This window comes from Salmo salar, chromosome 09, assembly GCF_965601325.2.
Source record: "Salmo salar chromosome 09, fSalSal1, whole genome shotgun sequence".
Taxonomy (NCBI): domain Eukaryota; kingdom Metazoa; phylum Chordata; class Actinopteri; order Salmoniformes; family Salmonidae; genus Salmo; species Salmo salar.
The window spans coordinates 3,188,745-3,260,833 of NC_138299.1; the positions used below are offsets into that span (position 1 = coordinate 3,188,745).

Genomic DNA, 72,089 nt, shown 5'->3' on the forward strand with positions numbered 1-72,089 from the left:
TTCATGCGTTCAAGACACTATCCGAAGGGTAAAGAAGGGTGACACGCCCGACACGTTTCGTGACAAAAAAAATCCAAATATTCCATTACCGTACTTCGAAGCATGTCAACCGCTGTTTAAAATCAATTTTTATGCCATTTTTCTCATAAAAAAGCGATAATATTCCAACCGGGAAACCCTGTTTATGTTCAAAGAGAGAGAAAATAAAAACATGGGGTCGCCTCGTGCACGCGCCTCAGTCTCATTGTCCTCTGATAGACCACTTACCAAAGGCGCTAATGTTTTTCAGCCAGGGGCTGCAAAGACATCATTCAGCTTTTTCCCGCCTTCTGAGAGCCTATGGGAGCCGAAGGAAGTGTCACGTTACAGCAGAGATCCTAAGTTTTGAGTCAAGAAGCCCAAGAAATTGTCAGACAGGCCACTTCCTGTAAGGAATTGTAGGCGGAGACGTGTGAGTTCCATCGCTCCACCATCCTCTTTCTGGGTTACATCATCTCTGCCGGGAGTGTCCAGATGGATCCTGGGAAGGTGAGAGCGGTGGTGGATTGGCCTTAGCCTACGTCCAGGGTGCAGCTGCAACATTTCCTGGTGTTTGTCAACTTTTATCGCCTCTTCATCTGGGGTTCCAGCACCCTGACTACCCCCATCTGCACTCAGCTCTACCAAGGTTCCGTTCACGTGGTCCTCTGCCGCTGACCGGGCGTTCCGGGACCTCAAACACCGCTTCACCACTGTTCCTGTCTTGGTTCATCCTGACCCTTCCCGTCAGTTCGTGGTGGAGACCGATGCTTCGGATGTCGGAGTGGAGGCTGTCCTGTACCAAAGTTCTGCCATGGACCTTAAGCTGCATTCCTGCGCCTTCTTCTCCCACCGCCTCAATGCCACGGAGATGAACTATGATGTTGGGAATCAGGAGCTTCTCGTGGTGAAGACGACGTTAGAGGAATGGAGTCACTGGCTGGAAGGGGCGGAACAGCCATTCGTTGCATGGACCGACCACAAAAACCTAGAGTATCTCCGCACCACCAAGCGCCTCAACTCCAGGAAAGCAAGACGGGCCCTGCTGTTTACTTTTCCCTCTCTTACCGGGTGGGGTCCAGGAAAGTTAATCCGGATGCCCACGGTTACCACCCCGGAGCCTGAGACCATCTTTCCCACCTTGTGCCTGGCGACGCCACTCAGCTGGGGTCTGGGGAAACAGGTCCGGGAGGTACAGCGGTTCCAGCCGAACACTGGGGGGGCCCAGATAACCAGATGTTTGTGCCTGATGCTGTCCGCTCCACGGTCCTGGAGTGGGCCCATTCCTCCAGGTTTGCCTGCCACACGGGCTCCTGTCGGACTCTGGCCTTTGTGCGACAACCTTTTGGTGGCCTACTATGGTTCCAGATGTCACCGTGTTTGTCGCCACTTGCACGGTCTGTGCTCAGAACAAGACTCCTCGGCAAGCTCCGGCTGGTCTTCTTCAACCACTGCCTGTCCCTCACCGTCCCTGGTACCACATATCCCTAGATTTCATCACGGGTCTCCCCCTATCTAAGGGCAACACTGCCATCCTGACTGTAGTCGACCGGTTTTCCAAAGCCGTCCACTTCATTCCTCTCCCCAAACTACCCACGGCCATGGAGATGGCCCAGCTCATGATGCAGCATGTCTTCCGTATCCATGGACTGCCCATGAGCATGGTCTCCGTCCGGGATCTCAGGTCTCGTCCCACTTCTGGAAGGCGTTCTGCACCCTCATTGGGTCATCGGCCAATTCTGGGTTCCACCCCCAGTCCAACAGCCAGTCGGAGCGAGCCAACCAGTACCTCGAGACTACTCTGCGCTGCCTGGTTTCCGCCAACCCCACCATCTGGAGCCAACAGCTTGTATGGGTGGAATACGCCCACAACACCCTTCCCTGCTCTGACCCCGGCCTATCACCATTTGAGTGTTCCCTGGGGTATCAGGCCCCGCACTTCCCCGAGCAGGAAGAAGAGGTCGGCATACCTTCTGCCCAGATGTTTGTCCGCCACTTTATTCCAGGTACTCCTCGCTCTTTTGTTTGGTTTTCAACCATGTTTTTTGTTACCTGTTTGTTTGGTCTTCATCCCCGTGCCCTTACATGGCACGTCGTAATTTGGGCTTAATAAAATAAAAAAAATTACGCATTCCTGCGTCTGTCTCCCGATCCTTCATACCAGCGTGACAGAATAATTGATCATTAAGGGAGACCGTGGGAATGGTCCATCCTACGCCGTTGTGATTGGTCCGTCCGGTGCCGCCGCAACTTCGGCATCTGCAAATGGGCCGTCCAACGTTGCCACAACTGGCCCATCCGACGCCGCCACAACCAGTGCCACTTCGGCAGCTGCATCGGGTCCTGATCGACCCGCACTGCGTTCCTGTGATCGTCCTCGAGGCCGGTGTCATTGCACTGCTGGTGCAGCATGTCAGGGCGGGGGTACTGTCACAGATCCCTCCGGAACTTTAATTACGCACACCTGTCCCCTATTCCCAGTGATTAGTACTTGTATAAGTGTTCCCTGTGGTTTCCATTGGGCGGTCAATTATTGTTCCAATGTCCGTTAGTTCGTGTGAGTACCTGTGCTGTGTGTTTTGGCTTTCGTGCCATTGTGGATTGCAAAGATGATTACGGGTTTCGTCGCATGTGTTAATCATCGTGTGCTTGTGTTATTTATTTGAGGTACTCCTCGCTCTTTTGTTTGGTCTTCGTCCCCGTGCCTTTATACGGCACACCGAAATATGGGTAAAATAAAAAACCCTATTGTCTCCTGAATTATTCTTACCAACATGACAATCAATGGCTGGGTGCTCCTCTTACCCTCCTCATCCGCTATCTGACAAGTTAAAACCTGTTGAGGATAGGGGGCAGTATTTTCACGGCCGGATGAAAAACGTACCCAAATTAAACTGGTTACTACTCTTGCCCAGAAACTAGAATATGCATATTATTAGTACATTTGGATAGAAAACACTCTGACATTTCTAAAACTGTTTGAATGGTGTCTGTGAGTATAACAGAACTCATATGGCAGGCAAAAACCTGAGAAAAATTCAACCAGGAAGTGGAGGATCTGAGAATTGTAGTTCTTCTTTCTAATCCCTTTCGAAACTACAGTATCTGTGGGGACACGTTGCACTTCCTAAGGCTTCCATTGGCTGTCAAAAGCCTTCAAAAAGTTATTTCAGCTTCTCCTGTCACTGGGCAGAGTATAGTAGCTCAGTCACTGAGTGGACTGCCTGGGGACAAAGAGATGTTCCGCGCTGTTCCTTCTTTTTCTCCTTGAATGAATACGCTTTTGTCCGGTTGGAATATTATCGCAATTTTACTTTAAAAATACCATAAAGATTGATTTTAAACAACGTTTGACATACTTCTAAGTACGGTAATGGAACATTTTGACTATTTGTGTCTCGAATTGCGCTCGCGCGGTATGCCTTTGGATAGTGACCTGAACGCACGAACAAAACTGAGGTATTTGGACATAAATATGGATTATTTCAAACAAAAACAACATTTCTTGTGGAAGTAGCAGTCCTGGGAGTGCATTCTCACGAAGATCAGCAAAGGTAAGAGAATATTTATAATACTAATTCTGAGTTTAGGTGACCCCAAACTTGGCGGGTGTCTGTATAGCTTGCTGTGATGGCGAGCTATGTACTCAGAATATTGAAAAATGTGCTTTCTCCGTAAAGCTATTTTAAAATCTGACACAGCGGTTGCATCAAGTAGTACTGTATCTATAATTCTTAAAATAATTGTTGTGTATTTTGTCAACGTTTATGATGAGTATTTTTGTAAATTCACCAGGGTTTTTGGTGGGAATACATTTTCGGAACATCACGCGCCAATGTAAAATGCTGTTTTTGGATATAAATATGAACTCTATCGAACAAAACATATATGTATTGTGTAACATGATGTCCTAGGAGTGTCATCTGATGAAGACCGTCAAAGGTTAGTGCTTCATTTAGCTGTGTTTTGGGTTTTTGTGACATATATCCTTGCTTGGAAAATGGCTGTGTGGTTATTTTTGTCTATATACTCTCCTAACACAATCTAATGTTTTGCTTTCGCTGTAAAGCCTTTTTGAAATCGGACAATGTGGTTGGATTAAGGAGAAGTGTATCTTTAAAATGGTGTAAAATAGTCGTATTTTTGAGAAATTTAAATTATTAGATTTTTGATGTTTTGTATTTTGCGCCATGCTGTTCCATTGGATGTTGGCTAGGCGTTCCGCTAGCGGAATGTCTGTCCTCAACAGGTTTTAATACAGGAGATGAGAGATAGATCTCTGACACCAGATGGCATGACTGTATGTGTGCTGGAGAATAATAGGAGCAAAGGCAGGGGCCTTCACCAAATCCAGTCCTCTGTGAATGATATTAGCTAAGGACTGAACTGAATGATAAGTATTACATTTTACTATAGTGGTGCAGTGGAGTATTTATCATTGGAATTGTTGCAGACTACACTGCAGCTTCCTTATTGGTTGATCATGTCACCTTATGAGTGCTCTACCAACTAAATTATAATTAAGTTCCTGCTCGAGCCAGAAGCCACTTCAAGACAAGAATATGACTTTGCATGGTGTTAAAGCATAATCATTCGCAGTACCTTAAACATGAGTTCAACGGCATCTAGGAAATGCTGAGTTTTAGGGTACAACTCCACGGCCTCCAAAGTATTGTTCTTTGAAAAGCATTATGCCTGGAGAAAATGAAACACTGCATTCCACAGTAAGAACCTCATACCAACGGTCAAGCATGTTGGTGGTAGTGTGATGGTTTGGGGATTCTTTGCTGCCTCAGGACCTGGACTACTTGCCTTAATAGAAGGAACCATAAATTCTGCTCTGTATCAGAGAATTCTACAGGAGAATGTCAGGCCATCCGTCTGTGAGCTGAAGATGAAGTGTAGCTAGGTCATGCAGCAAGACAATGATCCAAAACACAATGAAGTTTACATCAAAATGGCTAAAAAGCCATAATCCCAATTGAGATGTATTGGCAGGACTTGAAATGAGCAGTTCATGCTTGAAAACACACAAGTGTCGCTGAGTTAGAACATTTCATGGAAGAGTGGGCCAAAATTCCACCACAGCGATGTGAGAGACTGATTAACAACTTCAAAAAGTGTTTGGTTGGAGTCTTTGCAGCTAAAGGTGGCACAGCTAGTTATTGAGTGTAAGGGGGCAATTACTTTTTCACATAGGGGCATTGGATGTTGCATAACGTGGATTATGAAATAAATGAAATAAGAATGCAATTGTTGTGTTATTTGTTCACTCCGGTTCCCTTTATCTAATATTAGGTTTTGGATGAAGATCTGATAACATTCAGTATAAAAAATATGCAAAAGTTGAGAAAATTAGAAAGCGGCAAATACTTTTTCACGTCACTGTAGCTATAAAGCATATCTGCCCATGTTATCCCTTTTCTACAGAGCGCCCCGTCACCGGTAGCAGTTTGTGGTTCTCCGGTAGAAAACTAACCAGCTTCTCCAGTTCGTCATAATCCTCCAGCACGTAGTAGCACTCTCCTAGCCTCTCTTGGTTGTGCCCCAGAAGGTAGTATTGGACCGCGTTCACCCTGGATAGAAGAACGTTGGCATCTGTAGACTCTACTCTAATGTCAAGGGATATCTTTACAAGGAGTATAATGGGGCAACTGTAAGAGTATCTGTCTGATAGTCAATGTTATTTACATCAGTTCAATCACAATTTTCACTTCATTACCATAATTTTAAAGTTTAGATTCAATTGACCATCACTGACCACATTACTTGACTATACTTAATGTAGGCTATAAATTACTTGATTATGCTCGTGTTATACTTCATTCACATCACTATGTACAACTGACAGGCCCATACCACTTCTATCTGTCCACAAAGTTGTCCCCAATGGCATTGTACGCCTGCTCCAGCAGTTCATAATCATATTCACCCAATCCAGTCTTCAGTAGCTGCAGGACCCTAACCAATCACCCAGCTTAATCCTAAAGCTGATGGCCAGATCCCTACAGAGAGGATGTTATGTTCCATTAGCTGTAGGGTACGGTATCCATATTAGGACAACATCACACATCCATGGAAGTTAAGTCAACAATGAAAAACAAATCTTTCAACCAGGATTTCTGCACCTTTGGGAAAGTACAGTAACTGGAATTGTGCAACCTGTAACGGCCGTCGTCAGATTGAGACCAAGGTGCAGCGGAGGATGTGTTCATATTAAGGATTTTAATAAACGAATGAACACTATACAAAAAGAAAACACGACAAGGAATGACAGCCAAACAGTCCTGTCAGGCTTAACAAACCTAGACAGAAAACATTCACCCACAAACCCCAAAGGAAAAACAGGCTGCCTATGTATGACTCTCAATCAGCAACAACGATCTACACCTGTTCCTGATTGAGAGCCATACACGGCTGAAACAAAGAAAACCACCAACATAGAAAAAGAAACCTAGAACGCCCACCCATGTCACACCCTGGCCTAACCAAAAATAGAGAACAAAAAACCCTCTCTATGGCCAGGGCGTTACACAACCCTACATGCAAATGCAATATAATCATTCTCTGCGGTATACTAACCAAAAACCATATTTTGAGAATATGCCACACTTTAGGGTTGTAATACAGCATGTCAGCATAAGACTCACTCTCTTCTATGACATGCTGTGGAGAATGTATTTGAACCAGACTGGGGGTGTTGGGACGGAATGTTTTGTTTCTATTCCCTCTTCATTCCAACACTGTGGGTAAAATTTGAAGTCATGCGTGAGAAAAGGAGAAAATCTAGGCCACGACTTCTGTTCTGCTGGTTTTGACCCATGTGTGTGTTTGCATGTGTGTGTGTGTGAGAGAGAAGGTATGAAATGTTACCAGTACCTGACCTTCAAAACACATTCCAGTGATGTATGAACCTAAGGGGGACGAAAGGCGACTGCACTACCTCTACTTACCTTTACTTCATCCCAAATTGTATAGGCCTAGTCCTTGTCCCTTATCTAGATACTTCACAACAGACAGAATTGTCTCATTGTGAATTTGAATTAGAGCAAAAGTAGGCTGTTCTTAGAACCATTTACTACACCTGAACTCCTGAACCTGAAAATGCCTTTGGTATGCGACTTGTACACAGGGCAATACAGGCATGCAAAAATATCTGTAGCACATCATGTCCACCACTAGATCTTGTTCAGTCATTTAAAGGGACTTCTGAGTCCTGATGGGTCGGTTTCTGTATCAAAGGGCGGAAAAGGACGTTTTTTCCCAAAAGTTCCCAAATTCCTTGAGTTGCTGTGAGAAATGACACAGGAAGCTGATGTCTTCTTTCAACCGGCATCCTTCAGCCGAGTGCTACCAAAACAGCACAAAAAATCAAACAAACTCTGTCACGCCAGCGTGGGGGTTCTCCCACACAACCGGATGAATAATACCCTTTGATAAGAAGGATACAGTGATGTGGTTGTCCCACCTAGCTACTGTATCTTAAGATGAATGCACTAACTGTAAGTCGCTCTGGATAAGAGAGTCTGCTAAATGACTAAAATGTCAAATCTAAAGCTTTCAACCTGTATCGCGGATGGAATGCCAAAGCTCACCTTAGATGACATTCTTGAATACGAATAAACTGAAAATGCGACTAAATTTAATTTTATGAATGGGACAAATCTCTTACTTTGAATCTCTGTGTTGTAAGACATTCCGCATGTCACACATACCACAGTTTCTCATCTGCTTGTACAAACAGCTATGCCTTTTGGTTGAATAGCATGAATGCTTCAGTGAGATCAATTACCTTGGGGCCTGGGGTTCCTTTAAGGAGAACCTTATTAAACAGACCATAAGCATGTAACAACCATTGACTTTCCACTTTCTCACATCACTATGGGTCCTACAAATTTACTCTGACCCCCAATCCAAACTTCTATGTGGAACGTTTTCAGGATGAGTTGATGCTTGTTGGGTATAAAAGTGAGCCTACTGAAAATGCTGCAATACAGGAAATCATTCAAATTGCGTAGGAATGGAGGAATGATTGAGAGTATAGATTCATGAAAGGCCTTAAAGGGACAGTTCACTCCAATATCAAAATGATATCAGAATTTTTCAGAACTCAAAAGTAGTCTAATGTCAGCAGTAGTCTAATGTCGGTAGGTAGCCTAGTGGTTAGAGCGTTGGGCCAGTAACCGAAAGGTTGCTAGATTGAATTCCCGAGCTGACAAGGTAAAAATCGATTGTTCTGCCCCTGAACAAGGCCATCATTGTAAATAATAATTTGTTCTTAACTGACTTGCCTATTTAAATTAAAAGGTGAAATAATGTCAAGACAAATTTATGTCGCAAGCCATCAGTTGTGTAGATCCAGCTGCATGCCTCAAAACCAAATTAACGGAAAACAAATATGGTGCTTATCTTTTCCAACCATTCTGGATTGAAGGACGTATAGCTGTATCTACACATCAGATGGCCGGGGACCGGGACCACTTTTGTAGTCTTCTGAAGGAATCTACTAAACTTTTGAAGATTTTGGCGTGAACTGTCCTTTTAAGTGTGTCTATTAAATGCGATTACTGTCCATGTAATCTCATCCCCAGGCTTTTGGCCAAAGGGGCGGAAGTGTTTTGGAACATGATTACTGTCCATTGTATTTACCAGTCTCGCATGAGGGTTGTCGTCGATGAACTGGGAGGCGTCCTTGATGCTCGCTTTCTCTATCAGCGCACAGCTGTCCCGGATGGAGCGGATCTCAAAGTTGATGAGATAATCCTTGTTTGGCCTCTCCGGATCCTGAGAGGAAATCTGGGATCACTTCACATTCCCATAAAATCATGGATATTCCGGACCTTTTGGCATCAGACTCCATTTATCAAACTATACTAAATAACAAAAGTAGACACATGCCTAAGGTTGCAATGGATTGGGCAATGTCTTTGCTGTTGTTGTGTACACCCATTTCTGTTCTGCTGGAAACCATTATGCATTCCAATAGCAATAGAAAACATCTGTTCCCATACAGTTAACTGCCTTTGTTTATTGTTATCAAATTACAGGTACTATTATGAAGAAAAGAAGGTTACCTTCATGATTTCATCCAGCAGGAAAGATTTGTTTCCCAGGTCTTCAAAGTTGCAGATGTATCCAGACGTTTGAATAGGTTCCTGATTAATATGGGGCATTTAAATCAAACGAAATGGTATGTTTATGGCCAATATACCAAGGCTAAGGGCTGGTCTTCAGCACGATGCAGCGCGGAGTGCCTAGATACAGCCCTTAGCTGTGGTATACTGGACATATACCACAAACCCAAAGGTGCATTATTGCTTTTATAAACCGACTATAACTACAGCAGTAAAAATAAATGTTTTGTCATACATGTGGTATACGGTCTGACATACCATGGCTTTCAGCCAATCAGCATTCAGGGCTCGAACCTTCCAGTTTATAATTAATAATAAAACACCAACTCGTTTTTTATTCTTGTGGGTGATCCCTTGATGATGGTCATTAAGTTGTACAAACATCTTGCATTAAGTAAAAGATGAGAAAAACATCCATTATGCCAGTGTTCCCCAACTGGCGGCCCGTGGACCGAATTTGGACGCGGGTGGTTTTATTTGGCCCACTAAGTTTTCAGAGCATTTTTATGTAAAAAAAAATGTTAACTTAAAAAAAAACATTGTTGGACATAAGACTAAAAACACCAGGAAATTAGCTCCAAGTGATTTTAATTTAAGAAATCTGTTCAAGAATTCTCACGCATAATAGAGAGACACATGATCGTATAAAAATGCAAGCAAGGTTTGAAATTAATCTTTTTTTGACAAAACATATCTGTTTGGGCTTCTTGTGGTCAATTTGCAGTTACAAATGATTTGTAATTATGATCTGGCCCCCCGACCATCCGCTCAAGATAAACATTTATTGACCAGCGGCTGAATCTAGTTGATGATCCCTGCATTATACTCAGAATAAAATGTTTAACCTCCCATCTCATTTCCACTTGGAAGGGAGGGGAACAACAAACTAGAAGTAGTGTGTAGTTTCCAATTTAATTATTAAGTATGCTGAATGGGTTGTCTGTTGGCAATATCCAATATGGTCTTAACATGAACAATGATTACAGCAACTTTAGAATACAATTAGTCTCGTGCACCAGCTGTGTGCAATATCCTGGGGAAGAGGTTGAGTCAATAGTCGTCTGAAAACGTATTTTTTATATGCAGTGAAGAGTGCTTCCTTAGCTTATATAAACTATGCCTTGTATATGTAGGGTTGAGAAAACAAGTAACAAAGGAATAAGATGAACTGTTTATTTCTCTCACTCCCTCTGGGGAGATCCAACCGCTCCATTGTGATTATTTTTAGTTGTATGGTGGCTATATTCTCATCACAACCAGACTGTTAAATGACAGAACTCACAAATTACACATTTTGGCCTAACCACCTAGAAATGTTTCATGAAGAAACACTGGAGTGTCCAGCGATGAGTCCAGATCTAAATATCATCAAAACCGCAGCCAACGTGAGTAAAGAATTTAAACATGTTAACCCTCGCAAGGCCCAGACGGCATCCCTAGCCGCGTCCTCAGAGCATGCGCAGACCAGTTGGCTGGTGTGTTTACGGACATATTCAATCAAGCCTTATCCCAGTCTACTGTTCCCACATGCTTCAAGAGGGCCACCATTGTTCCAGTTCCCAAGAAAGCTAAGGTAACTATCGCCCTGTAGCACTCACCTCCGTCATCATGAAGTGCTTTGAGAGACTAGTCAAGGATCATATCACCTCCACCCTACCTGGCACCCTAGACCCACTCCAATTTGCTTACCGCCCCAATAGGTCCACAGACGACGCAATCGCAATCACACTGCACACTGCCCTAACCCATCTGGACAAGAGGAATACCTATGTAAGAATGCTGTTCATTGACAACAGCTCAGCATTTAACACCCTCCAAACTCGTCATTAAGCTCGAGACCCTGGGTCTCGACCCTGCCCTGTGCAACTGGGTCCTGGACTTCTTGACTGCCCCCAGGTGGTGAGGGTAGGAAACAACATCTCCACCCCGCTGATCCTCAACACTGGGGCCCCACAAGGGTGCATTCTCAGACCTCTCCTGTACTCCCTGTTCATCCATGACTGCGTGGCCATGCACGCCTCCAACTCAATCATCAAGTTTGCAGACGACACTACAGTGGTAGGCTTGATTACCAACAACGACGAGACGGCCTACAGGGAGGAGGTGAGGGCCCTCGGAGTGTGGTGTCAGGAAAATAACCTCACACTCAACGTCAACAAAACAAAGGAGATGACCGTGGGCTTCAGGAAACAGCAGAGGGAGCACCCCCCTTATCTACATCGACGGGACAGTAGTGGAGAAGGTGGAAAGTTTTAAGTTCCTCGGCGTACACATCACGGACAAACTGAAATGGTCCACTCACACAGACAGCGTGGTGAAGAAGGCGCAACAGTGCCTCTTCAACCTCAGGAGGCTGAAGAAATTCGGCTTGTCACCGAAAACACTCACAAACTTTTACAGATGCACAATCGAGAGCATTCTGTTGGGCTGTATCACCGCCTGGTACGGCAACTGCTCCGCCCTCAACCGTAAGGCTACCTTATACACTTTTGTGTATATGGTAGTTGATGTGAAATTGTTAGATTATTTGTTAAATATTACTGCATGGTCGGAACTAGAAGCACAAGCATTTCGCTACACTCGTATTAATATCTGCTAACCATGTGTATGTGACAAATAAAATTTGATTTGATTTGAGCAGTTTGCAGCTGAAGAGTGGGCCAAACTGTCAGTAGAAAAGTGCAGCAAGCTCATTGATGGCTCCAAGGACCGCTTGTCAAAGATTATCTTGGCTAAAGGCTGTGTAACCAAGTATTAGCTCTTGGATGCTAATGATTTTGTCCATGACATTTGTTTTTCTGTCTCTAAATTAAAATTGTAAACTTAAGTTTCAAAAATAAAAATTGGTTCTGCAATCTAGAAAATTCAGTAAAAATGTCTGGCGGTCTAAGCTGATCCCTCTGGATCAAAATTGTCTGTTGACTTTTTCAACATTTTGTTATGTTACCGCATTATTCTAAAATGTATTAAATCGTTTTTTTCCCTCATCAATCTACACACAATACCCAATAACGACAAAGCAAAAACAGGTATAGACATTTTTGCAAATGAAAATAAATAAATAAACTAAAATATCACATTTACATACAGTTGAAATCGGAAGTTTACATACACTTAGATTGGAGTCATTAAAAGTAGTTTTTCAACCACTCCACAATATTCTTGTGAACAAACTATAGTTTTGACAAGTCGGTTATGATAACACAAGTCATTTTTCCAACAATTGTTTACAGACAGATTATTTCACTTAAGTTAACATACACTAAGTTGACTGACCCTTTAAACAGCTTGGAAAATTCCAGAAAATGATGTCATGGCTTTAGAAACTTCTGATAGGCTAATTGACATCATTTGAGTCAATTGGAGCTGTACCTGTGGATGTATTTCAAGGCCTACCTTCAAAGTCAGTACCTCTTTGCTTGACATCATGGGAAAATCAAAAGAAATCAGCCAAGACCTCAGAATTTTATTTTAGACCTCCACAAGTCTGGTTCATCCTTGGGAGCAATTTCCAAATGCCTGAGGGTACCACGTTCATCTGTACAAACAATAGTACGCAAGTATAAACACCATAGGTGTCCGACTTCCGCCGGAGTCGGTCCCTCTCGTTGTTCAAGCGGCGTTCGGCGGTCGACGTCACCGGCCTTCTAGCCATCACCAATCCACTTTTCATTTTCCATTTGTTTTGTCTTTGGTTTTTACACACCTGGTTTCAATTCCCCCATTTATCTGTTCATTATTTAACCCTCTGGTTTCCCCCATGTTTCTGTGTGTGTTTGTTTTATTGTAAGGCTGTATCTGAGGGCTGGTATATTGTTACCGGGTTTTGTATTTACGCCCGTTTATTTCATGGTACCGGTATTTTTCCAGCACCCTAGTATTGTGTTTATACTGGTGTTTTCTTGAATTAAATACCTTTGTCCATGCATCTCAGCTCTCCTGCGCCTGACTCCTTTCACCAGTTACCCACAGCCTTGACAGAAACACGCACCTCAAGGAATGGAGTCAGCAGGAGCAGGTGCCCCTGCAGTAGGGGTTGAGGAGCGAGTCTAGCAGCACGCTACCATGCTGCAGCATCTCGGCAGCGCCATGGATCGCGTTCTACAAACCATGGAGCACTGGGAGAGAAGAGGAGTTCCTCCAGCGTCTCCACCAGCTCCACCAGCACCACCAGTCTCACCATCACTCACCCCTCTTTCACCCAGGCCCAGTGGGATAAGACTCGCCCTCCTGAGGGAGTATGATGGAACGGCGGCGGGTTGTCAGAGGTTCTTGCTCCAGCTAGAGCTCTACCTGGCAACCGTCCACCCGGCTCCTTCGGGCCGAGTGAGCGTGGCCGCACTCGTCTCCTGCCTCTCAGGGAAAGCCCTGGAGTGGGCCAACGCCGTATGGGGGGAAGAAGAAGCGGTGTTGGACCACTTTGAGGATTTCACCATCTCGTCCACATGAGGCAGGAGCGCACAGGAGTTTGCGTTGGAATTCCAGACCCTGGCCTCCGGCGCAGGATGGAACGACAGGGCCCTTATCGATCACTACCGGTGCAGTCTGCGCGAGGACGTCTGTCGGGAGTTGGCCTGTAGGGACACCACTCTCACATTCGACCAGCTGGTGGACCTGTCCATCCGGCTGGATAACCTGCTGGCTACCCGTGGACGTTCAGATTGGGGTCTGACGGTTCCATCCCCCAGCACCACTGGTCCGACGCCCATGGAGCTGGGAGGTGCTGCACTTAGGACGACCGGAAGAGGGGCCGTTCCATGCACCATCTGTGGCCGCAGAGGGCACACTGCCGGTCGGTGCTGGGGAGGTTCCTCTGGGAGTCGAGGCAGCAGGCAGGGCACTCTCGTGTCGGCACCAGGCTCATCCAGAGCCCCCTGTTGCTCACATGTTTTTGTTTATTAGTTTTCCCCGCATTCCCAGCATAAGGCGCCCGTAGATTCAGGCGCAGCTGGGAATTTTATTGACAGAGCATTTGCCCATAGTTTAGGGATCCCCATTGTTCCTGTGGTTATGCCCTTCCCTGTGCACGCCCTAGGATCAGGGCTAATTAGGGAGGCCACCGCTCCACTGGGCTTGGTTAAGCAGGAGGGTCACAAGGAGAGAATTTTTATTTTCCTTATTGAATCTCCTGCGTTTCCCGTGGCACTGGGCCTATCCTGGTTGACCTGTCATAACCCCACTATTTCGTGGCAACAGAGGGCTCTCAAGGGGTGGTCACGAAAGTCCTCGGAGGTGTTTAGGGGTTTCCGTCGGTGCTACTACGGTGGAAAGTCCAGACCAGGTCTCCACCGTGCGCATCATGAGGAAGGGAAAGTATGGGGATATATTGAAGCAACATCTCAAGACATCAGTCAGGAAGTGATATTTTGTGAAGTGCACCAGTCCCTCCTGCAGCAAAGCACCCCCACAACATGATGCTGCCATCCCCGTGCTTCACAGTTGGGATGGTGTTCTTCGGCTTGCAAGCCTCCCCCCTCTTCCTCCAAACATAACCATGGTCATTATGGCCAAACAGTTCTATTTTTGTTTCATCAGACCAGAGGACATTTCTCCAAAAAGTACCATCTTTGTTCCCATGTGCAGTTGCAAACCGTAGTTTTCTTTTTTTATGGCAGTTTTGGAGCACTGGCTTCTTCCTTGCTGAGCGGCCTTTCAGGTTATGTCGATATAGGACTCGTTTAACTGTGGATACAGATACTTTTGTACCTGTTTCCTCCAGCATCTTCACAATGTCCTTTGCTGTTGTTCTGGGATTGATTTGCATTTTTCGCACCTAAGTACCTTCATCTCTAGGAGACAGAATGTGTCTCCTTCCTGAGCGGTATGACGGCTGCGTGGTCCTATTGTCAAGGCTGTGGGTAACTGGTGAAAGGACTCAGGCGCAGGAGAGCTAAGATGCGTGGACAAAGGTATTTAATTCAAGAAAATACCAGTATAAACACAATACTATGGTCCTGGAAAAATACCGGCACCACGAAATAAACGGGCATAAATACAAAACCCGGTAACAATATACCAGGTGAAGTGGAGGGCCGAATGTACCACTGCCCCGGAGATTCGGAGACATATGTTTCCATAGCCGCCGTCTCCTCTTGCGACAGGGGATACCCGTGACTCCTGGGAAGTGCTGTGTCTACCAGGAGATTTATTGCACAATCCCCCCCGTTGATGGGGTGGTAATTGAGTCGCCTTCTTTTTACAGAAGGCGAGAGCCAAATCAGCATATTCAGAGGTCAGGAAGTTAAAGCTTGGTCACAAATGGGTCTTCCAAATCGACAATGACCCCAAGCATACTTCCAAAGTTGTGGCAAAATGGCTTAAGGACAACAAAGTCAAGGTATTGGCGTGGCCATCACAAAGCCCTGACCTCAAGCCTATATAACATTTGTTGGCAGAACTGAAAAAGCATGTGCGAGCAAGGAAGCCTACAAACCTGACTCAGTTACATCAGCTCTGTCAGGAGGAATGGGTCAAAATTCACCCAACTTATTGTGGGAAGCTTGTGGAAGGCTACCTGAAACGTTTGACCCAAGTTAAACAATTTAAAGGCAATACTATCAAATACTAATTGAGTTTATGTAAACTTCTGACCCACTGGGAATGTGATGAAATAAATAAAATATGAAATAAATCATTCCCTCTACAATTATTCTGACATTTCACATTCTTAAAATAAAGTGGTGATCCTAACTGACCTAAAACAGGGAATTGTGGTTAAATTGTGGATTAAATGTCAAGAATTGTGAAAATCTGAGTTTAAATGTATTTGGCTAAAGTGTATGTAAACTTCCGACTTCAACTGTAAGTATTCAGACCTTTTACTCAGTAATTTGTTGAAGCACCTTTGGCAGAGATTACAACCTCAATTCTTCTTGGGAATAACGCAACAAGCTTGGCACGCCTGTACTTGGGGAGTTTCTCTCATTCTTCTCTGCAGATCCTCTCAAATGCTGTCAGGTTGGATGAGGAGCGTCGCTGCACAGCTATTTTCAGGTCTCTCCAGAGATGTTCGATCGGGTTCAAGTCCAGGCTCTGGCTGGGCCACTCAAGGACATTCAGAGACTTTTCCCGAAGCCACTCGTGCGTGGTCGATGCTGTGTGCTAAGGGCTGTTGTCCTGTTGGAAGGTGAACCTTCACCATAGTCTGAGGTCCTGAGTGCTCTGGAGCAGGTTTTCATCAAGGATCTCTGTACTTTGCTCCGTTCATCTTTCCCTAGTCTCCCAGTCCCTGCCGCTAAAAAACATCCCCACAGCATGATGATACCACCACCACGCTTCACCATAGAGATGGTACAAGGTTTCCTACAGATGTGATGCTTGGCATTCACGCCAAAGAGTTCAATCTTGGTTTCATCAGACCAGAGAATGGTGTTTCTCATGGCCTGAGAGTCTTTAGGTGCCTTTTGGCAAACTCCAAGTGGGCTGTCATGAGCCTTTTTACTGATGAGTGGCTTCCGCCTAGCCACTCGTGTGTAGATTAATGAGGAAAAAATATCTTTTTTATCCATTTTAGAATAAGACTAATGTAACAAAATGTGGAAAAAGTTATGGAGTCTAAATACTTTCCAAATCCACTGTATCCGTCTAATAGGGCTTTCGTTAATGGTGGTGTACCACAGGGCAGCACACTAGGCCCTCTACTCTTTTCTATATTTACCAATGACCTGCCACTGGCATGAAACAAAGCCTGTATGTCCATATATGCTGATGATTTAACCATATTCGTGTCAACAACCACAGCTAATGAAGTCACTGAAATCTTTCACAAGGAATTGCAGTCAATTTTGGAATGGGTGGCCAGCAATAAACTGGTACTCAACATCTCTAAAACTAAGAGCATTGTATGTGGTACAAATCATTGACCTACGCTCTGTACCTCAGCTGAATCTGGTAATGAATGGTGTGGCTGTTGAACAAGTTGAGGAGACCAAATTACTTGGTGTTACCTTAGATTGTACAGTGTCATGGTCAAAACAAATAGATTCAATGGTTGAAAAGATGGGGAGAGGTCTGTCCATAATTAAGAGATGCTCTGCTTTTTTGACACCACACTCCAAAAAGCAAGTCCTGCAGGCTGAAGTTTTGTCTTACCTTGATTATTGTCCTGAAATGTGGTCAAGTGCTGCAAAGAAAGACCTAGTTAAGCTGCAGCTGGCCCAGAACAGAGCGGCACATCTTGCTCTTCATTTTATAAATACTATGCATGCCAGTCTCTCTTGGCTAAGAGATGAGGAAAGACTGACTGCTTCATTCTTTTTATAAGAAATATTAATGTGTGGAAAATGTCCAATTGTTTGCATAGTCAACTTACACACATCTCTGACACACACACACTTATCCCACCAGACATTCCACTAGTGGTCTTTTCACAGTTGCCAAATCCAAAACAAATTCAAGAAAGCGTACAGTACTATACAGAGCCATTATTGCATCAAATTTTCATCTCATATTGCTCAAATGAACATCAAACCTGGTTTAATAAAAACTATGAAGTAACACCTCAAGGCACAACGCCTCTCCCTATTTGACCTAGAAATGTGTACGTACAGTATGTATTGAAATGAAGGCTATGTGTGACATTTTTAAATGTATGTAGTTCTGTCCTTAAGCTGTTATTGTCTATTAATGTTCTGTATTATGCCATGTTTCATGTTTTGTGTGTACCCCAGGAATGGGGATTCTAATAAAGTAAAATAAAAATATTGCTATCAGGTTGTAAGTCCCAGCTGGCCTGCCTGGTATATTGTTTGCTAGCTCCACCCATTCTGGATGCACTGTTTCAGTTTCAATATTTTGAACAAAAACGGACGACTGTAACTAAGGCTGGGAATGTCAATACAATCAAACTAGCAAAGGCACTGATCACAAGCCAGTCATAACGTGGCTAATAGGCTAGCGCACGTGTCAAACACAAGGCCCGCGGGCCAAATAGGACAAAAAGTGAGTATAAATGAGTCATCTACTTTATGAATTGACAGTGTGTGCATCGGTGAATTCAACTTCAATTGCACTGCTTCGTCTGTCACATTTACAGCGTGCAGCAGAGGGAAAGTGTACAGACACATGCCATAGTCCTAGCTAGGCTATTAAAATTTAGCAGTCTGGCTTCGATTTTTAAATCTTGACAATGAATAACCAAAAAACTAAACGTACAACCAAACACCATGCAAATGAGAAACATGTAGGCCTATTACAGCAACATTTTAGAAGTAGCCTAGGCTGGCTACACTACATTTTGAGTGCACCATTCAGCAATTCTGCATTCAACCGCACTGGTGATCCATGCATTGTAACAAAATTAAAAACAACCAATCAGCTATGTTTGTGTTATTTGGAGTTATTAAATACTTTTTGATTATGGTCGCAGCATATTATGCACATGTGCAAACTTAGCAGCAAAGGCTGGACAAATACTATTTCTCTTCTTTTATTTTAATATGTTAAAATGCTATATACAGCTTCCTATGTACATAAGTGGACATTATAATATGGCCTGTGCTCTGATTGAATTTAACACCCCTGGGCTACCGGATCTATTAATGTAGCTAGCTAATTATTTAAGCAAGCTAAAAACACGGTGTCACGTCCTGACCAGTAGAGGGTGTAGTTGGGTCAGGACGTGGCAGAAGGGAGTGAGTGTTTTATTGTTTCATTTAATTTTGGCCGTGTGACATCCAATCAAGCACAGCTGTAGAGGGTTGTGGTTGATTGGGAGTCACACATAAGTTGCCTATGTTTCCGTTGTGTGGGGTGGGTAATTGTTCTTGTCACTGTTGTTGCACCTGACAGGACTGTGTTGGCTGTCAGTTTTGTTGTTTTGTGAATTGCATAGTGTTCGTGACATTAAAAATGACGAACCCTAACTCCGCCGCATTTTGGTCCACTTCTTCCGTAGACAGCCGTTACACACGGAGCCTAACGTTGGATGTCACGTCATTGGAGGAGTGTGTGACTGACTGACTTTTCCCCCCATATAGTTTTTCATTGGCTACAGCTAGAGATGCAGGTCTCATTTGTTTAGCTAGCAAGAAATGTGAATTGCTTTGCTAGCTAATTGTCAATCAAATCAATCAAATGAGTGGGCAGGCAAGTTCCCATTCAGTTGTCAAAATGTAGGATGGGACAAGGACGCATTGGAAGGCAAGCTGCAGAAGGACAAGCAGGCTAATATTATCCATCGTTTATCAGTTTAATTTTGATGCCTGACTAGCTGAAAAAGTTTGAGGGTTTATCTAATATTCCCTCGTTAGATTTTAACTAATCTCTCTCTGGCTAGCATTAGTTGTTGCTCTTGTTGTTGTTGATGTGCATAGGCAACTGAGGGAGCGTGCCTACCTTTTCATGGTTGTTTGATCAATAGGAATGTGAAGTTCCCAAATGTAAGAGGGCTCCTGTGGTATTTGCATAAATCCATTCAGGTGTATTTTGTGGCTTTTGGCGAATGCGTTCTAATGATCTAAAGTTGCGCTGTTGCTACTGTATGTAGACCTATAGTCCAGTACCAAGTGAACGATGGCAGGCAAATGGCTCATTTGCATATAGGCCTACGTAACTCTGATTGGCTATGGTGCAGTACTATACAGTACTGCACCATAGAATCTGCGTAGATTCCGGTCCTGTACAAGACAGATGTTTTTATTAGGTTTTATTTACTGTAGTGTCTATTAACTGTCCAAACGGATGGCCGCTTTCCCACTCTAAATTGCTATAGAATGTTCACTTATGCGTTGCTATACATCATTCCCAATTATTCTATGAATTTATGAAAACGTGAAAATGACCATATCAAAAAAAATGTATAAAAAAGGTGTCATATTCTTCTTGGGGGTGTATAAGAACAGAATTTAATAAGATTTCATGTTGCTAAAATGCTGTTAATTCCACTTAAAAAATACATTTAATAAAAAAATGAAAATAAAATTAAGTCTCAATTTTAAATGTTTTTTTTTCAATTTCAATTCACCTCTGGGTCCAGGTTCCTGAACATGTACATCCTAGTCTTTTCCATCATTCCAAACAGATCAGGGTTGTCATTGGCCCACTGCATGTCCCAGACGTCCTTGCGCTCAAACTTGGAGGGTCACCTGTCGTCGTCTGGCTCCCTGAGCCGTCCCCTGAAGACACACACACCTCCATGTCCCCCCCAAAATATTTTATTGGTTTCTTGCATGAAGTTCGCCAAACAGCTTTTATACCAGACAATAATTGTCCAGATAGTTTATAACAATGCTATGTCAGATGTAATAATGTAATGCAACTAATTAGCTTCATAAAGACCTGCAACTGTAGCACCTTTTTAAGATGTAATAATACAATGAAGCGCACACAGTGAGCAATATGATACAACAATGAACAGCCAACAGTGAGACTTTCCCTGGAGTTACAGTTAAGTGAGAGCTGGTAGGCTCTGTAGTTTAAGGAGTATTTCTGCATCAGAGCAACGTTGGGAGGCTGTATTTTTATGAATAGTACCAGATTCGCTGCCATGTGATCACAGACAGAGACATAAGCACACAGTGAAAAACATTCCCAAATGGAACTTTTCCGTCTCTTGATGGACTGATTACCTTAAACTCTCCGGAGAGAAATACATACTACAATCAGTGTCTTGTCTGTTGCTGTGATGCAACAAATGGGGTCTCGTGTTGCCTAAAATATAAAGGGCAATATATGCGCCAATGGGTTAGGAGTTTGCTATTTCCATGCAATTTTATTGAATGTATTTTTGACTCTGGACCACAAGGGAGGGTTTTGACACATGGAGTTCAAATGCTGGGTGTTGTGTTGTGGGCCCATATTCGCAGAGTAGGAGTGCTGATATAGGATCAGTGTTGCCTTTTAGATCATAATGAATAATATTATATGAATATGGGGGGACCTGATCCTAAATCAGCACTCCTTTCTGGGACACTTTTTAAATACAGAGCCTGATCCCATGGAGGTAGGGGCCACCCACCTCCCTGCGACTGAGCGACACCGTCGGAGACAGCTGGGGCTTTGTTCCCATTGCGGACAGGAGGGATACCAGCTTCAGCAGTGTCCGATATGTCCCAATCCAGGGTCCACAAGAGCAGAGGGACGGTACCCTGATCATCCGTCTCCTGGGTGTGGCATGAGTATTCCACCATTCTCATTTTCCGCCAAACGTTTCTAGTATCTATATCACTAGCTGGCTGTCCCTCATATATTGTATCTAGTGGACTCCGGTGCTGCAGGGAATTTCATTGACCAGGCCCGCTCCATTTCCGGTTCTAGCGTGGGATGATTGACCACTGGGCTCCGGGTATGTCACACACATCACAGCACCACTCACCCTCACTGTGGGACCTATGCAACAGGAAAGCCTTCCCTTCCTCATCACTGCACCCACTCAGTCATCATCGGCCTCCCGTGGCTTCAACGTCATAACCCCACCATCTTCTGGTCGAGGATGAGAATCACCACCTGGGCACCAGGATACCGGGGGACCTGCTTTCCCACACCTAATGGTTCCACGTCTGTAGCAAGTCCGGGTAGCGCCCACCAGCCTATCCCTCCCTTATCGTTGGCCCGTGTTTTTGGACGTAGATGTGGACATCCGCCAGGTTCTGGAGAGGGAACCCGTGCCCTCTACCTGCCCTCCTGAACGCATCTACATTCCCTCGGAGGTGAGGGATAGGCTGTTGACCAGGGCGCACACATCTCTCTCCACTGGACATCTAGGTATCACTCGCACCATTCACTCCATCTCTGTGAAATACTATTGGCCCACCTTGGCGCAGGACGTGGCTCACTATATCAACTCATGTTCAGTATGTGCCCAAACAAAATCCCCCCTGCACGCTCCAGCAGGGAAGCTCCTTCCCCTTCCTGTGCCTCAACATCCCTGTTCTCATCAGTCCAAAGACTTTATTACCGATCTCCTCTCTGACGGTTTCACTACCATTCTGGTGGTTTCACTACCATTCTGAGGCACTGTTCCAGCAGGTCTTCCGGCACTATGGCCTTCCAGGGGACATCGTCTCCGACCGTGGCCCCCAATTCACATCACACGTATGGAGGGCTTTCATGGAGAAACTGGGAGTCACGGTCAGCTTCACTTCCAGGTATCGGCGTCAGTCCAATGGGCAGGTGGAGAGGATGCACCAGGAGCTGGGGAGGTTCCTGAGGAGACTGGAAGTGGGAGTGGGCCCAATTCCTTCCTTGTCGCTGTTAATGTTCTCATGTCCAGATGCTTCTCTTGTTTTTGAATTATTTACGTGTTAATTTATATTAAACGCTGCAGCTGCGGCTGCTTCCTAATGCCCTGCGTCCCCATTACACAAACTGAGTTACAGAGAACCAGGACATACTTGTAATGGCCGTCATTAGAATTAGACCAAGGTGCAGCAGAGGATGTGTTCATCATTAGAATTTTAATTCAAAAAAGAGAACACTTTACAAAAACGAAACAAAAACGACCAGAAACAGTCCTGTCAGGAAACACACTGAACAGAAACAATTACCCACAAAACCCAAAGGAAAAACATGCTCCTTATGTGTGACTCCCAATCAGCAACAACAAACTTCAGCTGTGCCTGATTGGGAGCCACACAATCAGCCCAAAACAAAGAAATACAAAAAACCTAGAAAACGAACATAGAACGCCCACCCAATGTAACACCCTGGCCTAACCAAAATAAAGAACAAAAAACCCCTCTCTATGGCCAGGGCGTTACAATACTGGAAAAGAAGACACATTTATTCAACAGACATACAAACCTATCACCATCATACAGGGTCCTATTCAAATCAAGAAATATATATTAATCCCATGCGCCGAATAAAAAAAAAAATACAGATAAGAGATAAAAGTAACAAGAAATTTAAGAGCAACAGAAAATAACAATAGCGAGACTATATACAGGGGGTTACCGATACAGAGTCAATGTGTGGGAGGACCAGTTAGTTGAGGTAATATGTACATGTAGAGTTATTAAAGTGACTATGCGTACATGACAGAGAGTAGCGGGAGGGTGGCAATGCAAATAGTCTGGGTAGCCATTTGATTAGATGTTCAGGAGTCTTATGGCTTGGGGGTAGAAGCTGTTTAGAATACTCTTGGACCTAGACTTGGCGCTTCAGTACCTCTTGCTGTGCGGTAGCAGAGAAAACAGTCTATGACTACGGTGGCTGGAGTCTTTGTAAATTTTTAGGGCCTTCCTCTGACACCGCCTGGTATAGAGGTCTCTGATACCGCCTGGTATAGAGGTCCTGGATGGCAGGAAGCTTGGCCCCAGTGATGTACTGGGCCGTTCGCACTACCCTCTGTAGTGCCTTGCAGTCGGAGGCCGAGCAGTTGCCATTCCAGACAGTGATGCAACCAGTCAGGATGCTTTCGATGGTGCAGCTGTAGAACCTTTTGAGGATCTGAGGACCCTTTTCAGTCTCCTGAGGGTGAATAGGTTTTGTTGTGCCCTCTTCACGACTGTCTTCGTGTGCTTGGACAATGTTAGTCAAGGAACTTGAAGCTTGCTCCACTGCAGAACCGTCGATGAGATTGGGGGCATGCTCAGTCCTCTTTTTCCTGTAGTCCACAATCATCTCCTTTGTTTTGATCACGTTGCGGGAGAGTTTGTTGTCCTGGCACCACACGGCCAGGTCTTTGACCTCCTCCCAATAGGCTGTCTTGTTGTTATCTGTGATCAGGCCTACCATTGTGGTGTCATCGACAAATTAAATGATGATGTTGGAGTCGTGCCTGGCCGTGCAGTCATGAGTGAACAGGGAGTATAGGAGGGGACTGAGCACGCACCCCTGAGGGGCCACTGTGTTGAGGGTCAGCGTGGCAGAAGTGTTGTTACCTAACCTTACCACCTGGGGGCGGCCCGTCGGGAAGTCCAGGATCCAGTTGCAGAGGGAGGTGTTTAGTCCCAGGGTCCTTAGCTGATTTATGAGTTTTGAGGGCACTATGGTGTTGAACGCTGAGCTGTAGTCAATGAATAGCATTCTCACATAGGTGTTCCTTTTGTCCAGGTGGGAAAGAACAGTGTGGAGTGCAATAGAAATTGTATCATCTGTGGATCTGTTGGGGCGGTATGCAAATTGTTGTGGGTCTAGGGTTTCTGGGATCATGGTGTTTATGTGAGCCAAGACCAGCCTTTCAAAGCACTTCATGGCTACAGATGTGAGTGCTACAGGTCGGTAGTCATTTAGGTAGGTTACCTTAGTATTCTTGGGCACAGGCACTATGGTGGTCTGCTTAAGACATATTGGTATTACAGACTCGGACAGGGAGAGTTTGAAAATGTCAGTGAAGACACTTGCCAGTTTGTCAGTGCATGCTCGGAGTACACATCCTCGTAATCCGTCTGGCCCTGCGGCCTTGTGAATGTTGACCTCTTTAAAGGTCTTACTCACATCGGCTGAGGAGAGCGTGACGACACATTACCATTGCATTATTTCCAAACTCTACGTCAACATCCTCCTTTGTGGAAATGAATTTGAAAACAAGAGAAGAGATTTTTATTTATTTAACTAGGAAAGTTAATTAAAACCTGTTAAGGTGTAGGGGGCAGTATTTTCACGGCCGGATGAAAAACATACCCAGATTAAACTGTTTACTACTCTGGCCCAGAAACTATAATATGCATATTGTTAGATTTGGATAGATTTGGATAGAAAACACTCTGAAGTTTCTAAAGCTGTTTGAATGATGTCTGTGAGTATAACAGAACTCATATGGCAGGCAAAAACCTGAGAAAAATCCAACCAGGAAGTGGGAGATCTGAGAATTGTAGTTCTTCTTTTGAATCCCTATCGAAACTACAGTGTCTGTGGGGTCACGTTGCACTTCCTAAGGCTTCCATTGGCTGTCAAAAGCCTTCAGAACGTTGTTTCATCATTCTCCTGTAACCGGGCAGAGAATAGGAGCTCAGTCACTGAGTGGACTGCCTGAGGACCAAGGACTTGGTGATGCGCCCCTCCTTCTTTTTCTTCTGGAATGAATACGCTATTGTCCGGTTGGAATATTATCGCATTTTTACGTTAAAAATACCATAAAGATTGATTGTAAACAACGTTTGACATGCTTCTTGGAACGGTAATGGAACATTTTGACTTTTCGTGTTTCAAATTGCGCTCGCGCATTATGCCTTTGGATAGTGACCTGAACGCACGAACAAAACAGAGGTATTTGGACATAAATATGGATTATTTCGAACAAAAACTAAATTTCTTGTGGAAGTAGCAGTCCTGGGTGTACATGCTGACGAAGATCAGCAAAGGTAAGAGAATATTTATAATACTAATTCTGAGTTTAGGTGACCCCAGAACTTGGCGGGTGTCTGTATAGCTTGCTTTGATGGCGAGCTATGTACTCAGAATATTGAAAAATGTGCTTTCGCCGAAAAGCTATTTTAAAATCTGACACAGCGGTTGCATCAAGGAGTACTGTATCTATAATTCTTAAAATAATTGTTATGTATTTTGTCAACGTTTATGATGAGTATTTTTGTAAATTAATGTGCTCATTCACCGGCAGCTTTGGTGGGAATACATTTTCTGAACATCACGCGCCAATGTAAAATGCTGTTATTGGATATAAATATCAACTTTATCGAACAAAACATACATATATTGTGTAACAAGATGTCCTAGGAGTGTCAGTCTGATGAAGATCGTCAAAGGTTAGTGCTTCATTTAGCTGTGTTTTGGGTTTTTGTGACATATATCCTTGCTTGGAAAATGGCTGTGTGGTTATTTTTGTCTATGTACTCTCCTAACATAATCTAATGTTTTGCTTTCGCTGTAAAGCCTTTTTGAAATCGGACAATGTGGTTACATTAAGGAGAAGTGTATCTTTAAAATGGTGTAAAATAGTCTAATGTTTGAGAAATTGAAATTATTCGATTTTTGATGTTTTGTATTTCGCGCCCTGCTGTTCCATTGGATGTTGGCCAGGCGTTCCGTTAGCGGAACACAGCTGGATGTGATGCAGTCTGGATTCAAACCAGGTACTGCAGTGACGCTTCCTGCATTGAGATGCAGTGTCTTAGACCGCTGCGCCGCTCGGGAGTGGCTCAGAGAGCTACTCATCAAGCTACATTGTTTCTTACAGTACTTAAAGTTTTACTTTCTTACTCCTTGTCAGATTTGAGTAACATTTAACTTTAACAGTTAAACAGTTTAATGCTTTGAACGTACTATGGCTGTTTCGTCAAGCCAGGGTCATTATCGCATTATGATTGGCCAATCAAGCAAAGTCTTAGGCCTCTCCTACATCAACTACCCCCTTTGAAAATGTAATTTTGATTCCAGTCAACATAGTTGTAGTTAGTGTAGAGCAACCATATTTCTGCCTGTCTGTGTGTGTACCAGGTCTGTGTGCTTAGTAGGATCTTCATTTTAGCCAGTTTGCTGCAGCAACAGGAATTGTAAATTATGTGGGTCATAAAGAAAGGATTTTTTTGTTGGGGTTGATAAATTTGTCATTAGCGCTAATCAAGTCATTTTAATATGATAATTACAAACTTTAGAACCCTTTTTCAACCTTGAATACAGTTTGCGTGGGTGCTTTGGTCTAGCACCTAAGACCACCAAAGAGACTCCTGGCTAATGCATTATAGCCCCCTCAGAACTCACTAGTCGTGATGATGTAAATTGGTATAAGTAACTGTAATAAAAAAAAGTAGCTGTGTAATGTTGCATTGTTACATGATTAGAAGTATTCTTTATGACGGCATTTCCATTAGGACTACAATGTGCGTACAGTGAAAATGATAGTCGGTACAGTAAGTACTAGGGCCGGGATGATACCAGTATCGCGATACTCATTAGTAACGTGGGCAAGAAAAAAAAAACACGAAGTGGATTCAACTTATTTTGGAAAACAGCCCTAATGTTGGAAACAAACAAATCATTATGTTGAAATCCAGAGTAACATTTATTTATTTTCCAAAGTACAGCACACAATATTTTACATACAGCAGGTTTTTAAAAGACCAAAGAGTTAGATCTGCTTTGTGTTTTCATTTTTGCCATGGAAAAAATAACGTGATGCTGGTATCGTCCCGACTTCAGTAAGTACAGCTACACCAGTGCTTTGATGTGTAATTTCTCCTAGTGTACATTATGTTGGTGAATTTAACTCCTTTAATCTATCCTTAAATGATATGTTATCCTTAGTCATTATACACTTTGATCAGTAATGTCATTACCAGATTAAATATGAACCGACCTAACATTGTACTGTATTACAGCACATATATGATGAATTTCTCATATTTCTATATCATTAACATATACCCAATGCAATTCTTACCCTTGCAATTTAATCCAAAGAAACTCAACATTGCAAAATCAAATATATAAAACGCAGTCTTCATAACAACTAAAAATGTCCCAAGAAATTGCCTACCTAAAAATAGCAAACATGACAAACCAAATAGCACTAAAATATTTTTCATTTAATATTAATCTCCTTTCACAAAAGGTTTATGTTAATAGTCTTAAAACTAAGCCAATCTAACCAAAGTACAAGCATGTGAAACCCATTCATGCGGAGCTGATTATTTACCCCAGATTATTGTTTTACCTCGTAAATAGGGTTTTTGTTGACAAAGTAAATGTAGGAGTCCCCAGCCAGTCCGATCCTCAGTACTCCCTCTTCGCAAGCTACCGCTGTCATTTGATTGCGAGGCACCTTCAGAGTTTGCAGATGCTATGCAAAAGGGAGTAAAAATTGCTTTGGTCAAATGCCATGTACCCTAATGACAATACTGTGTACTTTGTACAGGCTGAATCCTAATTGGATAACTATACTCAGTGGCCAGTTTAGTAGGTACGGCCCCTTTGCCTCCAGAACAGCCTGAATTATTCAGGGTATGGAAACATTGCTCAATTGGTATCAAGGGACCTATCGTGTGTCAGGAAAACACCATTACACCACCGCCACCAGCCTTTACCGTTGACACCAGGCAGGATGGGGCCATGGACACATGCTACTTACGCCAAATCCTGACTCTGCCGTCAGCATGACGCAACAGGAACTGGGATTCATCAGACCAGGCAATGTTTTTCCACTCCTCAATTGTCCAGTGTTGGTGATCGCGTACCCACTGGAGCCGCTTCATTTTGTTTTTAGCTGTGGTCGTCTGCTGCAATAGCCCATCCATGACAAGGACCGACGAGTTGTGCATTCCGAGATGCCGTTCTGTACACCACTGTTGTACTCCTTTGTTAATTGCCTGTTTGTGGCCCGCCTGTTAGCTTGCACGATTCTTGCCATTCTCCTTCAACCTCTCGTCAACTAACTGTTTTCGCCTACAGGACTGCCGCTGACTGGATGTTTTTTGTTTGTCGCACCATTCTGGGTAAACCCTAGAAACTATCATGCGTGAAAAGCCCAGGAGGCCGGCCGTTTCTGAGATACTGGAACTGGCGCGACTGGCACCAATGATCATACCTCGCTCAAAGTCGCTTAGGTCACTAGTTTTGCCCATTCTAACATTCAATCAAACGGTAATGCCTCAATACCTGTCTGCCTACTTTAAATAGCAAGCCACGGCCACGTGGGGGTTGGTGTACCTAATAAACTGACCAATGATTCTGGCTACTGAAGTTCACATAAAATCCTTTTGACATCAATGCCAAATCTACCACACCTTTTAATGAATACAATTTATTATACAACTTTTATTTATACTTCCTTCATTCAGCTCAGAAACGTGGTTGTCTGGAACCTTCCACATCAACAAGGAACATCTGAAAGCCATGCTGTGAGATTCTTAAGTCTTGACCTTAGAATCGCCGGGATCTCTCTCCTCTCCGAATGGGGTGTAGAACTGCACCACGTTGACTTCCTTACCCATGACCCTCAGGTACTCCCACTGCAAGCACGCTGCCATACTGGTTCTATTGCATACTGGCCATGTTCATCAGCATGTCTATGAACACTGGGCCTGGAGAGGGACAGGAGAAAGGGTTGCAAGGAAGGGATATTGGCCGTGGAGCAACGACCTTCATAAAGATTATCGTCATCATTGTCATTATGACTATATTACTCCAAACTTGAAAACATGAAAATATTGCTCATACAGTTTAGACCTCTGGCATAACTTGGCAAAAAGTGATTACAGCAGACATTTGAAAGGATTATGATTGATCAAGGATTATGCCATCTCAACAAGCCTTCCCACCCCATTCCCCCCCTTGCCCATTCACTCACTTTCATCCTTGTCATGGTGCATGACCTAACACCGTCCGTTATTGAAGGAGATGGCCAAGCAAGGGCAGTCTGGCTCCACGTAGCCCTCTGACCTTGCATACCAGTGGATCCCTGCTATACTGATGGCTCCAATCACGTTACACAGACAGTTGACCATCATCTTTATCTGCAAGATAACTGACTTTCTCTAAGTCTCCTATAGCTAAGAGGTATCCACTATTCAGAAGTGGGAATGTATTAAACACTCTAAAACAATTGGATCTTGCACATTTACTAACTGTACAAAAAAAGGCTATTGATCATTATTTTGGGGGTGTTGCTATCTTTTACATTTTTTAAAGGCTACCAGACTTACAATGAAGTTTCCCTGATTGGCGTAGATATATATTTCCCCATTGGCCATCCAAAAAAGGAGGATCTTGCTCTCTTTTTTTTTTTTTCTACTGGCCCCTCGTTGGAATCGAACCCACAACCCTGGCGTTGCAAACACCATGCTCTACCAACTGAGCCACAGGGAAGGACGGAAAGACAGTTGTGAAGAAGGCATGACATAACCTATTCCCCCTCAGGAGACTGAAAAGATTTGGCATGGGTCCTCAGATCCTCAAAAGGTTCTACAGCTGCAACATCGAGAGCATGGCACTACAGAGGGTAGTGCACACGGCCCAGTACATCACTGGGGCCAAGCTTCCTGCCATCCAGGACCTCTGTACCAGGTGGTGTCAGAGGAAGGCCTTAAAAATGGTCAAAGTTTCCAGCCACCCTAGTCATAGACTTTTCTCTCTGCTACCGCAAGGCAAGGGGTACCGGAACGCCAAGTCTAGGTCCAAGAGGCTTCTAAACAGCTTCTACCCCCAAGCCATAAGACTCCTGAACATCTAATCAAATGGCTACCCAGACTATTTGTATTGCCCCCCCTCCCCTCCTTTACGCTGCTGATATTCTCTCTTATTATCTATACATAGTCACTTTAAAAACTTTACCTACATGTACAGTGAGGGAAAAAAGTATTTGATCCCCTGCTGATTTTGTACAGTTGCCCACTGACAAAGAAATGATCAGTCTATAATTTTAATGGTAGGTTTATTTGAACAGTGAGAGACAGAATAACAACCAAAAAAATCCAGAAAAACGCATGTCAAAAATGTTATAAATTGATTTGCATTTTAATGAGGGAAAAAAGTATTTGACCCCCTCTCAATCAGAAAGATTTCTGGCTCCCAGGTATCTTTTATACAGGTAACGAGCTGAGATTAGGAGCACACTCTTAAATGGAGTGGTCCTAATCTCAGCTTGTTACCTGTATAAAAGACACCTGTCCACAATCAGATTCCAAACTCTCCACCATGGCCAAGACCAAAGAGTTCTCCAAGGATGTCAGGGACAAGATTGTAGACCTACACAAGGCTGGAATGGGCTACAAAACCATCGCCAAGCAGCTTGGTGAGAAGGTGACAAGAGTTGGTGCGATTATTCGCAAATGGAAGAAACACAAAAGAACTGTCTCGGCCTGGGGCGCCATGCAAGATCTCACCTCGTGGAGTTGCAATGATCATGAGAACGGTGAGGAATCAGCCCAGAACTACACGGGAGGATCTTGTCAATGATCTCAAGGCAGCTGGGACCATAGTCACCAAGAAAACAATGGTAACACACTACGCCATGAAGGACTGAAATCCTGCAGCGCCCGCAAGGTCCCCCTGCTCAAGAAAGCACATATACATGCCCGTCTGAAGTTTGCCAGTGAACATCTGAAAGATTCAGAGGACAACTGGGTGAAAGTGTTGTGGTCAGATGAGACCAAAATGGAGCTCTTTGGCATCAGCTCAACTCGCCGTATTTGGAGGAGGAGGAATGCTGCCTATGACCCCAAGAACACCATCCCCACCGCCAAACATGGAGATGGAAACATTATGCTTTGGGGGTGTTTTTCTGCTAAGGGAACAGGACAACTTCACCGCATCAAAGGGACGATGGACGAGGCCATGTACCGTCAAATCTTGGGTGAGAACCTCCTTCCCTCAGCCAGGGCATTGAAAATGGGTCGTGGATGGGTATTCCAGCATGACAATGACCCAAACACACGGCCAAGGCAACAAAGGAGTGGCTCAAGAAGAAGCACATTAAGGTCCTGGAGTGGCCTAGCCAGTCTCCAGACCTTAATCCCATAGAAAATCTGTGGCGGGAGCTGAACGTTCGAGTTGCCAAGCGTCAGCCTCGATACCTTAATGACTTGGAGAAGATCTGCAAAGAGGAGTGGGACAAAATCCCTCTTGAGATGTGTGCAAACCTGGTGGCCAACTACAAGAAACGTCTGACCTCTGTGATTGCCAACAAGGGTTTTGCCACCAAGTACTAAGTCATGTTTTGCAGAGGGGTCAAATACTTATTTCCCTCAAAATGCAAATCATTTTATAACATTTTTGACATGCGTTTTTCTGGATTTTTTTGTTGTTATTCTGTCTCTCACTGTTCAAATAAACCTACCATTAAAATTATAGACTGATCATTTCTTTGTCAGTGGGCAAACGTACAAAATCAGCAGGGGATCAAATACTTTTTTCCCCTCACTGTACATATTACCTCAATTACCTTGACTAACCGGTGCCTCCGCACATTGACTCTGTACTGGTACCCCCTGTATGTAGCCTCGCTATTGTTATTTTACTGCTGCTCTTTAATTATTTGTTACTTTTATTTCTTATTTTTTTTGTATTTTTCTTAAAACTGCATTGTTGGTTTAGGGCCTGTAAGCACTTGACTGTTGTATTCGGCGCTTGTGACAAATAAAATTTGATTTGTGTTTAACTCCATCTGCTCTAAAATTCGATTAATTTCGGCCAGTGAACCACCCTTACTTACATCATTCAAGAAGATCGAAATGCATATTCCCATGAAACTGAATTAGATCAAATGGTTGTCATGCATGCAGCATGGACGTTTCACCTGTAAAACGTTGCTGCTCAGCTATTTTCAGGTCTCTCCAGAGATGTTCGATCGGGTTCAAGTCCAGGCTCTGGCTGGGCCACTCAAGGACATTCAGAGACTTGTCCCTAAGCGACTTTTGCGTTCTCTTGGCTGGTTGCTTAGGGTTGTTGTCCTGTTGGAAGTTGAACCTCCACCCCAGTCTGAGGTCCTGAGCACTCTGGAGCAGGTTTTCATCAAGGATCTCTCTGTACTTTGCACCATTCATCTTTGCCTCGATCCTGACTAGTCTCCCAGTCCCTGCCGCTGAAAACATCCCCACAGCATGATGCTGACACCACCATGCTTCACAATAGCGATGGTTCCAGGTTTCCTCCAGACGTGATGCTTGGCATTCAGGCCAAAGTGTTCAATCTTGGTTTTATCAGACCAGAGAATCTTGTTTCTCATGGTGTGAGAGTCTTTACGTGCCTTTTGGCAAACTCCAAGCGGGCTGTCATATGCCTTTTACTGATGAGTGGCTTCCATCTGGCCACTCTACCATAAAGGCCTGATTGGTGGTGTGCTGCAGAGATGGTTGTCCTTCTGGAATGTTCTCCCATCTTCACAGAGGAACTCTGGAGCTCTGTCAGAGTGACCATCGGGTTCTTGGTCACCTACCTGATCCCCGATTGCTCAGTTTGGCCAGGCGGCCAGGTCTAGAAAGAGTCTTGATGGTTCCAAACTTCTTCCATTTAAAAATGATGGAGGCCACTGTGTTCTTGGGGACCTTCAATGCTGCAGACATTTTTTGGTACCCTTCCACAGATCTGTGCCTCAACACAATCCTGTCTCGGAGCTCTAAGGACAATTCCTTCGACTTCATGACTTGGTTTTTGCTCTGACATGCATTGTCAAATGTGGGACCTTATATACACAGGTGTGTGCCTTTCCAAATCATGTCCAATCAATTGAATTTACCACAAGTGGACTCCAATCAAGTTGTAGAAACAGGATGCACCTGAGCTCAATTTCGAGTATCATAGCAAAGGGTCTGAATACTTATGTAAATAAGCTATTTCTCTTTTTTATTTTTAATACATTTGCAAAAATTTCTAAAAATCTGTTTTTACTTCGTCATTGTGGGGTATTGGGGTATGCGGTAGATTGCTGAGGATTTGTTTTAATTTAATCCATTTCAGAATAAGGCTGTAATGTAACAAAATGTGGAAAAGTCAAGGGGTCTGAATACTTTGCGAAGGCACTGTTTTTTGATATACACACACAAACTACACAAAAATGCACACTTCCTTTTACCTCATCAACACAAACCTTAAGCCACATGAATATGACAAGCTCATTTTCTTATTTAAATACAAGTTAAGGAATACTCAATAATTATTCATTAACATAAATTACATTTAATGTGTCATGTCTTTCATTTATCTTGCACATGCCACAATAAGGAAACAAATCAATTGTCAGTGATATAGACTATTGCTTCCTCTACACTTTCATTATAAGTGGAAGATAAAATACATATGTAATATTCTTAACTGGAAAGGTGCTACCATGGGGAGCAAATTATTGTGCAAAAAAATCTACTTTGAAATGGGGGTTATCTGTCGTGAGCAAATGGAACATTAGTGGCCAAGTCATTCAATGGTAAACAAAATGTCTTATATGTAAAACACATAGATTGAAGGAGGTTATACAGTACATAACTCCAAAATGGACTGTTGTTAATAATGAAGGTTGCTAAAACAGGAAAACTATACAGCCATTTTAGATTGAGGTTAACTGGGTGAGCTCTGAATGGTCTCTTTGCAGCATCCTCTTTAGAATCAACGCATTCGTCCAAACTGGGTCACTTTCCTCGATAGATCATCTAGTGGACAACAGTCAAGGAAACATTTGTCTTCTTCAATACATATACACTATATACATATGAGCAATCTTAAACTGTCATAGTTCTTTATTGTCTCGGGAATCGGAAAGAGGAAAGGGAAAGCATTACTGGTGTAGCACACACCCTGTAGCCCCCGTAAGGGCCCTATGAATTTTAGAGGCCTCCTTATGGGGAGGTTGGGGTCCCCCCAGAGGTTGTGCCCCCCAGATAGCATTATCGCTCAGCCTCATGGCAAAATATGTGGAATAGCAGGAAAATAGCTCAGGGATTCTTGAAAGTCGGGAAAATCCTTGTCCGGCAGGGAAACTTTATTTTTTATAGTATTTATTTTGCATTATTTGAGCTGAAATTTTATGAATATTAACTGAAAATGATCGTATGTTGTTCCTTGCATTAAAGAATATTTCTCTCAAAACATTGCGTCTGGAGATTTGGTTTACTGTGTCAGATTTGTCTAAAATGAATCAGGAATGAGCAGGGTCAGTTATACCATAAGGACCCTTTATTCGTGTCCTCATTACATGTAGTGGAACAAGACAACTCATAATATCATAATAAACACATAATAAATTCTCCACTTTTGATAGATTTAAACAAACAATATTGGAATCACCACAGTCACAACCATAAATGGTCAACTACATCTGCCTGATAGATTAAAATAGAATATTAATTTTGTTTCAAATATGTCATTTTTAATTATGTTTTAGAGTCATAAAGTAACTGAGGAAAAACGAAATTGCTACTCGGTCAGATTTTTGTCTAACGTCAAGTCTGTCAGAGTCCTGAAAGATCTGATAGAGTGGTTGTTTTTATAGGGGATTTTCCAGTTAATCATTTTTCATTTTTTACAAATGTCTGTTTTGAGTCTCAACGTCAACAGTGAAGAGGCGACTCCGAGATGCTGGCCTTCTAGGCAGAGTTCCTCTGTCCAGTGTCTGTGTTCTTTTGCCCATCTAAATATTACATTTTTATTGGCCAGACTGAGGCCAGGCTTTTTCTTTGCAACTCTACCTAGAAGGCCAGCATCCCGGAGTCGCCTCTTCACTGTTGATGTTGAGACTGGTGTTTTGCAGGTACTATTTAATGAAGCTGCCAGTTGAGGACCTGTGAGGCGTCTGTTTCTCAAACTAGACACTCTAATGTACTTGTCCTCTTGCTCAGTTGTGCACTGGGGTCTCCCACTCCTCCTTCTATTCTGGTTAGAGCGAGTTTGCTCTGTTCTGTGAAGGGAGTAGTACACAGCGTTGTATGAGATCTTCGGTTTCTTGGCATCCCGGAGGCGACTCCGGGATGCTGGCCTTCTAGGCAGAGTTGCAAAGAAAAAGCTATATCTCAGACTGGCCAATAAAAAATAAAAGATTAAGATGGGCAAAAGAACACAGACACTGGACAGAGGAAGATTGGAAACAAGTGTTATGGACAGGCAAATCTAAGTTTGAGGTGTTCGGATCACAAAGAAGAACATTCGGGAGACGCAGAAAAATGAAAAGATGCTGGAGGAGTGCTTGACGCCATCTTTCAAGCATGGTGGAGGCAATGTGATGGTCTGGGGGTGCTTTGGTGGTGGTAAATTTAAAGATTTGTACAGGGTAAAAGAGATCTTGAAGAAGGAAGGACGGCGCTTAATTGGAGCCAATTTCCTCCTACAACAGGACAATGACCCAAAGCACAGCTCCAAACTATGCAAGAACTATTTAGGGAAGAAGCAGTCAGCTGGTATTCTGTCTATAATGGTGTGGCCAGCAGTCACCGGATCTCAACTCTATTGAGCTGTTGTGGGAGCAGCTTGACCGTATGGTACATACAGAAGTGAAGCATGGGGTGAAATCTCTTCAGATTACCTCAACAAATTGACAACTAGAATGCCAAAGGTCTGCAATGCTACAAATGGAGGATTCTTTGATGAAAGCAACGTTTGAAGGACACAATTATTATTTCAATACAAAATTATTGTTTAAAACCTTGTCAACGTCTTGACTATTCATTTTGCAACTCATTTTATATATGTTTTTATGGAAAACAAGGACATTTCTAAGTGACTGCAAACTTTTGAACGGATGTTTATATATTTCAATTGTTGTTAATATTGAGACAAATATTGAGATTGTCCTGTCTTTCAAGAATCCCTGAGCTTGAAAACAGCAACATTTTCTCTCAGCCTCATGGAAAATGTGTAAAATAGCATGAGATTAGCTATAAAACTGATTTTTTTTCTCTCTTTCCCATGGAAGAAAAATAAATCCACTCAGAACTGTGATACACCACTGGCAGGCATACTGTATGTACAACATTGCAGCTGGCTGTAGTGGCTTTGAGGTCTTGTGAAATTGCTAAATAAATAAATACCACCCATTATAAAACAATGGTGAGGTAAAAGGATATGTTTGCTGGTCAGCTCCTGTATGGTGAACTGCATCTTCATCTGGAAGGCAATCTGAGCATCACACATGCACGCGTTTTCACTCAGCTTATTCCCACTCATCTCGTTCGCATCCTCTGAAAGAGACATCAGTGGCAGAATTGAATCATGAATAAATTGTACATTTCTATATAGAAATGTACATTAAGTAACTCTAATTCCCATTAAACAAGTTATAGCTAACAAGTTGATAGGCTACTCAGTATTACACAGTAAAGTGTAATAACGTGACACTTCATCCACACCTAGGAATCTATTAAAACCCTTTTCCATATTGGTTACAAGGAAACAAATTGTGGAGTTACAAATTGCTACCAAATATTATAATTTCCTGTTACTACGTGGTTTTGGAGCAACTTAATGAAAAGTGTGAAAACTAGTTGACTTAATGTAAAGTCAATACTACAAATACAGACATTGCATACAGTCAAGTGGTGTCAAGTACTTGGTCAATGATCAGGTGAAGCTTTTTCAATCATTGAGGGGAAGTCAGTGGTAAATCAATTGGGTTTTGCAAAAGGTTAACAATCACTTTAAGGCTTATACAAGGCGGTGGGCCAGCCATTCATTCAAGCACTTGTTCATCATAACACAAACCCATTGTCACGTATACTCCCTCTACGGCCTCTAGGTCATCAGGCTGCTGATTTATCCTGCACACCTGTCACCATCGTCTCGCGCACCTGTGCCTCATGACACACCTGGACTCCATCACCTCCTTGATTATCTTCCCTATATCTGTCACTCCCCTTGGTTCTTTCCTCAGGTTTTATTTACTCGGTTTTCTTGTCGGTGCTTGTTTGTGTTTTGTGTTCATTGTTTCTTTTATTTATTAAAACACTCACTCCCTGAACTTGCTTACCGACTCTCAGCGCACTTGTTACACCCATCATCTAATAGTTCATATACTTAGATTTTCAAAGTCTCCCGAAGATTTGAAGCAAACCATAGGTGACGGCATGCAATTTGAGATACCCAGGCATCGGTCCAACAAACGCATGAGGCCAAAAACAAGTCAGATGGCCGAGCTCCTTCGTGTCCTTTTCCTGTGTCTAAATCCTGTTCCGCTAGCAGCTAGCTCATGCTTTACCTCCCTATGCTCATCCATTTCCTTCTTCCTTACTTTGGCACAACTTGCTCTTTAAGGTGTGAGCTATGGAGTCGATGGTGCTAAAGGTGGCCAAGTTAAAGTAATGCTGGCTATGGGGCACAGAGGCTATCTCCTGGAGCTCTCTCTCCTCTGTTTTAACCACACCGACTGTATATATCTCCACATCTGGGGAAAGATAGGAAGACAGGACAGGACAAGGGTCACTTAGACAAACCCAAAACTGAGGTAGGGTAGATGCAGGGTTGGGGAGTAATGGATTAAAAACTGTAATCCATTACGTTACCAGCAAAAAATATTGTAATCAGACTACAGATACTAGATTACTTCAAGGGTTACTTTTAAATTCTGAAAGGATGTTTGCTAAAAAACATCAGACACTTCTGTTTTCTCAATTTACATTCAAATCAGCATTGAAAACAGGCGCAAGTTTAAGTTTGTTACACCTGAGCGACTCTGACCACAAGTCAGAGACCATTATGATGACTCACCAAATGTGTTTGATGGATCGCAGGAAAAGAGCAGGAATAGGCTTTTGTAGGCTACAATCCAAGCTATGTCTTCCAATGGTGCGACTGCTGTCGACATCCACAGATTACCCAACTTGAATAAACGCTTGGAGGTAAGGATGACAGTAGTGATGTAGTCTACGGTGATACAGATATCACTTATTATTGATATCTACATAGTGCATCAATGTGATTCACACTGCTGCTCTCTCATTTAGCTATTTGCGCCTTACGGATTGTGATTGTTGTGGATGGCTGTTCACAAATCTAAATTTGTATTTGAACCCAATAATGGTTGAATTCAAGAAGTTTAAGCTGCCTATCAATCATTGATTTTGAAACCAGTGGACAGCCAGTGAAAAATGCGTAGTGTGTATCCAAGCCTGTGGAAAAAAAGTGGTGCTTTTATTGCTCAATCTAATTCATGCTGATAAAAAAAAAAATCCATAGGCCTACGGACACATGCTCAAACTTGCACACTTTTGATAGACTTAAATTGGCCATCTGTAGTTGCTACTGTCACGACTTCCACCGAAGGTGTTTCCTCTCCCTGTTCGGGAGGCGCTCGGCGGTCGGCGTCGCCGGCCTACCAGTCATCACCGATCCCTTTTCCGTTTGTTTTGTCTGTGGTTCTTTCACACCTGTTTTCATTTGCCTTCATTTCTGTTTGTATAATTACCCATGTTGGCCTGCCTAGGTTTGTGTGGGATTGTTCATGTGATGTTGTTCGCTAAGGTTGTGCCTTATTGGTTCTCACGTATTATACATCGTGTGTATAAGTTTAGGAGCGTTGTTTTTTGTTTCCCTCCTTCCGTGAGTAACTGGTTTTCTCTGTTATCAAGAGCGTTTGTTTTGGTATTGTACCCGACCTGTATGTTTGTGGGACTTGCCTATTAAATACGCATCTCGGACATCTCTGCTCTCCTGCGCTTGACTCACCTCTACACAATCCCGTCACAGCTACATCCATTTTTGGATGTGTGTATATATATATATATATATATATATATTTACATTTACGTAATTAAGCAGACGCTCTTATCCAGAGCGACTTACAAATTATATATATGGTTCTCATGGAGTGTGACAGTTGAACAAAGCTCATAAGGCATTTATAAGTTATATTCTTCAAGAATCAATGGATATACATACGTGTATCCATCTTGAAGAATCAATGGATATATATATATAGAAAAATCAATGGATATATATATATATATATATATATATGGAAGAATAAAATGTATAAATGCCTCATGAGCTTTGTTCAACTTCAGCCCAAAATATAAGTTAGTTTTTCTCCAATATTTGTAAACATTGTAAATGTAAACAAACACTGTATAGCTTCATAACATGGTTAAAACAATAATTGTCATATCATGGATGGTCAGTCCTTGCATCCATAGCTCTGTCTATTAATCTGAGAGTGGTTACATTTCTCCAGGCCCATCCCTCAGCTTTTTACCAAAACATAGGCGGAGCGACAGTTTTGTTATTGTTTCCATCTGTGGATTTGCCCTTTTTAAACAGCTGTATATTATCAAGATATCAAAGAACACCAACAAAAAAGTAAACAATAGGCCTACAGCAAATACAGCACATGGCATTAATTTTTCACATGTAAAAGCACTTTTCAGTAGTGCTCAAAGCATGCCATTCCATGAGCGCAGCATTTATTTTTCAACTCAAATCAATGAGCCCAATCAGTCGTCCATGACAACAAAATGATAAACAACAGAGTAGGGCTGTCTAATAAGTCCTTAGTTTTGAGGTCATGCTCAGGTAAAACTATTTGGTTAATCTATATTTCCATATTTCCAAGTCCTATTCTTGAAGATCAAGGGATATAACATTTATTGGAATGACTGCAATTCTGATAGACTTTGGTTTTTAATGTGAACATATTTAATTGTATTATTACATGCAGTAGAAAGCGATGGGTTAGAAGAAGCATACATAACCAACCCATGAAGTAAAACATTTTTACATCCACATACACTCAAAAGTTTTAGAACACCTAAGGGTTTTTCTTTATTTTTACAATTTTCTACATTGTAGAATAATAGTGAAGACATCAAAACTATGAAACAACACATATGGAATCATGTAGTAACCAAAAAAGTGTTAAACAAATCGAAATATATTTTATATTTGAGATTCTTCAAAGTAGCCACCCTTTGTCTTGATGACAGCTTTGCACATTCTTGGAATTTTCTCAACCAGATTCACCTGGAATGCTTTTTCAACAGTCTTAAAGGAGCTCCTACATATACTGAGCACTTGTTGGCTGCTTTTCCTTCACTCTGTGGTCCGACTCATCCCAACCATCACAAATTGGTTGAGGTCGGGGGATTGTGGAGGCCAGGTCATCTGATGCAGCACTCCATCACTCTCCTTCTTGGTAAAATAGCCCTTACACAGTCTGAAGGTGTGTTGGGTCATTGTCCTGTTGAAAAACAAATGATAGTCCCACTAAGCGCAAACCAGATGGGATGGAGTATCACTGCAGAAAGCTGTGGTAGCATGCTTGTTAAGTGTGCCTTTAATTCTAAATAAATCACAGACAGGGTCATCGGCAAAGCACCCCCACACCATAACACCTCCTCCTCCATGCTTTACGGTGGGAAATACACATGCGGAGATCAGCCATTCATGAACACCGCATCTCACAAAGACACGGCGGTTGGAACTAAAAATCTCAAATTTGGATTCCAGACCAAAGGACAAATTTCCACCAGTCAAATATCCATTGCTCATGTTTCTTGGCCAAAGCATGTCTATTCTTATTATTGTTGTCCTTTAGTAGTGTTTTCTTTACAGCAATTCGACCATGAAGTCCTGATTCACACAGTCTCTGTGTTAACTCTGTGAAGCATTTATTTGGGCTGCAATTTCTGAGGATGGTAACTCGAATGATCTCATCCTCTGCAGCAGAGATTACTCTGGGTCTTCCATTCCTGTGGCGGTCCTCGTGAGAGGCAGTTTCATCATAGCACTTGATGGTTTTTGCAACTGCACTTGAAGAAACGTTCAAAGTTCTTGACATTTTCCATATTGGCTGACCTTCATGTAATGATGGACTGTCGTTTCTCTTTGCTTATTTGAGCTGTTCTTATTTGAGCTGCCATAATATGGACTTGGTCTGTTACCAAATAGGGCTGTCTTCTGTATACCCCCATACCTTGTCACAACACAACTGATTGGCTCAAACGCACGAAGGAAATAAATTCCACAAACCTTTTAAGAAGGCACACCTGTTAATTGAATTGCATTCCAGGTGACTACCTCATGAAGCTGATTGAGAGAATGCCAGGAGTGTGCAAAGCTGTCATCAAGGCAAAGGGTGGCTTTTTGAAGAATCTCAAGTATAAAATATATTTTGATTTGGTTAACACTTTTTTGTTTACTGCAGGACTCCATATGTGCTATTTCATAGTTTTGATGTCTTCACTATTATTCTACAATGTAGAAAATAGTAAAAAATAAAGAAAAACCCTTGAATGAGTAAGTGATCTAAAACTTTTGACCGATAGTGTATGGCCAGCTATGTAAACTTTAACATTGATTTATCCTGCAATATATGTTGTTCAATTGGTAACATGCATTTTTTTATTCTTCAAATGCCTCTTTAAGGGGAAAGTAATCTAAAAGTAACTGAATGTAATCAGATTACGTTACTGAGTTTGGGTAATCCAAAAGTTACATTACTGATTACAATTTTGGCCAGGTAACTACTAACTGTAACGGATTCTGGACTACAGGAAAAAGAGAACCGAGCACTTTCACATTCTCATCAACGGGGCTGCAGTAGAGCAGGTTGAGAGCTTCAAGTTCCTTGGCATCCACATCACCAACAAACTAACATGGTCCAAGCACAACAAGACAGTCGTGAAGAGGGCACGACAAAACCTATTCCCCCTCAGGAGACTGAAAAGATTTGGAATGGGTCCTCAGATCCTCAAAAGGTTCTACAGCTGCACCATCGAGAGCATTCTGACTGGTTGCAAGACTGCCTGGTATGGCAACTGCTCGGCCTCCGACCGCAAGGCACTACAGAGGGTAGTGCCAATGGCCCAGTACATCACTGGGGCCAAGCTTCCTGCCATCTAAGACCTCTATACCAGGCGGTGTCAGAGGAAGGCCCTAAAAATTGTCAAAGACTCCAGCCACCCTAGTCATAGACTGTTCTCTCTACTACCACAAGGCAACCGGTACCGGAGCGCCAAGTCTAGGTCCAAGAGGAATCTAAACAGCTTCTACCTCCAAGCCATAAGACTCCTGAACATCTAATCAAATGGCTACCCAGACTATTTGCACTGCCCCCCCCCCCCCCCTCTTTTACACCGCTGCTACTCTCTGTTGTTATCTATGCATAGTCACTTTAATAACTCCACCTACATATTACCTCAACTATCCAGTGCCCCCGCACATTGACTCTGTATCGCTACCCCACTGTATATAATATCGCTATTGTTATTTTACTGCTGCTCTTTAAGTACTTGTTACTTTTATTTATTTTTCTTATCCATATTTTTTAAACTGTATTGTTGGTTAGGGCTCGTACAGTGGCTTGCGAAAGTATTCACCCCCTTGGCTTTTTTCCTATTTTCTTGCTTTACAACCTGGAATTAAAATTGATTTTTTTGGCGGGGGGGGGGGGGGGTTGTATCATTTGATTTACACAACATGCCTACCACTTTGAAGATGCAAAATATTTTTTATTGTGAAACAAACAAGACAAATAAGACAAATAGACAAATACGTGAGCGTGCATAACTATTCAAAACAACAAAGTCAATACTTTGTAGAGCCACCTTGTGCAGCAATTACAGCTGCAAGTCTCTTGGGGTATGTCTCTATAAGCTTGGCACATCTAGTCATTTGGATTTTTTTCCATTCTTCAAGGCAAAACTGCTCCAGCTCCTTCAAGTTGTATGGGTTCCGATGGTGCACATCAATCTTTAAGTCATACCACAGATTCTCAATTGAATTGAGGTCTGGGCTTTGACTAGGCCATTCCAAGACATTTAAATGTTTCCTCTCAAACAACTCAAGAGTTGCTTTAGCAGTATGTTTAGGGTCATTGTCCTGCTGGAAGGTGAACCTCCGTCCCAGTCTCAAATCTCTGGAAAACTGAAACAGGTTTCTCTCAAGAATTTCCCTGTATTTAGCGTCATCCATCATTCCTTCTGACCAGTTTCCCAGTCCCTGCCAAAGAAAAAACATCCTCAAGCATAATGCTGCCACCACCATGCTTCACTGTGGGGATGGTGTTGAGAGGTGTTGGGTTTGCGCCAGACAGCGTTTTTCTTGATGGCCAAAAAGCTACATTTTTGTCTCATCTGACCAGAGTACCTTCTTCCATATGTTTGGTTTTAACCAAAAAGCATGTGGGAGACTCCCCAAATGTGTTTGCTTATTTGTTTCTTCAAGCAATGGCTTTTTCTGGCACTCTTCCGTAAAGCACAGCTCTGTGGAGTGTACGGCTTAAAGTAGTCCTATGGACAGATACTCCAATCTCAGCTGTGGAGCTTTTGAGCTCCTTCAGGGTTATCTTTGGTCTCTTCGTTGCCTCTCTGATTAATGCCCTCCTTGCCTGGTCCGTGAGTTTTGGTGGGTGGTGTTGCAGACTCTGGGGCCTTTCAAAACAGGTGTATATATACTGAGATCATGTGACAGATCATGTGACACTTAGATTGCACACAGGTGGACTTTATTATGTGACTTCTGAAGGTAATTGGTTACACCAGATCTTATTTAAGGGCTTCATATGCATGCACCACTTTACTGTTTTAAATTTTTTAGAATTTAGAAGTAATTTTCTTCATTTCACTTTGCCAATTTGGACTATTTTGTGTATGTCCATTACATGAAATCCAAATAAAAATCCATTTAAATTACAGGTTATAATGCAACAAAATAGGAAACACGCCAAGGGGAATTAATCCATTTGCAAGGCACTGTAAGTAAGCATTTTACTGTTGTATTCGGTGCATGTGACTAATACAATTTGATTTGATTTGATTGCATTTAGAAAGTAACCTACCCAAACCTGGGTAGACGATACATGGGATGGGACATCTAAGGATTACAGAGCTATGGAATGAGGAAACATGCATTCATATAAAACACTCGAGTTGGGGGGGACAACTGGCTTTACATTTGGAGGGGAAGATATCTGGAGTCATTTTAGAGTTTTACAACTTCTGAAATGTTACATTCAAAATGGTCTTAGGACCTCCTGAGTGGCGCAGCGGTCTAAGGCACCGCAATGCTGAGGCATAACTACAGATCCGGGTTCGATCCCGGGCTGTGTCACAACCGGGAGACGCATGAGGCGACGCACAATTGGCCCAGCATCGTCCTAGTTAGGGGAGGGTTTGGCCATCGTGCTCTAGCGACTCCTGTGGTGGGCCAGGTGCATGCACGCTGACACGGTCACCAGTTGTACGGTGTTTCCTCTGACACATTGGTGCGGCTGGCTTCCGGGTTAAGCGGGCACTGTGTCAAGAAGTGGTGCGGCTTGGCAGGGTCATGTTTCGGAGGACACATGGCTCTCGACCTTCACCCGAGTCCGTACGGGAGTTGCAGCGATGGGACAAGACTAACTACTAATATCATGAAATTGGGGAGAAAAAGGGGTAAAAATAAAACATTTAATGGTGTTACATACTGTGTAAGAAAAAGGGGCCTCATCCTGCTCTTTGAGGTTCCTGGCGTGCTCAGAGATGTCATCTTTCGACTGTCCCGGGGCACGTTGGCTGACTTTGGCCTGGCGCCCTCTCCCTCGGTGAAGCTCCTGTCCAACAGGTGGTGCAGGGCCAGACCGGTCATGGAGCCCTTGGCTGAACACCTCTCACCGCCTCCTTCAAAGCTTTGTCAGTCCGGTGCTGGTTTAAGGTGAACTCGGTCCGGACTCGCCTGGAGTACTGGATCAGGCCGACCTGTACAGTGCCAGGGCCGACTTGGAGCAAGTCCACCAGATGCACCACGAAACGCTTCACCAGCTTAAAGTTGTCAGGGTGGATGCTCTTGGAGCTGTTGATGACCAAGATCAGGTCGAGCTCCGGCCCTGCAGCCCGGGCTACTCTACAGCTCCATGGGTGTGAATGCTAAAGAAGCCACGCCGACACATCACAACAAACTCAGCATGTATTAGCCGTAAAGTGAAGCGGGGACCTTAGCTTACAAAGCTGGCATAACCACATTGGATAGTGGCATGTACAGTGCTTGACTTCGGCAGGAACAGACAGAAACTGAGTTCCATGCACATCAAATGTTCTACTGCATGAGTTCCTGTACCTCATTTAGAATATTGGCTTAAAAATATTGCGATGTTCCGGCACCTAAATATAAAACAGTACCAACACCCAAAATGAGCACCGGCACATATTTCAATCTACTTCAAACACTGGGCATGCATACCATAACAGCAGCGTTTAGGTTTTCTAGCCCATGAATTCTGGAATGAAGGTGCGCCAACCGTTCAAACCTGATCCATTATGGTATTGCAAAGAACCTGCTGCCAAGTGTAAACATAAGACAAAATCTTTCACATTAATATTTACCTTTACCCCTGAATACAAGGCTTGTTTGTATTCTTTGCCCTCTCCTTTCTCTATTACACAATTAATACAGTAGAAACGTTCACTACACAAAAAAAACATTTGGGTAACACTTTATTTGAATAGTACCTACACAAGGAATTCATAATGCATTGATAGCTCATACAGTACATAAGCATTTCATAATATACTTATGGCAACAATCGCAAGTTGAAATCTGCAATATAAGCAATATTCCTGTGACATAACAGAACAATCTACCTGTGGCTGTTGGCATGAGCATTTATTAAATTATTGCTTGTGAAAGGGTTATTCATGGGTATGAATGTGTTACAAAGTCCTTATGTAGGTACCTATCAAATAAAGTGATACCCACATTCCCGATAAAGTGTACATGTTGTCTTGTCCGCATTCAGTGTATAGCCATCTCGACACTTGCAGGTGTACGAGTTGTTGTTCTTGACACATATGTGGTTGCAGTCGTGTCCCAAGGCACAGGCATCCACACCTGTAAACAAACATCCTCACAGCTGATTGGCTTAGTCTGACAAAATCATCATCGTGAACAGGAATATTCCGTTTTAGATTAATGTAAATTACCAATGACTTTCTAATTGGTCAGTTGAGGGTTATCATACGGAATCTAATCAAAGATTGCTGTTACACAATAAATGTTGACATAATTATTATTCTATGATTTGCGTACCTAACACATTAATCAATGTTTTTTGGGTACAGGTGCACAACACCAGTTCTCATCTGCTGGTTTCCATTCTTGATTTTTAACCAATAACTAGTTTCGACCTGAGAAACCAGATATGTGTACTTCCTGGGTGATCAATAACATTAGTTGATCAAGGAAGACACACAAATCAGCTGGACTTTGGCCCTTAAGGGATTGTACACCCATGTTATAGGAGGACATAACGTGACTTAGCCTGTTGATCTCCAAAAGTCCTTAAAGTTGGAGGAGTTGAAAGCATGAAGGTCAGTCAATACGGAACATTTCAAGAACTTGAAACTTTGAAAGTTTCTTCTAGTACAGTCGCAAAAACCATCAAGCGCTATGATGAAACTGCGTCTCATGAAGACTGCCACAGGAAAGGAAGACCCAGAGTTACCTCTGCTGCAGAGGATAAGTTCATTAGAGTTACCAGCCTCAGAAATTGCAGGACAAATAAATGTTGCACAGAGTTCAAGTAACAGACACATCTCAACATCGACTGTTCAGAGGAGACTGCGTGAATCAGGCTTTCATGGTCAAATTGCTGATAAGAAATCACTACTAAAGGACACCAATAAAAAGAAGAGACTTGCTTGGGCCAATATATCTGTCCTTTGGTCTGATGAGTCCAAATTTGAGATTTTTGGTTCCAAACGCAGGGTCTTTGTGAGACACAGAGTAGGTGAACCGATGATCTATTCATGTGTGGTTCCCACCGTGAAGCATGGAGGAGGATGGTTTTTGCGAATGCACTTGAAGAAACTGTCAAAGTTCTTGAAATGTTCTGGATTGACTGACCTTCATGTCTTAAAATAATGATGGACTGTCATTTCTCTTTGCTTATTTGAGCTGTTCTTACCATAATATGGACTTGGTCTTTTACCAAATAGGGCTATCTTCTGTATACCACCCCTACCATGTCATAACACAACTGATTGGCTTAAACACATTAAGAAATAAAGAAATTCCACAAATTAACTTTTAACAAGGCACACCTGTTAATTTAAATGCATTCTGTGTGACTACCTCATGAAGCTGGTTGAGAGAATGCCAAGAATGTGCAAAGCTGTCATAAAAAAAATACATATATTTAGATTTGTTTAACACTTTTTTGGTTACTACATGATTCTATATGTGTTACTTCATAGTTTTGATGTCTTCACTATTATTCTACAATGTAGAAAATATAAAAAATAAAGAAAAACTCTGGAATGAGTAGGTGTGGCCAAACTTTGGACTGGTACTGTATGTATAGTGTAAGTGTTGTTTATTGATGTTTTCATGCAAAAGAAACCATGGTCTCAGCATGACTCCCTGCTTAAATACAGATGAACTAAATAAAAAAAATGCCTCACTCTCTTACCACACAGGGTTTCCCTGAACTTAGACGTGAGCTTCTCAATGACGCCGTAGGTCTCCACGTAGAACACGTGTTCATCCAGGGGCAGACTGGCCATGAGACGCAGGGACTTCATGTCCGCCCTGTCCACCCCCACTGCGTAGATCTCGATGCCCGACCGCCCTCGCTGTCGCGGCCACCTCCTCCACCGTGTCCTGGGGACGTCCATCGGTTACGATGATGGCCACCATGGCAATGTTCTTGTTAGCTAGCCGGGAGCCTGACTCCTCAGAGAAGGTCTCCTCCATGGCCGTCTTGATAGCCAGGCCAGTCATTGTACCAGCAGCTAGAGATTTGATGCGGGCCAGCGCTGCGTTCAGGCCTGCCTTGTCGAAGTGCGTCTTAAGAAGGAACTCGATCTTCACCGTGCTAGCGTAGTTCACGACGGCCACCCGCGTGGCATCCGAGCCAATGTCGAGGGTGTCGATCATGTCAGCCAGGAAGATTTTGACCATCTCAAATTCTGTGGGTCGCACACTACGTGAACTGTCGATAATGAACAACAGGTCTAGGGGCCGGCTTTTGCAGTGGGTTCCTGCGAGGGAAAATTGGGACATTGGTTTTTACCACCGAGGGTGGAATGGTTTGCTCTACACACTTTGACAGAGAACTGCTAGTCAGAGTTCCTCTGTCACATCTACTGTATCAAACACATTCAGGCTTCACATTCAGGTCTGGAGTTGCTGAGGGTTTTAGTAAGTCAGCTTGATATGTTTTACTGGTGAGTTTACTAGGTACTACTATTTCAAATAGATTGCATGGGAGCGTTAGTTTTAAGCGTGCAACCGTTTTTGCTTCAGTACACACAGCAATGATACTACAAACAGCAGTAAAAAGAACAGTTTTAAAAAGTCTGAAGAAAAAGTGGATGAAAGCTTAGTGAGAGAAGTTTCTGAACATTTCCGAGGAAAGTAAACATGGACACCAAACCAATTTCAATGTAATATAGTAAACAAAATAGAAGGTTCATGTTTACTTCTCTCAAGATTCACCTGCAGAGGAGGAAAAAAACTACCGAATAGTGACTTATATGACAGCACCTGCTCAATCCTAGGACAAAGAGATTGTAAAAGGAAGAAAAAACCCCACATAAAAACACCAAAAGAAGAGGGTGGGTTCCGATTCAAATTTATACCCAGAAACCAATCAGTCCTTGAGGGATTCAATCAAAAGGAGGTTTTTCTTTTTTGCCTAAAGTCTTTTACCTGTGTCAGCACTGATGATGGGAGTGGTGGTGCCGCTTGGGGTGCTGACCGGCTGTTCAAGTGGAGGGGGTGGTGCTGTGGGCCGGAGGTACATGACTGGCCATTTCCCGGGTGGCTGGTGATAGTAGTGATAGCCATTAAACCTGTAATTATTGCCATGTACTTTGGGCCACCATGATGGAGGAAGAGGGAGAAGTAGTAGAGCAATGGTTATTTTGTTTGCCTCAAGTGCAATGAGATGCCTATGGTATTGATGTGAAGTACATTAGCCTGCTGTTATTAGCCTTAAGCTAACAGCAATAACAGCAATTGCTAGCAGGGTTGGTCTGGAAAAGTGCTTCATAAATCCATTATTGTATGGAAATAATAGCCATAACGTTTAATGTAGCCTAGCCCAAAGTTTTGAGTACACATTGACACCAGTCCTTCCTTTGGTGTGCTATTTGGTTAACATTTTACAGCTAATGAATTTCAAAATGTATGCAATTGTATGGCAAGATAAGAAAGTATATTTACTGTAAAAAAATGTGTATCTGCCTTTATTCTGTAATACCCGAGGACTGGCCAATACCCGCTTAAATTTCAGAACTTTTATAATACATTGACGCCAATGCCAAATTATCTCAAATGTAAAGTCATGAAGAGCAATAAAACTTAAAGGAGAATAACTGTGCGTACTATTACAAAATAGCCTACATTGTACAAAAATGAACCAACCTCCCAAATCAATATTTTTTTTTATTCTGATTCTGAGACAACTGAGCTGGTTCCTGAACATTCCCAATTTGTTGCTGTCCTTGTGGAGCACTCTGAAATGGTTGTTGCTGTTGAATGCTCTGCTGAAATGTTTGCGGTGGCACGATAGGGCTGTCTGCGTGATGCTGCCGAGGATGGTATCCTCCATGAAGTCGGTATGTTCCTTGGACCTCCATAGCAAGCAACGACATGCAACAGACGAGTCCTCCAATTAACAATGTCATCCTGTGGCAGTTGGTTATTTTTGGTAAGCTACGTCTCAAGAAGCAATTCAGAATACTAAACCATGAATACAAACATTTGCTCTCTGGAGGCATATTTAACCATCACCAGGCTAAACGCGTGGGAGAAGGTCGTCCAATCCAGAAGTGGGAAGAAAGCATTACACAAGTTTTGGGTTGGTTTGTGCGACCCGAACAGTGGCTATGGAGGCAAACTATGTGATGTTGTTCTGAAGGGAAAAGGGACGTTATTTTGTTTTAATTGTTCATGCAAAGTGCGACCTCTAGCGTCACATACAAGCACATGCAAGCTTATTGGTGTGATCGGTTTTATTCTCAATTTGATATGCGTATATTTTTATATGAAAAAAAAAAATCTAAAACAAACACATCTAACACAACTACGTTTGAGGCATTTATCATTAATATTTGTTAAGTTTAGATTATTAGTTTGTTGGAGTTTCAGTATACAGGTTCATAAAAGAGTTGTTATTAGAAACTCAATTACTTTGATGTTACAAAAAAGCATCCAATGTTAATGTTAATAGTAATAGATACCGACATTTATAGCATTTAGAAATTGTCTTATTTATAAAGCTTCCATGTATAAAATTTGTGAAAATCAGCTATAAACAAACTCTTGTGCACAAAAATAAGCGATAGAAGCCACTGGAATTTGGTTAAATAAATTGGAAATAAATTGTAATATCTGTATATACTGTATTGCAAAGCTAGGGGGACATAATATATGTATTCTGGCCAAAATAGTACCTATGTAATGCTTGGGTTCATGTTAAGACAACCCTGTTGTTTTCCATAATGCATATTGTTTTATGCAAAGTTCCATGCTTCCAATCGCTATCACTGGTGACCGATTATTTACGTACTCACATTAGCAATGCTCTTCTGTTCGTAGTGTTTTCAGATGATGTTTGTGATGGCATTCTTGTCATTGATAATTGATCCCTCAGGTCAAAGGTGAAGCCCACGAAGATCTGGAGAAGGCTGGCCAGGATGCAGGAGATGCAGAGAGTGAAGGCCATGCCAAAGAGAGGGAGACTGACCTGGCAGGTGGTCTACTTTGGCTGTCCCAAGAAAAACTGATACAGCAAAAGCAGTCCAGCAGGGGCAGCATTTCCAGGAAGCAGAAGTAGCCTCTGGCCATGGCAAACAAAATGGCCACCAGAAGGGTGACGACAATCCCCAAGACTTTAAATGAGACTACAACAATGGTGAAACCGTCAGTCCACCCCAGGTACTCTGTGATTTTCACTCTGGATTCACTCAACCGGTTTGCACATTTGGGACTATTCAATTGGTTCCATTGTGACAGACAAGCTCAATCATTGCAGTATTTGAGCCGATGCAGGTCTGATCTGTGTTCATAAAGGAAGGAGTGTCTGTCAGATGCATCATAAGGCAATACAATGTGGACCAACTGGTTCCTACAGTGATGAGGTGTATCAGTGAAACACTTTGTACCTCGACTCTCCCTTCAGTGGGTAGAACAAGGAAGGAGGTTTGGCAGACCCTATTGTCCTGTTTCAGCATGTATTTGCATTTTTCCCATAGGGAATGCCTACTCTCTGAAGTTAACTTGGATGATTATCCTTCTAAACGCCATAAATTAAGTTGCTGTCGTGTGTGTGTGTGTGTGTGTGTGTGTGTGTGTGTGTGTGTGTGTGTGTGTGTGTGTGTGTGTGTGTGTGTGTGTTGGCCCGCTACACACTGTACTAAAAGTCCAAGCAAATACTGCCAATGTTCCCAGAACAGGAAATATGGCTTTGTTCCCAGAACCAATGGGAAACCAAAAAGGTATGTTCCCACAACTTCCAAGGAACCAAATGTGCAAGCTGGGTCCCTCCTGCAGCATTTGTTTGTGATAGTGGCAGGCAAAAAGGCTTGGTTTGCAATTTGTCCAGAAGGGGGTTACAGGTTCAGGTATAAAATTCAAAGTCATATTAATTCAGATATATTCATTTATCAAATTTGCATTTCATATTCTCACATATATTTATTGTACCTGTGGGCTGCTACTAGATAGAAGAAAAAAATAAACAATCAGAAAAATGCATACAAATATACTGCTCAAAAAAATAAAGGGAACACTTAAACAACACAATGTAACTCCAAGTCAATCACACTTCTGTGAAATCAAACTGTCCACTTAGGAAGCAACACTGATTGACAATACATTTCACATGCTGTTGTGCAAATGGAATAGACAACAGGTGGAAATTATAGGCAATTAGCAAGACACCCCCAATAAAGGAGTGGTTCTGCAGGTGGTGACCTCAGACAACTTCTCTATGCTTCCTGGCTGATGTTTTGGTCACTTTTGAATGCTGGCGGTGCTTTCACTCTAGTGGTAGCATGAGACGGAGTCTACAACCCACACAAGTGGCTTAAGTAGTGCAGCTCATCCAGGATGGCACATCAATGCGAGCTGTGGCAAGAAGGTTTGCTGTGTCTGTCAGCGTAGTGTCCAGAGCATGGAGGCGCTACCAGGAGACAGGCCAGTACATCAGGGAGACGTGGAGGAGGCCGTAGGAGGGCAACAACCCAGCAGCAGGACCGCTACCTCTGCCTTTGTGCAAGGAGGAGCAGGAGGAGCACTGCCAGAGCCCTGCAAAATGACCTCCAGCAGGCCACAAATATGCATGTGTCTGCTCAAACGGTCAGAAACAGACTCCATGAGGGTGGTATGAGGGCCCGACGTCCACAGGTGGGGGTTGTGCTTACAGCCCAACACCGTGCATGACGTTTGGCATTTGCCAGAGAACACCAAGATTGGCAAATTCGCCACTGGCGCCCTGTGCTCTTCACAGATGAAAGCAGGTTCACACTGAGCACATGTGACAGACGTGACAGAGTCTGGAGACGCCATGGAGAATGTTCTGCTGCCTGCAACATCCTCCAGCATGACCGGTTTGGCGGTGGGTCAGTCATGGTGTGGGGTGGCATTTCTTTGGGGGGCCGCACAGCCCTCCATGTGCTCGCCAGAGGTAGCCTGACTGCCATTAGGTGCCGAGATGAGATCCTCAGACCCCTTGTGAGACCATATGCTGGTGCGGTTGGCCCTGGGTTCATCCTAATGCAAGACAATGCTAGACCTCATGTGGCTGGAGTGTGTCAGCAGTTCCTGCAAGAGGAAGGCATTGATGCTATGGACTGGCCCGCACGTTCCCCAGACCTGAATCCAATTGAGCCCATCTGGGACATCATGTCTCGCTCCATCCACCAACGCCATGTTGCACCACAGACTGTCCAGGAGTTGGCGGATGCTTTAGTCCAGGTCTGGGAGGAGATCCCTCAGGAGACCATCCGCCACCTCATCAGGACCATGCCCAGGCATTGTAGGGAGGTCATACAGGCACGTGGAGGCCACACACACTACTGAGCCTCATTTTGACTTGTTTTAAGGACATTGCATCAAAGTTGGATCAGCCTGTAGTGTGGTTTTCCACTTTAATTTTGAGTGTGACTCCAAATCCAGACCTCCATGGGTTGATAAATTGGATTTCCATTGATTATTTTTGTGTGATTTTGTTGTCAGCACATTCAACTATGTAAAGAAAAAAGTATTTAATAAGATTATTTCATTCATTCATTCAGATCTAGGATGTGTTATTTTAGTGTTCCCTTTATTTTTTGAGCAGTGTATAGAGAACAGTATCAACAGTTTTGTCATATGCAAGGAATAGAAACTAACAAAGCTCCCCCTCCCCGACTCATTCCCCCAACCCCCTCAGTCCCCATCCATCCACCCGCCCGCAATCTCCCTCTCCTAACCGGAAACCATGTTTCCCCCTGCTTCCCTCCCCGCTCCTCCTGCATCTTCGTCTTTCAGATGGGCGGACCAGAAACCCAGTGACAACACTTAGGTCTGCAGCTGCCATTTTCTGATGGGAAAGAGAAATGTCCCTGTATTTACCAGAAAAAGTAGCTAATCCACCATGGCAGAAGAGGAAGATCCAGACTGTTGATTGGGAAACAAGAACAAACAATGAGGCATAAGGATTGGGTTTTGAAGGACCACTCGTCACATTGTCCAAGGTGGCTTTGTGTTACGATAAAAAATGCATTTTCTGTCCAGATGAAGATGTTGATACGGCATTGAAAAAGACCCACCACTAACCAAATGTCTCTTTGTTTTCCAGTCCAACAGGACTGCATCCCTCAGACCATCTGGTGCATGGACATCCTGTACCAGTGTGATCCAAGCGCGAGCGTCCAGTTGTGGAGACTACAGCACATCGAGCCTGTGGACGGACAGGTCAGTAACTCATCAAACATGATCAAATATTGTGTAAAACATTGAATTGGTAGATGAATGGACATTTTTACTTTATGTCCCCTTTTCCCCCTATTTTAGACATGCGGCGTGACATGCAAAACGTCAGGCTCACCCCAGCAGAAGCAGTGCTTGATCAATGCCACCCTCAGCAAGAAGATCTGCTGGAAGTGATGTACTCTCTCTCACACTCTGGGGTAAGACATCATTTAACCATCACAGATATAAATTCCCACTGTGCACATGATAAAATGAAATTTGAATTGTCTTGTACTACTGAATGAAACTGTGAGGAGATACACTCAGACCAGCCTTTGTGATCAAACTTATGTAAACTACATTACTTTAGTTGGCTGCTTTGAGCAAAGCTTGAATATAATGTAACCTATTCTGGGAGACTAGTGTGATTGTATGAACCATGTGGAATACACTACTGGTCAAAAGTTTTAGAACACCTACTCATTCAAGGGTTGTTATTGTAGAATAACAGTGTAGAATAACAGTGAAGACATCAAACTATGAAATAACACATATGGAATCATGTAGTAACCAAAAATATATTTTATATTTTAAATTCTTTAAATAGCCACCCTTTGCCTTGATGACAGCTTTGTACACTCTTGGCATTCTCTCAACCAGATTCACCTGGAATGCTTTTCCAACAGTCTTGAAGGAGTTCCCACATATCCTGAGCACCTGTTTGCTGCTTTTCCTTCACTCTGCGGTCCGACTCATCCCAAACCATCTCTATTTGGTTGAGGTCAGGTGATTGTGGAGGCCAGGTCATCTGGTGCAGAACTCTCCTTCTTGGTAAAATAGCCCTTACACAGCCTGGAGGTGTGTTGGGTCATAGTCCCACTAAGCCCAAACCAGATGGGATGGTGTATCGCTGCAGAATGCTGTGGTAGCCATGCTGGTTAAGTGTGCCTTGAATTCTAAATAAATCACAGACAGTGCCACCAGCAAAGCACCCCCACACCATAACACCTCCTCCTCCATGCTTTACGGTGGGAAATACACATACAGAGATCATCCGTTCACCCACACCACGTCTCACAAAGACATGGCGGTTCGAACCAAAGGACAACTTTCCACCAGTCTAATGTCTATTGCTCGTGTTTCTTGGCCCAAGCAAGTCTCTTCTTATTATTGGTGTCCTTTAGTAGTGGTTTCTTTGCAGCAATTCGACCATGAAGGCTTGATTCACGCAGTCTGCTCTGAACAGTTGATGTTGTGATGTCTGTTTCTTGAACTTTGAAGCATTTATTTGGGCTGCAATTTCTGAGGCTAGTAACTCTAATGAACTTATCCTCTTCAGCAGAGGTAACTCTGGGTCTTCCTTCCCTGTGGCAGTCCTCATGAGAGCCAGTTTCATCATAGCGCTTGATGGTTTTTGCAACTGCACTTGAAGAAACTTTCAAAGTTCTTGACATTTTCCATATTGACTGACCTTCATGTCTTAAAGTAATGATGGACTGTCATTTCTCTTTGCTTATTTGAGCTTTTCTTTCCATAATATGGACTTGGTCTTTTACCAAGTAGGGCTGTCTTCTGTATACCACCATACCTTGTCACAACACAACTGATTGGCGCAAACACAAAGAAGGAAAGAAATTCCAGAAATTAACTCTTAAGAAGGCACACCTGTTAATTTAAATGCATTCCAGGTGACTACCTCATGAAGCTGGTTGAAAGAATGCCACGAGTGTGCAAAGCTGTCATCAAGGAAAAGGGTGCCTATTTGAAGAATCTCAAATATACAATTTGATTTGTTTAACACTTTTTTGGTTACTACATGATTCCATATGTGTTATTTCCTTGTTTTTATGTCCTTAATATTATTCTACAATGTAGAAAAAAGTAAAAATAAAGAATAACCCTTGAATGAGTAGGTGTTCTAAAACTTTTGACCGGTAGCATATTTCTGGACAATTTGCTTCCCTGAAAACAGGTACTGATAGGAGGAGCAATATGAGTCTGTCAGAGGTCATCACTCTAGATCAGAATAGATGGAGGCTTTGGTGGTCCACATAACCAAGAAGCAAGTGTCCCTTCCAGTGATATGGAGCTGACCTTGGACCTGGTGCCAGTAAGGATGGTCTTCACGGAGGCGGTAAGACCCTCCCTCCTTGATATAGAAATCCTTCGACTTCACTGCCTCTTCAATGGTAAGGTCCCTTGCACCATAGGTATACTTGACCTCCAGCACCACTGTTTTAAAAATATATATATATTTCAACTTTATTTAACCAGGTAGGCCAGTTGAGAACAAGTTCTCATTTACAACTGCGACCTGGCCAAGATAAAGCATAGCAGTGCGACAAAAACAACAACACAGAGTTACACATAAACAAACGTACAGTCAACAATACACAAAAGAAAAGAAAAATAGAAAGAATCTATGTACAGTGTGTGCAAATGTAGAAGAGTAGGGAGGCAGGCAATAAATAGGCCATAGGGGCAAAAATAATGACAACTTAGCATTAATACTGGAGTGATATATGTGCAAATGATAATGTGCAAGTAGAGTTACTGGGGTGCAAGAGGGTAAGTAATAATAAGGGGAGGAGGTAGTCGGGTGTGCTATTTACAGATTGGCTGTGTACAGGTACAGTGATCGGTAAGCTGCTCTGACAGCTTATGCTTAAAGTTAGAGAGGGAGATAAAAGACTCCAGCTTCAGAGATTTTTGCAGTTCGTTCCAGTCATTGGCTTTGAGGATGACCAGTGCAATATACCTGCTGGAGCGCGTGCTATGGGTGGGTGTTGCTATGGTGACCAGTGAGCTGAGATAAGGCGGGGCTTTACCTAGCAAAGACTTATAGATGACGTGGAGCCAGTGGGTTCGGCGACGGATATGTAGCGAGGACCAGCCAACGAGAGCATACAGGTCGCAGTGGTGGGTAGTATATGGGGCTTTGGTGATAAAACGGATGGCACTGTGATAGACTACATCCAGTTTGCTGAGTAGAGTGTTGGGGGCTATTTTGTAAATTACATCACCGAAGTCAAGGAGCGGTAGGATATTCAGTTTTACGAGGGTATGTTTGGTGGCATGAGTGAATGAGGCTTTGTTGCGGAATAGAAATCCGATTCTAGATTTCATTTTGGATTGGAGATGCTTAATGTGAGTCTGGAAGGAGAGTTTACAGTCTAACCAGACACCTAGGTATTTGTAGTTGTCCACATATTCTAGGTCAGAGCCGCCCAGAGTAGTGATGCTAGTCGAGCAGGAGGGTCCGTGCAGCAATCGGTTGAAGAGCATGCACTTCGTTTTACTAGCATTTAAAAGGAGTTGGAGGCCACAGAAGGAGTGTTGTATGGCGTTGAAGCTCGTTTGGAGGTTTTATAGCACAGTGTCCAAAGAAGGGCCAGATGTATACAGAATGGTGTCATCTGCGCAGAGGTGGATCAGAAAATCACCAGCAGCAAGAGCGACATCATTGATATATACAGAGAAAAGAGTCGGCCTGAGAATTGAGCCCTGTGGCACCCCCATAGAGACTGCCAGAAGTCCGGACAACAGGCTCTCCTATTTGACATACTGAACTCTATCTGAGAAGTAGTTGGTGAACCAGGCGAGGCAGTCATTTGAGAAGCAAAGGTTATTGAGTCTGCCGATAAGAATGCGGTGATTGACAGAGTCGAAAGCTTTGGCCAGGTCGATGAAGACGGCTGCACAATACTGTCTTTTATCGATGGCGGTTATGCTATTGTTTAGGACATTGAGTGTTGCTGAGGTGCACCCATGACAAGCTCGGAAACCAGATTGCATGGTGGATGGTCTGTGGTGCCCAACAGGATCCTAGACCCTGTGACCCAAAGCCCTGATTCCTGCACATCCATCCCTGTAGCCATTTTGAATGCCTTGATACCCTCCTCTTCGTTATCTGTCCCCACTTTACAGACAGTACTCCATCCAACGACTCTGATCTGAGGACCCTTTTTAGCAGCAATCGAGTAACACGCTTGGCCTGAACAACTGCTCCATAATTGTTGACCGTCAACCTCCCTCTCCTCAGAGTTGCAAAGAAAAAGCCATATCTCAGACTGGCTAATAAAAATAAAAGATTAAGATGGGCAAAAGAACACAGACACTTGACAGAGGAACTCTGCCTAGAAGGCCAGCATCCTGGAGTCGCCTCTTCACTGTTGACGTTGAGACTCAAAACAGACATTTGTAAAATATGAAAAATGATTAACTGGAAAATCCCTTATGTTTTGCGGATATTATTTAATGAAGCTGCCAGTTGAGGACTTGTGAGGCGTCTGTTTCTCAAACTAGACACTCTAATGTACTTGTCCTCTTGCTCAGTTGTGCACCAGGGCCTCCCACTCCTCTTTTTCTTCTGGTTAGAGCCAGTTTGCGCTGTTCTGTGAAGGGAGTAGCACACAGCGTTGTACAAGATCTTCAGTTTCATGGCAATTTCTCGCATGGAATAGCCTTCATTTTTCAGAACAATAGACTGGCGAGTTTCAGAAGAAAGTTATTTGTTTCTAGCCATTTTGATCCTGTAATCGAACCCACAAATGCTAATGCTCCAGATACTCAACTAGTCTAAAGAAGGACAGTTTTATTGTTTCTTTAGTCAGTACAACAGTTTTCAGCTGTGCTAACATAATTGCAAAAGGGTTTTCTAATGATCAATTAGCCTTTTAAAATGATAAACTTGGATTCGCTAACACAACGTGCCATTGGACCACAAGAGTGATGGTTGCTGATAATGGGCCTATGTAGATATTCCATTAAAAATCAGGCGTTTCCAGCGACAATAGTCATTTACAACATTAACAATGTCGACACTCTATTTCTAATCAATTTGATGTTATTTTAAATGGACAAAAATGAGCTTTTCTTTCAAAAACAAGGACATTTCTAAGTTACCTCAAAATTTTGAACAGTAGTGTATATATTTTTTATCTAATTGCTCTGCTCACTAGCTAGCTAAAGTGTAGTCAGCTAAGACACAGAAAGGGGTTGTAAGAAGTTCAACACTATTCAATTAATTTAAATACAGCACATGGATTCAACATGATTGAGCACAGAAGGTCTCTGATCGCTCTGGTGAACGGTAGCTGACAGTGTCGGTAAGAGACGATGTGCAGGAGCTTCCTGCAGGAATTTGTAGTCTTGCTGAGGCCTCCCCTTTTGCAAATTAGCATTTCACATTTTTTTGAGTACATTGAGGCAAATATATTGATAAAACTCACCTTGTCAAAGAGAGACTTACAATGTTATCAAAACCTCATGCCAAGATAAGCCTACACCAAACACTTACTTAATTTTTAAGTGTTTGTAAAATTCACTATGTGAAAAACTTATGGTGGAAAAACAGGAACCATTTCCGTGTTTGACCGGTAGGTTTAATGGGTATTATCTCGACTAACCTGTGCCCCCGCACATTGACTCTGTACCGGTACCCCCTGTATATAGGCTCGTTACTGTTATTTTATTGTTGACTTGAATTATTAGTTATTTTTCTATTTTCGTTTTTATTTCTTTATTTTACTTCAGTTTATTTAAGTAAATACTTTCTTAACACTTATTTTTCTAAAAATTGCATTTAAAATGGGTGAATCTTTCCTTTAAAACGTATGTAACCAAATAAGTGTCACGACTTCCGCCGTGGTCGGTCCCTTTCCTTGTTCGGGCGGCATTCGGCGGTCGACGTCACCGGTCTTATAGCCATCGCCGATCCACTTTTCATTTTCCATTTGTTTTGTCTTTGTTTTCTACACACCTGGTTTCTATTCCCCAATTACATGTTCATTATTTAACCCTCTGTTTCCCACATGTTAGTGTGCGTGTTTATTGATTGTTCATGTCGGTACTTGTCGGCTGGTTATGTTTGCCAGGTTATGTATTTACGCCCGTTATTTTCGAGTGACCGGTATTTCTCCACACCTTGAGTAATATCTGTATACTGGTGCTGTCGTGGAATTAAATACCTTGTACACTCACTCATAAGAGTAGGGGTGTTAACCCCGGTGTCCTGTCTAAATTCCCAATCTGGCCCTCATACAATCATGGCCACCTAATCATCCCCAGCTTACAATTGGCTCATTCATCCCCCTCCTCTCCCCTGAAACTATTCCCCAGGTCGTTGCTGTAAATGAGAATATGTTCTCAGTCAACTTACCTGGTAAAATAACGGTAAAAAAAATTAAAAATTCTGCTCTCCTGCGCCTGATTCACTGCACCAGTTACCCACCATCTGACAGAAACACGCACCTCAAAATGGAGTCAGCAGGAGCAGGTGCCCCGGTGTTAGGGGTTGAGGAGTGCGTCCATAGCGTGCCATGTTACAGCATCTCGGCACCGCCATGGATCGCGTCCTGCAGACCATGGATCGTTGCAAGAGAAGAGGAGTTCCTCCAGCGCCTCCACCAGCACCACCACAGGCACCACCACTCACCCCTCCTTCACCCGGTCCGAGTGGGATTCGGCTCGCTCTTCCGAGGGAGTATGATGGGACGGCTGCCGGATGTCAGGGGTTCCTACTCCAGCTGGAGCTCTACCTGGCAACCGTCCGCCCTCGTCTCCTGTCTCTCAGGGAAAGCCCTGGAGTGGGCCAACGCTGTATGGGGGGAAGGAGAAGCGGTGCTGGACCAATACAAGGATTTCACCCGCCGCTTCCGGGCAGTATTCGACCACCGGCCTGAGGGTAGAGCAGCGAGTGAACGTCTCATCCACCTGAGGCAGGGGATGAGGAGTGCACAGGAGTTCGCATTGGACTTTCGGACCCTGGCCGCCAGCGCGGGATGGAACGGCAGGGCCCTGATCGATCACTACCGTTGTAGTTTGCGCGAGGACGTCCGACGGGAGTTGGCCTGCAGGGACACCAATCTCACCTTTGACCAGCTGGTGGACCTGTCCATCCGGTTGGATAACCTGCTGGCTACCCGCGGATGTCCAGATCGGGGTCTGTCGATTCCATCCCCCAGCACCACCGCTCCGACGCCCATGGAGCTGGGAGGTGCTGAACTTAGGGTGACCGGAGGAGGGGCCATTCCATGCACAATCTGTGGCCGCATAGGGCACACTGCTGGTCGGTGTTGGGGAGGTTTCTCTAGGAATCAAGACAGCAGGCAGGGTACTCTCGTGTCACCCCAGGTGAGTCGGCACCAGGCTCAGCCAGAGCCCTCTGTTGCGCACATGTTTTTGTTTATTAATTTTCCTGAGTTTTCCCCGCATTCCCAGCATAAGGCACTCGTAGATTCAGGCGCAGCTGGGATTTTTATTGACAGTCCATTTGCCGATAGTTTAGGGATCCCTATTGTTCCAGTGGATATGCCCTTCCCTGTGCACGCCCTAGATAGTCGACCATTAGGGTCAGGGCTAATTAGAGAGGTCACCGCTCCACTGAGCATGGTTACGCAGGAGGGTCACAAGGAGAGAATCAGTCTTTACCTTATTGACTCTCTTGCATTTCCCGTGGTGCTGGGCCTACCCTGGTTGGTCATATGTGGCAATAAATAATTGCCACATATGTACTGGAAAAATCTCAATAATGGGAGAACCTTCCAGAAGGACAACTATCTCTGCAGCACTCCACCAAATCAAATCAAAGTTTATTTGTCACGTGCGCCGAATACAACAGGTGTAGACCTTACAGTGAAATGCTTACTTACAGGCTCTAACCAATAGTGCAAAAAAGGTATTAGGTGAACAATAGGTAAGTAAAGAAATAAAACAACAGTAAAAAGACAGGCAATATACAGTAGTGAGGCTATGAAAGTAGCGAGCCTACATACAGACACCGGTTAGTCAGGCTAATTGAGGTAGTATGTGCATGTAGATATGGTTAAAGTGACTATGCATATATGATAAACAGAGAGTAGCAGTAGCGTAAAAGAGGGGTTGGCGGGTGGTGGGTGGCGGGACACAATGCAGATAGCCCAATTAGCCAATGTGCGGGAGCACTGTTGGTCAGCCCAATTGAGGTAGTATGTACATGAATGTATAGTTAAAGTGACTATGCATATATGATAAACAGAGAGTAGCAGCAGCGTAAAAAGAGGGGTTGGGGGGGCACACAATGCAAATAGTCCGGGTAGCCATTAGATTACCTGTTCAGGAGTCTTATGGCTTGGGGGTTAAAACTGTTGAGAAGCCTTTTTGTCCTAGACTTGGCACTCCGGTACCGCTTGCCGTGCGGTAGTAGAGAGAACAGTCTATGACTGGGGTGGCTGGGATCTTTGACAATTTTTAGGGCCTTCCTCTGACACCGCCTGGTGTAGAGGTCCTGGATGGCAGGCAGCTTAGCCCCAGTGATGTACTGGGCCGTACGCACTACCCTCTGTAGTGCCTTGCGGTCAGAGGCCGAGCAATTGCCATACCAGGAAGTGATGCAACCAGTCAGGATGCTCTCGATGTTGCAGCTGTAGAACCTTTTGAGGATCTCAGGACCCATGCCAAATCTTTTTAGTTTCCTGAGGGGGAATAGGCTTTGTTGTGCCCTCTTCACGACTGTCTTGGTGTGTTTGGGCCTTCATGGTAGAGTGGCCAGACGGAAGCCACTCATCAGTAAAAGGCACATGACAGCAGCTTGGAGTTTGCCTAAAGGCACCTAAAGATTGTCAGACCATGAGAAACAACATTCTCTGGTCTGATGAAACCAAGATTGAACTCTTTGGCCTGAATGCCAAGCATCACATCCGGAGGAAACCTGGCACCATCCCTATGGGGAAGCATGGTGGTGGCAGCATCATGCTGTGGGGATGTTTTTCAGCAGCAGGGATTGGGAGACTAGTCAGGATCGAGGCAAATATGAACGGAGCAAAGTACAGAGATCCTTGATGAAAACCTGCTCCAGAGCGCTCAGGGCCTCAGACTGGGGTGAAGGTTCACCTTCCAACAGGACAACGACCTTAAGCACAGTCAAGACAACGCAGGAGTGGCTTCGGGACAAGTCTCTGAATATCCTTGAGTGACCTAGCCAGAGCCCGGACTTGAACCCGATCTAACATCTCTGGAGAGACCTGACAGCAACTCTCCCCATCTAACCTGACAGAGCTTGAGAGGATCTTCAGAGAAGAATGGGAGAAACCCCAAATATATGTGTGCCAAGCTTGTAGCGTCATATCCAAGAAGACTTGAGGCTGTAATCGTTGCCAAAGGTGCTTCAACAATGTACCTAGTAAAGGGTCTGAATACTTATGTAAATGGTATAATGATATCAGTTTTTTTATTGTGTGTGGATTGATGAGGGAAAAAACTCAATTTTAGAATAAGGCTGTAACGTAACAAAATGTGGAAAATATCAAAGGGTCTGAATACTTCCTGGTTGGCAGGAAGCTTGGCTCCAGTGATGTACTGGGCTGTACGCACTACCCTCTGTAGCGCCTTATGGTTGGATGCCGAGCAGTTGCCATATCAGGCGGTGATTCAACCGGTCAGGATGCTCTCGATGGTGCAGCTGTCGAAAGCATCTATATGTCTTTATTCAATTGTGGGATTGGTGCTGATTATTCAGTAGGACAAGAATAAACCATGAAAATAGTCACACTGCACCTTTACAATTTCCTCCATACTATATGTTGTCATGCCGAATTGAATAGAGAAATACACTGAACAAAAATAGAAACGCAAAATGTCAAGTTTTGGTCCCATGTTTCATGAGCTGAATTAAAATATCCCAGAATATTTTCCATATGCACAAAAATCTGTCTGTAATAAAGCCATTTTGTGGGGAAAACTCATTTTGACTGGCTGGGCCTGGCTCCCCAGTGGGTGGGTCTGCACCCCTGCCCAGTCATGTGAAATCGATAGATTAGGGCCGAATGAATTTCATTCAATTGACTGATTTCCTTATATGAACTATAACTAAGTAAAATCTTTAAATTTGTTGAATTTATATTTTTGTTCAGTATAGTAGAAAACGGAACGAATAGAGTGGAGGGATGGTGAGTTACGGAAAATGTATGAAAAAAACTACTGGTAGTAGGACCAATTGAGAGAGCAAGAAGAATAGGAAAGGAAAAAACAAGTGGGTGGTTGAGAGAAAGCAGGGCAGAGGGCACATGAAGGCTAAGTAGAGAGACAGTGGTGGTAGAGGAGTCTATTGTGAAATAATTGATGTTTGAAACTGTGCAGTGTTTCTGTGTGTGGGAAGGTGATACGCTTCATTTCAGTTGGATTCCACTTACTAATTTGAAAAAAGGGGTTGCCCCCTTGGAAGGAAATGGGGGATGTTTGCTGTTGAAACGGTGTTGACTGGCAACCTGTAGATACGAGTAACGTTAGGGCGAAGCATGTTGTGATGGTGTTGCTTGCATACACATAAGAATCGCATTGTTATGTCTCTTTTGTCTTGGTACACAGGTCCTGTTTGAGTTGTCAGTTTAAGTTTGTATTTGTATTCATTAAGGTACCCCATTAGCTGCTGCCCAGCAGCTACTCTTGGGTCCAGCAACCTTAAGGCAGTTGTATACAATTTAAAATATTACATGACATTACATTTCATAACACTTTTCATAGCACATTAAGTGTGTGCCCTCAGTCCAATACACTACTACCACAAATGTGACCGACTGACTTGAATTCGGTCTTATGTAGCATAATTTTAAATTGTGTTTTTTACACTGGATAAAAGCAGAGACACAGAGCTACAAAATTGTATATTATACACTGCATTCGAGGAACAATGGGAAAGTAATTCTGCTTTGAAAGTTGATAAACTTGTAACCCCACTTTTGAGAAAATAGCCTTTGAATGTTTTGGTACTGGAGAGCCCTTCTTTGTTTACACCCATTCACCATCATTCACACCCTCTTAGGCTTTCGCCCCACCCATCTCTCCTTAAGGGTTGATCCGAGCGTTCTGCACTAACAACAGCAATCAAGCACCCAAGCTAACTTGCTAGCTACTTCCAGACACAAATGGGAGAACAGCTTATTGAACATTACTCGCCCTAGCAGAGCTGGTTAGGCTGTTATATCCAGAGCGTTGGTGACTGTAACTGTGCTGTCAGATTGTCTTTTCAGAGCGTTTCGCTCTCGGAGCATTCAGAGCGCACACTGGACGCTCTGGCCAATGAGTAGGGTTGATCCGAACGTTCTGACCTCACTACGGCAGTCAAGCATCCAAGCTAACTGGCTAACACACCCCACTCTGACCATTTTACTCACCCTAGCAGAGCTGGTTATGCTGTTTTCATGTTATCCAGAGTATTCTGCGTTCTGGCACAATCAGACGATAGTCTTTTGTTAAGACCTGTAGCTAGCTAGCTAGGTAAACAATTAACCATAATCCCAACTCATGACGTTACTACCCTGCATGAATCTGCAGGTAGCTAACCAACCAGGTTCAATGTTAGCTAGCTAACATTCTGCTATAACTTGTGTCGTGGAAATTCTAATCGATAATGAGGAGAGACAAGGTCCATCACCAATCAGGATATTACTTTATTAATTATTGCATTAATGAGGCTTGTCAACACTCTTGACTGTTGGGCCGAGCAGCCTAACTTGATAATGTAAACCAGCGATATTATTTAGGAGATCTAAAAAATGCTTACTTATGGCTGGTTCCACCCCTCCCATGCAGATGAAGGGGCATCAAAAGCCACTCTGGGTTCATCCTGTTGTTATCTGTACGGGGGGTGTTGTCTTAACCCCACCCTGGCTTAGTTTCCCAGATGCCAGGATGAAGATGAGACAATGAGGGAATGTTCTAAACTCTTCCAAGCTATCTCCATCTCGGTTACACCCACCACATCTTATCTATGGAATGCCAGCTTTAGGTGTTTATCACCAAGTCATTGACAGCTCAATGTATTGATCACATCTTTACTAATGATTGAGAAATCTGCTATTAGCACTTGGTGGTCTATAGCAGCTTATCACAAGAATGAGCTATAAGTGAGGCAGGTGAACCTGTAGCCGAATTACTTTAACAGTATTTAACATGAGATCCTCTCTAAGATTTACAGGAATGTGGCACTGTACATAGGACGCAACCCCGCCCCATTGGCATTTCTGTTTTTTCTGTAGATGTTATAGCCATGTATTGCTATCATTTTATCATCAAAGGTATTATCTAAGTGAGTTTCAGAGATATAATATGAATGTCATCTGTTACAAGCAAGTTATTGATTTCATGAACCTTGTTTCTAATGTTAATATGGGCTATTTTGAGCACTTTTCTTGGATGCTTGATTGTTTTTATTGCTTTACTGGGAAGCTTATCAGAAGTAGACATGACAATATTATTTTTGTTTGAGCTGATAGTGCAGGGTGAGCTGCACACAGTGGACTTCCTACTAGGGCACACCACCTCAGTGCTAACAGTATAACTCTGGTTCATAGGCACACGAATACTGTATACAATATCTGTAGGATCAGCAGGGGCATTCAGGTGAGTTAGAGGGACATAAACTAGGTTACTTAAATTGTGACTGCCATTGCCCCTGGGACAATGTACATTTGTTGCAGCATTACTACAATTCAGCGACACGATGGTAGGCATTATCTGAACTGGGCTTGGGTCAATGATAAGTCATTGTCTCAACACAGCCTTGATATGTGTGGACAGTGTCCAGTAACCAAGATTATTTGGATAGACTCCGTCATTCATGTAGAGCATCTTCTGTTTATCTACAAAAGTTATCACAACAGAGCTACAATAATCTTTTAGCCAGGTGTGTAATGCCAGTAGCCTGCTGAATCTTTCACACCCATGGCCCAACAATGGTACCGGACCTGAAATAATTGTCTGCTTTTTGGAATCTTTCAGTGCTAGAATCAGTTCTTTAAATTCCATTTTCTGCAGTTCCGAGCTAGCCTTCCTAATGTTGTTTGACCCCACATGGACTACGACAGCGTCAACTCCAGGCAGCTGTTGTAGAATGGTCGGAAGCAGCCTCGTTATGATCTGTACTCGTGCTCCAGGATAGCACAGGGTTTTTGTCCCAAGAAACAAGATGTTTCTTACCATAGAGCTGCCGATGACGACAGTTGATGCAATGGCCGAGGATGTCCGGCCGTTGTTTCACCTCGAGTGGTTTCGCAAACCCTCAAGGACCAAAGGGCGGTGGGGCCCAATGGACCTGAGCCAGCTGTAGTATCCATCGTGGGTGATGAATGGGCCGGAGTCTTAGACAGCCTCACGGTCCAATGAGGGGGAGCTCTGAGGATCTGAACCCGAGGTAGAAGCCACTGGAGAGGGAGATAGAACAGAGGACGAAGGCACAGGTGCCTCCGGATCTGATCTCGAATCGGAAGCCCCCAGGGAAGAAGGCGCTGGAACCTCTGGATTCAGGGCAGCAAAGCTGTTTTTAGTATTTGTCCAGTCCGGGCTTACCTTCACCAAGGAGGCCCCGGTTGCCTCCTTGAATATTTGTAAAATTCACAATGTGAAAAATGTATGGTGTTGTAGAGTATTGTAAATCAGGCTAGTAAAACACGTTTTGTCAACAACACACGCACATTGGGGGGAGTGTCTAGTAGGGCTGTCAAAGTGAACGTCCTCAAATTAATAATTTATGTCGGATTCATGTCTCCGTCTCAACCAAAAATAAGTTAAATTATAGGACTAAATCAAATCAGATTTTTAAAGCGCATTTATGGTTTGATTTCACTTGATTTAATCCTATTCTTTAACTTAGAGTTTTGTTTGTGATGGAGACATGAATCTAACATATAAATTATTCATTTGAAGACAGACTTGAATTAACGCCTGACTTAAAGCGTCCGCATGCTTCCCAGCCGAAACAGTTCGGAAGAGTTTGTGCATATATTATGACAACATTCTTATAATGTTTCTGTTAATTTTTGACTTCGGGAAAGGATTTTCTGGGCTGTTCGGGCACACAACATTATATTCTCGAAGCAAGCCAAAGTTGGTATCTGAAGTCTACACCCCTTCGTCGCTGATTGGTTGTCATTCAATGACTGATGGCTCGTTTTCATGCACATTTTTTTATTGAGAAATACTGCACCAAACATCTTAGTTAGATGTAAAATGCAAAAATGTCAAAATTAATGACAGATTTATTGAGTTATCTTTGATTAATTCTAACTATTTTGAGGAAGTGTATACTGGCTACGATGTATCAAAATGGACAAACAGTACTTTTGCCGCTTTTTTCAAATTTTTCAAGCGAAGATATTTTAAAGGAGTATGCAAGCACACTCGTTCGGATTGCATAGCTGAGTTCGGCTAGGCGCCAGCCAAATTGAAGCATGCTGACGCCTTACGTCAGTGGCACAGATGGAACTATCTAAGCATAACTATCTCTACAGTACGTCGCCTTCAAAAGTTGATATTTGGTTGCGTTGACAACCAAACACAATTCAATATCACTTTTGTCATACAGTAAATAGCCCATTAACTTGTCGGCAAGTTAGCAAATGATATGTTGGATTCATGTCTCCAACTCAACCAAAAATCTAAATTAAATTGCTCCTAATCTCAGCTTGTTACCTGTATAAAACACACCTTTCTGATTGAGAGGGGGTCAAATACTTATTTCCCTCATTAAAATGCAAATCAATTTATAACATTTTTGACATGTGTTTTTCTGGATTTTTTTGTTCTTATTCTGTCTCTCACTGTTCAAATAAACCTACCATTAAAATTATAGACTGATCATTTCTTTGTCAGTGGGCAACTGTACAAAATCAGCAGGGGATCAAATACTTTTTCCCCTCACTGTACTGGTCTAGCAGTTTTAAACCATTTTACACACCAGTAGCAACCCAGCGATGTACTGGTCTAATGTCAATTTTGTTAGCAGTCCTTTTATGCCCTTGGGAAACCCTACCGTAGAGTACTTCCCTTTTTAAAGGATGCGATTTTTAACATGTCGCTGCATCTTTAAAAGTACCACCTTTTTACCAATTAAAAAATGCATAGAGGATTACTTGATGCTTTGTTGCTAGCTGACAACGACAAATGTGTTATTTATTCTGGTCATTTAATTTTTTATTACAAGAAAATAGTGTTAAATTCACCATAGCTTAGGTTTTAGGCCACATGGTTTTGAATGTGTGGCTAAGTGATACAATCTGTGTTCCCACAAGCATTGCTACATTCTCGAAACACGCTGGCCAAAAGATAGTGGACGTTGCTAAATAACCAGCTAACGCATTTTTACAAAACGGTTTGGAGGAAACATCAATAGGGATGTCAAGAATAAGCCAAAACTTCCAAATAGTGAGTGTACTATCACTTTAACCTCCATCATTCATATTTAATTTTTTGAGAAGGGGATTGGCTTGAGATGTATCTGTTAAAATTAGGAGTACTTTTAACATTGTTGCGTTAGATGAGTGTTGCATTTTTTTTGTATCACTTACTGTACAGTACGGTGGACTTAATTGTTACAGTTGGTTTGTTTAATGTTGTTAATAATGAAATGACGAGCACGTGATGCTGTGGAACTGAGCAGACATTAACAAACCGAGGTCTTCAAAGTTATCCTTTTATTATCTAATAACAATGTTGAAACAAGATTCTAACATCGACTGATTAACTGTAAAGTAATTACCTTCCCAAAGAGCCATGGACCTCCAGCCGAGAGGCAAGAAGGATGACCAAAACTTTGTTGAATCCCAAGATAATGATAACGCCACAGCTAGCAAGATTAGCATTAGCCCTGTTAAGTCAGACGACAGTTCCAAACTGTTGCTCTCAACAGCCCTCTTCCGAGTCTTCCGGCATGCTTGCTACTCTCCTCCGGGGAATTCAAGATGGTAACAAAGGTCTTTCACGAAAATTGAAAATAAATCAGATGAACTCCATTCTTCCATTGATGACCTAAAATCTTCCCTGAATGATCTCCTTTTGAGAACAACTGAGGCTGAGTTGCGCATTAGCACAGTTGAAGATACCGTCACTCGACATGACCCGGTTATGAAACAGCTGCAGAAGGACAATGCCTATCTCAAAAACAAGGTGGACCAGATGGAGACCCAGAGCAGATGTACAGTGCCTTGCGAAAGTATTCGGTCCCCTTGAACTTTTCGACCTTTAACCACATTTCAGGCTTCAAACATAAAGATATAAAACTGTAATTTTTTGTGAAGAATCAACAACAAGTGGGACACAATTATGAAGTGGAACGAAATTTATTGGATATTTCAAACTTTTTTAATAAATAAAAAACTGAAAAATTGGCCGTGCAAGATCAGGTTCCTCCGTTTCCAGGACAGGGAGAAGATAATGCGACTTGCAAGAGCCAAAGGGGACATCACCATCGATGGTAAGGTCAGCCTTTTCCCGAATATGAGCGTGGATCTCACCAGACGTTGCAAGCAGTTCAATCCAGCCGCCAAAGCCCTGAAGGAGAATAACATCATCGGCTACCTCATTCACTCACTCTAAAGTTCAGTACAATGGCCGGAGCCATCTCTTTGAAACACCAGGAGAACCGCGTTTGATTCACGAAGGTCTGTCTATCCGTGGGATTTGACACAGTTTATAGATTTTTTCTTGTTTGTCCTGTCCTGGGACTGAACTGCTGATGTTGATTTGGAATTTGGATGTTTACCCCGGATTCGGTCGCTACAGTTGATTTGGACATTTTCAACTAACAGTTATCTTTCCCATGGTGAGTTCTATTACATTGACAGGAGAGTATATTTTGGTTTTGACAATATCCACTGGAGCGAAGCAAATTAGTAGGCTTAGGCCTATTGCTTTTCCCCCCCATTTATGTTTCTCGTCTTCTCCTGAAAAGAGACTCAAGCAGCCCTTATTGTAGACAGTAAAATATTCAGCGATAAATGTCTATTCACAACATTTGTTTTCAAAATAGAGAGCTCGTAGGTTTTAGTTTATACCAAATTTCCTAGACATCTGGAGAACGGTGCACCCACAGGATAGGGACTATTCTATTTATTCACAGCCACACAACACACACACACAAGCATAGATAACCTTTTGCTATCAATCCAATTGTTCCATAGAGTGTTAGATACTGATTATCTCCCCAGATTGCTTAGTGACCATTCTCCTCTGGTATTATCAATCTCCATTCCTACCAAGGTAAATAGAGCATATAGATGGAGACTAATTCTACACTCTTGAAGAAATCTGAATTTTCCGCATTTATCAAAGAGCAGATCAATATTTTTACTTTGACAAACAAACCCTCCGCTCCTGACAGTTTCATTCTTCGGGATGCATCGAAAGTCTGAGGGGACAGATCATTGCCTAGACTAAAGGGTTTAAAAGAAAACAGTGCTGAACTGAATGTCCTTGAATCTGAAATCTATGAGCTACAGAAAACCTACCAAAGAGGCCCCACTAAAGACCTATACAGGCTTTTGGTAAATAAAAAACTAATATAATATTCTGAACACGTATCAAGCTGAGAGGGCCATCACTAAATCAAAACAGTGTTACTGTAACGGCCGTCGTATGAAGTGGACCAAGGCGCAGCGGGTTGAGTGCTCATTTTAACTTTATTTGAGACACGTAACAAAACAAGAAAACGAACGGACGACAAACAGTCTTGCAGGCTACACACAGCTATGCAAAAACAACTTCCCACAAAGGACAGGTGAAAACGGGGCTACCTAAGTATGACTCCCAATCAGCAACAACGATGTACAGCTGTTCCTGATTGAGAGCCATACCAAGCCAACACAAAGAAATACACAACATAGATAGAGCATAGAAATACAAACATAGAACATAACCAAAAACCCCAGAATACTCTAAACAAACACAACTCTACATAAACACATATCCCAACAAACCCCAAACCACATAAAACAAACACCCCCTGCC

At 43.0% G+C, this 72,089-nt stretch overlaps 1 pseudogene; it reads right to left on the reverse strand.

The window, feature by feature from the left end:
* Nucleotides 1-29,024: 29,024 nt before the first annotated feature.
* On the reverse strand, nucleotides 29,025-49,176 carry LOC106610580 (matrilin-1-like; annotated as a pseudogene).
* Nucleotides 49,177-72,089: the final 22,913 nt, after the last annotated feature.